Below are 72,089 nucleotides of genomic sequence, written 5' to 3'. Positions count from 1 at the left end.
AAATTTAGTTTCCATTTTATCCTTTTTATTAAGTGCCTCTTACAAGCTAGCCTCCTTTCAAAGATTTTTTACATGCATTTATTATTCCACTTAAAAATCGCAATTACATGCAGAAATAGATAATATTAGTTCCACTGAGCAGTGAGGGAAGCAGGCTCAGTGGGGCTGAGGGACTGCTCCAGGCCACACCACTCCAGGGTGGCCCAACTCAACACCACTTGGGTCACCAGAAGCCATTTCTAGAGGAGGACACGAAGGTCAGAGGGGAGAAGAGCCTAATCCTTGCCTTGTGACTCAAAAGCTCCTCTGCTTTTGCTCTATGGCATGTTGGCCCTCAGATTAGCTTAATATCGGAACCAAAATGTTGTAGTTGATGTTTGTTTGTTTTAAACGGTGAGTTCCTGGCAAAGCTTAATGTTTGTTTTAAACGGTGAGTTCCTGGCAAAGCTTAATGATAGAACCACATCTTGCAGGTGAGGAGACTGAAGCCGGAGTTTCAGCAACTTGCCCAACATATACCTGGACAACGGCTGTCCTGGGACCTGGACCCAGGGACTCTGACTTCAGATGCAGCAACCTTACGACCCGCGCATGGATGGCAGAGGCCCCCTGGCCTCACTACAGAGTCACTGCAGGTGCCTCGAGCAGAGACCCTGTGTTCACCTGACCAGAGGCCAACAGCGCCCGACTGGCTGAGGTCCGCTGCGGCAACTGGAACCTTTCGGGGGGGGGGGGGGGGGAGGGAGGTGCAGGGGTCTGAGTCTCCTGTGGCTGAGCTCCTGGAACCCATGGAGGGAGCCACGTGCTGTCTGTGCTGCTGTGACAGGCGCATCTCCCCAAGCTGCTTGGCCAGCCAGGCTGCGTCCCCGTGGGCGCCTCAGCTCACCGCTGTTCCTCTCCCGGCCAGGGCTTCGGGACTGTTTTAAGGGAGGCACGCGTGATGCCTTGGAGATGGGTGAGGCTGGTCTGCAGGAGGCTGTATCCGTTAGAAAAAAGGCTCCCAGGCTGGAGTTGGTGGGAGTTTCTGCTTTCGAAGGCAAAGCTAACCCCAGGGCCCAGATCACGGTGTTCGTATCCCAAACCCAAGTCACTGTGACTTCCCAACAAGGCATTTCTGAGCCTTCACTTTAGGGGGCAGGGCCAGGGCTCAGGGCCAGTGAGGAGCTCACTGAGGCCAGACTTCGGTTCCAGGTCTCAGGCCTGCCAGGCCCTCCTCTTTGCCCAGGGCCTGCTGCTCAGCCAAAATTGGTCGCTTTTTAAATTCGTTGTTTTGTAAGTTTTACTTAAAACAACAAGTGATCATGGCCTCACTAACTAGTTGTGAGTAGACACCGCTCTGCCAGCTCTCACCTGTGCTCCAGACATTGAGTGAGGTTGAGTTAATGTTCTGCAGCAAAGTGGAAGGTAGGAGGCAGGTGTGATGGGAGGCAGGTGTGATGGGAGGCAGGTGTGACGGGAGGCAGGTGTGATTGGAGGCAGGTGTGAGAGGAGGCAGGTGTGACAGGAGGCAGGTGTGACGGGAGGCAGGTGTGATGGGAGGCAGGTGTGATTGGAGGCAGATGTGACGGGAGGCAGGTGTGACGGGAGGCAGGTGTGATGGGAGGCAGGTGTGATGGGAGGCAGGTGTGATTGGAGGCAGATGTGACGGGAGGCAGGTGTGACGGGAGGCAGGTGTGATTGGAGGCAGGTGTGACGGGAGGCAGGTGTGATTGGAGGCAGGTGTGATTGGAGGCAGATGTTACGGGAGGCAGGTGTGATGGAAGGCAGGTGTGATTGGAGGCAGGTGTGACGGGAGGCAGGTGTGACGGGAGGCAGGTGTGATTGGAGGCAGGTGTGATGGGAGGCAGGTGTGACTATAGTGGAGTGTTCATGGTGGGTTTGAGTAATGAAAGGGGCTTTGCAAATCTGGATGTGTGGTCAGGAGGGGGCATGATTCAGAGGTTAGTTCGCTTTCCCCACTGAGGGAGCTTTTCGTTTTAAACCTTCTCACCTGACATGGCTCACATCCCCCTGCTTGCTGTGTGTCCGCTGTGCCTCAGTGAGGGTGTCCTGTAACCCAGGGACAGAGTATCTGGCTGTCCCGGGGGCCCATGGCCGCTTCCCTGGGACAAGCTGGTTTGGGGGCAGTTTCTACCCAGGGTGTGGGCACTTCAGAGGTGAAATGCGCCTGAGGGTGTGGAGCTCATGTGACCCAGGCATGACATATTTGAACAGAGGAGAGCTGGGGTGACAGTCATGACAATATAGCACAAATACTGCTGCAGCACGTGTCCCCTACGTCTCACGGCAGCTGTCACCTTGCAAGAGGATGTCTGTAGATATGTCTTATCTCCGGTGGCAGACACTACTGGTGGCCTATCACCCTCCATTCACCCCATGGCAGATTGCATTTCCAAAAGAAGTCGCAGCAACACTTCCACTCTCATATCTCCTCCCAGCACCTTGCCACAGAACCATCAAGATGTGGGATTTATGTCCCGCTCTGGACCTGGGCCTTTGTGACTTGCTGTACAAAGAGAAGGACACAGAGGGAGGCCGAGTTACAAGAGGCTATTTAGCACCCCTCCTATTCTTCTATCCTGGGTGGTGCCTGCGGATCCCCAGCCGTCGGTCAGAAGTGCAGGGAGGAGGAAGCCGCCTTCTGTGCTGGAAGCCGGGCAGAGACCAGGCACAGAGACACGGAGCTGCCCGGCCGATCTCGGGTGGCACATGGAGCAGCGGCGAGGTGCCATGCCAAGTCCTGCCCAGATGGCAGACGTGTAAGCCAAATAAGAATGTTGTGGAGATTGTTCTGGCCAGGAGATTTTGGGCGGTGTGCTGTGCTCCTAAGTGACCGGAACGTTACTTTTCCTCCTTCCTAACACAATTTCACTTTTGTTCACTCTCCAGCCCTTTCCCACCGCTGGAGTGCCTGCCTGGAGGAAGCTGTCCCACCCTGGTTCCAGGGTGGCTCTATTTGGTCTAAGGGTATTCCTGTCCACTTGCCAGTGATTGTTTTAGGATTCAATTCAGGCCCAAATACAAGGGGAAAGGTTTGTTGGGGACGTCTTTGTATGTTCTTCTCTCTTCTGGGAAAAATGGAAGCCACTATCCCCTCTCTTTTTAGATTTCTGTCATGTGCAGACATGAGTTCCAGCCCACTGCACCTACATCCTTACCAGCTTGATATGAGTCTCCCTCATGGAGCAGACAGAGGCCAAGGGGATGGCAGAGGACTGCAGCCAGAGCCACTGGATCACACCATTGCTGACGCCCACCCACAGCAGAGGCAGCATCAGGATGCACCATTAGGGTTAGCTTTTGCTGTGAGTCATGCAGACCTAAAATAACAGTGAGTTAAATAAAATGTAAAATGATTAATTTCATTTCATGTAAATGTCTGTAAGAATGCAGGCCAGGGCTGGTGTGCTGAGCGGATCCCATGACGCCCTCAGGGACCTAGGATTCTTCCAGAACATCACTCCACTGTCTCTAGGATGTGGCCCTCATCCTTACGGTCCATATTATGGCATCTGTGTTCAAGGTGGCCGAGGAGGAAGACGTGAGGAGGGAGAAGGCAAAGTGTATGTATCATCTGTCTCTTGGGGAAGAGTCTAGAAGCTGCCAAATACATGTTGCCTTGTGTCTCCTTGGCTAAAATTCAGTGTGAGGGACCCTGGACCATAGCTTTTATTCTGGGTAACCAAATGCCACCAGGTCATAATGAGGGTTGTATTACCAGTACTATGGGATGATGAGGGACAGTTCAGTCTCTGACACAGTAAGGCAGTAAACTTCTTTACCATTTAACATGCATTTTTATTGGATTTTCTGTTAACGTAGCCAAAGAGATGGTGACTAATGAACGCCTTCCTAGTGTATAAGTAATTCTCTTCTTCCCCAGTCTGTTTACCCAGAAGTTCAAGTCCCGGAGACCTTGAATTCACAGAAGAGTACTGTGTCTGTTTCCCCTTCTTGTCTCGTGAGATGAGTGGATAGCCTAAGTCAGGGTGGAAATATCTTTTGAATTAAATGCCAGCCTCATCACACTAACCTTCAGGGCTCAGGGACTGTGTTGTGTGCTGTTATTGTGCAGCACCGATCACAATGCCTGGCACATAGTAGGTGCTCAGCGAACATTTGTTGAATAAACAAATGACAGAAGATCTGATGATGGAGATCGCCTGAGGAGCTGCATTGAGGAGGGCTCCAGGGCTTCCTCTTGGCTGAACCACCGTCAGTGATGCATCTGTGCTGTGAGCCCAGGACGGGGACCCAGGCTGCCTGCCATTGCTGTTGATCACAGAGAAATAGCTCAGATGATTCTGTATAGCAAGGACCTGTTTGGATCTTACCCATTTCATGCATATTTACATTTCAATTAAAAACCACCTTTCCCCATAAAATGACATGTTTCCCACATATGAAACCTGCCATGGTGACAGGGATGGATCCCATTTGTTAAGTATCAGTCTCGCTTTCCCAACAGTGTACACTCAACGAACGTCCAGTTGCTGGTCTGTCTTAACCCATATTCCTACATACGCCCCCAGCAGTCCGTGCTGAGTCCTGCTTGCTCATTCTTTCTTCTGCCTCCTCTCTCTGCAGGCTCAAAGGACACAGGCATTTTAAGCTCAGGACTACTGAGCCCATCTAAATGGGAGGGGGCCTGGGACATGCAAGGTGTGGGCTCCCAGGCAGAGCTCAGCCGAGTGAGGGCCTGCCAGCTGCCTCAGCCGGGGCCACCGGCTCGCAGCAGCCACACGTGGAGGAAGAGCCTCCTGTGCTCATGTTCAGACTGTTCTTTAGGTCCAGCTTTGGTTCTTCAATGTCTGAGCAACAGGGCACATTCTGCCTTTCCAACCCCACAGAGAAGTTCCAGGTCCTGTTTTGTCTCTGGATGAAACCCTATGGCTCCCCATTCAGCCAGGAATCCAGGTTTCTCTCTCTCTCTCTCTCTCTCTCTCTCTCTCTCTCTCTCTCTCTCTCTCTCTCCACCCCCTATAGCCTGTTATATATTTGAGCCCCATACCTTACCCATCTTACAGCTCCGAGTCTGATCCTTTCAGTAACCTCTCCCAATTCCCCCTAAAGAACTATCTGGCTCCTGGTCCCATTTTCAGTTGTCTCCCTCACGCGGCTGTGACTTTCTAGAAGGAAGGAACCATGTTTTAAAAAAACAACTGAGCTTAGGTCCCCGCACTAGATGTCACATGGCACAATAATTTGAACTGTGGTGCATAGGCTGTGCTCAGTGAGTGGTGACAGGGTTGACTTTTAGGTGTGTAAGCAGCTCCTGGACTGCTTCTGAGAATATCTATACACATGGAGGGACATATATATACATACAGAGGGGCATATATACACATACTAGGGGCCCAGTGCACAAATTCATGCACCTTGAAAGGAGTTGTGGGCCGTGAGGCTGTGGTGGGCACAGAGGCGGGTCTTGGCCCATCCTCCGTGCCCCCACCTGGCCCCTCCCACCACGGCCCCCAGTCCCCTGTCTGCCAGCAGCTCTGTTCCCACCACCACCACTCCCACACGCTGACTGCTCTGGCCCCGCTCGCACCCACTGACGGCGTGGAGCAATTGGGGATGGCACCAGCAGCAGGTGCAAATGGGGCCAGTGCCGTCATTGAGTGAGAGCAGTGGCTGCTGCCCCAATTGCCCCTCAGGAGTAGGGGGAGGTTGAGAAGCCCTGAGGGGCTATTGGAGCTGGCAGCCACTGCTTGCACCCACTGACAGCGCTGAGCGATTGGGACTGGTGTTGGGTGCTGGCAGCGGGTGTGAGTAGTGGCTCTGGCACAGGCTGTGGATGCAAGAGGAGGCTGTCGGCCCCGATTGCCCCTCAGGAGCAGGGGGAGGTGGAGAAGCCCTGAGAGGCATCAGGGCTGGCAGTTGCTGCTTGCACCTGCTGACGGCGCTGAGTGATTGGGGCTTGCACTGGGCGCCAGCAGTGGGTGTGAGCGGCGGCTCTGGTGCCAGCGACAAGCGCAAGTGGGGCCAGCGCCAGCAGTGGTGCGAGAGCCAGGTGGGACCGTGGCATGCGGGAGCAAAGAATTTTCAGTAACCACCAGAGGCTTGCCCTGATGACAGCCACCAGCACTCCACCGTGGTCTGGTGCCCCTGCTCACCTTCTCCACCATCCTGCCACAGCTGACGCCCATCATGTTCCACGTGTGCTCCATGGTGGTCGGCGCATGTCATAATGACCGGTTGTTCCGCTGTTCAGTCTATTTGCATATTAGGGTCACATATATACATATATGCACATGGAGGGGCATAGAGAGTTATATGATATGTTTATTCTGCTATTTATTTACTTATTTATTTTTAAATTTGTCTTGAATTTGTTGGGGTGATATCTATAATAATAAAAGTGTAGTATGCTAATTAGACCGGACATCCTTCTGGATGACCTTCCAGACAAAGCCGGGGCTGTGAGAGAAGCCTGGGTCCCAGGTGCCAGAGGGAAGCCAGTGCTGGCAGCCAGGGGAAGGAAGGCCTACTCTTGTACAAATTTCATGCATCGGGCCTCTAGTCTAATATATAAAAGGCCAGGGTTGTAATGACCAATCACGACTGAAGGCTGACCAACCCGGAAGTCCTTCAGTCAGTGCTGGGTTGCCGTGGCGACCCAGCACTGACTGCCCCGCTGCAGCCTGGCGACCCAGCACTGACTGCCCCGCTGCAGCCTGGCGACCCAGCACTGACTACCAGGGGGCTGAGACCCAGAGAGAGGGGCAGGGTCTGATCTGCAGCCTCAGTGGCAGCTGTTGATCAGTACTTGCCTCTCTCTTTCTCTCCCTCTTTCTTCCTGAGCTTCGCCAGCAGCCGGGCTTTTCTTTCTCTCCCGGCCTCTGCAGAGGCTGCTGTTAAGCCCTGCCTCTCTGATCAGGCCTAGAGATAGGCCCAGAGATGCTGACTGGCATAGGAACCAATCAGAACCAAATGTGGGTGCTGTGAAGAACCAATGGCTATCTAGGAGGTGGAGCTTTTGACGCTGACTGGCATAGGAACTGACCAATCAGAACCAAATCCGGGTGCTGTGGAGAGCCAATGGCTGCCTAGCAGGTGAAGCTTTTGATTCTGGCATAGAAACCGACCAATCAGAACCAAATTAGCCAGCAGAGGAGGGCAGTTGGGGGCGAGTTCAGGCTGGCAGGGGAGGGCAGTTGGGGTCAACCAGACCGGCAGGAGAGGGCAGTTAGGGGTGATCAGGCTGGCAGGCAGAGGCAGTTAGGGACAATCAGGCAGGCAGGCAGGTGAGCAGTTAGGAGCCAGTGGTCCCAGATTGTGAGAGGGATGTCGGACTGGCAGTCGGACATCCCCCAAGGGGTCCCCAATTGGAGAGGGTGCAGGCTGAGCTGAGGGAATCCCCCCGCTGTGCACAAATTTCATGCACTGGGCCTCTGGTTGTTTAATGAAATTACATAGGTTTCAGGTGTAGAATTCTATAATATATTATCTATAAATTGTATTGTGTATTCACACTCAAAGTCAAGTCTCCTCTGTCATCATTTATCTCCCCTTTACCTTCTTCCCCCTCCCTCCACCCCCTTCCACTCTGGTTATCTCCATACTGTTGTCTGTGTGCAGGCATTTGTTTTTGCTTAATCTCGTTTTCTGCTATTCTCAAAGGGGATGAAAGGCCGCCAGGCTGGCCTTAAGCTTGGGCTATATGTCTAAGTGTGGGCTGCTAGGTTGGTAACGTTTTAGAGATTGGTGGCTGTGGCTTATTGACTTTTCTCTGTAGAATGCTCCAGAAACCGTTCAGCTGAGAACACCTGGCGTGCGTGTATCAGCGTCGGGAAGCCAGTGCGGAGGTGAGCAGGGCAGGGCAGGGAGACCTGAGGCCACTTGGACAATCACAAGCTGGCTTTTGGCTGCAGGAACCCACTGACTTCTGAGTGGATAAACAGTCCTGGCAACCCATCATCTCTCACCACCTGGCCACGCATATGTGGGTGTTCTGCAGGCTCCTTGGTAACCCCAGAGAAGCTGTTGTGAGGCTGTTAGAGACACACACAGACACTCATAGACACCATAGACACACACACAGACACACAGACACACACAGACACACATAGACACACACACAGACAGATGCACACACACAGACACATAGATACACACAGACACACAGACACATGCACAGACCCACAGACAGACACACAGAGATGCACAGAGATACACGCAGACACACACAGACATACAAGACACAGACACACACACAAACAGACACACACAGACCTCAGGGTTTCCTTGGTTGGGTGGGTTCCTTTTGGCCTTGCCTGAGCTTTGTCACCTTCTCTCACACAAATGGTGACGCCTAGCCCCGGGGTTTCCTCCCCGCTCCCAGCAGGTGTGCTTTCTGTGTCTGTTTACCCAGGGGACACCCTGGGCAGGCTTCACCACGAGGTGGATCACCTTCCTGCACGTGTTGTCAAGGACCTACTTCTATGGGAGCAGGATCACGGTACCTGTGCAGGACGTCCTACCAACAAGTTCAAAGTCGCTGGACGGCAGCACACGTTTTCTGGGGAGGAAGATGGGGTATCCTGTTTAAAGGGAGGGAAGCGAGGCACAGGTGAAGTGACGTGATGGAGGTCCTGGAGCTCCTGCAGGCGGGAACAGAAGCCTCTAGCAGGCTCTCCTCCCCTTTGCAGCCCCCGCCCTCTGCTTGGGGACAGCAGGGCTGATTTTGACTCAGAGCGGGTTCCCTGATGGAAGGTTACCCAACAAGGGGAGTGAGCTCTCCAGGGCAGTCTGCTTCCCTTACGCGTATTGGGGCTTTTGCAGAACCAATTTAGGGGTTTGTATTGCTTCCTGGTTCGGTCTTGGAAGGTGATGTGCTTCCAGAAATGCATCCATTTCTTTTGGATTGTCGACTTTGTTGGCATATAATTGTTCACAGTATGCTTCAGTGAGTCTTTGCATTTCTGTGGTATCCATTGTAACTTCTCTTTCATTTATGATTTCATTTATTTGGGCTCTCCTCTCTTTCTCTTGATGAGTTTGGCTAAAGGTTTGTCCATTTTATTTATCATTGCAAAGAACCAGCTTACTTTTATTGATCTTTTCTACTTTTCAAAATTTCTACTCTGATCCTAACTATTTCTTTCCTTCTTACATAGGGTTTTGTTTGTTCTTTTTTTCCTGGTTCCTTTCAGTGTAGGTAGATTGCACATTTGGGATTTTCCTTGCTTCCTGAGGTAGGCCTGTAAGCTAGGAACTTCCCTCTTAGAACTGCTTTGGCTGCATCTCATACATTTTAAAAAGTTGTGTTCTCCTTTTCATTTGTTTCAAGGTAGTTTTTGATTTCTTGTTTAATTTCCTCTTTGACCCATTGGTTGTTTAGTAGAATATTGTTTAATCTCCACACATTTGTGTACTTTCTCATAGTTGATTATTAGTTTCACGCCACTGTGGTCTGAAAAGATGCTTGATATGATTTCAATTTTCTTGAATTTATTGAAGCTGGTTTTGTGGCCTAATGTGTGGTGTATCCTGAAGAAGGAACAAAGGGTATGTGGATGCAAGACTGAACCAGGAAGCAATGCAAACCCCTATATTTGGTTCTGCAAAAGCCCCAATGCGCATAGTAAGGTCCTTCCAGGAGTCCATGTGCACTTGAAGAAAAAGTGTATTCTGCAGTTTTTGGATGAAAAGTTCTACAAATGTCTACTAAGTTGATCTCATGTACTGTGGCATTAAGGCCATTGTTTCATAATTAATTTTCTGTCTGGATGATCTATTCATTGATGTGAGTGGGGTATTAAAATACCCTATTATTATTGTGTTACTGTGGGTTTCTCCCTTTATGTCCATTAATAATTGCTTTATATGCTTAGGTTCTTCTATGTTGGGTGAGTAGATATTTGTGATTGGTATATCCTCTTCTGGGATTGACCCCTTTATAATTATGTAGTGTCCTTCTTTGTCTTTTTTTCACATATTTGTTTTAAAGTCCATTTTGTCTCATGTGAATATTGCTACTCCAGCTTTCATTCATTTCTACTTGCATGAAATATCTTTTTTTTTTTTTTAAATCTCTGCACTTTCGGTCTGGGTGTGTGTTCTGATTTGAAGTGTCTCTTGGAAGCAGCATATAGATGGGTCATGTTTTTTAAGCCAGTCATCTACCTATGCCTTTTTTGTTGTTGTTAATCCTCACCCAAGCATATTTTTCCATTGATCTTTTAGAGAGAGTGGAAGAGAGAAACATCAATGTGAGAGAAACACATCAACTGGTTGCCTCTTGCATATGCCTCAACTAGGGTTGGGCAGGAGAGGAGCCTGCAACCAGGGTATGTGCCCCTGACTGGAATCAAACTCGGGGCCCTTTGGTCTGCAGGCTGACGCTCTATCCACTAATCCAAACTCTCCAAGGCTCCACCTATGTCTTTTTCTTGGAGCATTTAACCCACTTACATTAAATGTAATTATTGGTAAGTATGTACTTATTGCCAGTTTGTTCATTGTTTTTGGTTGTTTTTATAATTGTCCTCTGTTCCTTTCTTCTCTTGATTTCTTTCGTTGTGGTTTGCTGCTTAGTATCTTGTTTAGGTTCCTTTCTCTTTGTGCATCCTTTGTAGGTTTTTGGTTTGTGGTCTCCATAAGGTTTATATATATCATTCTTTATCTATAGCCATTGATTTTAAGCTGCTAGGCATTTAAGTTCAAATATATTCTATAAGGATTACATTTTTACCCCCTCCATGCTTTATGTTATTGATGTCAGATTTTAGATCTTTTTGTATTGTGTATCTCCTAACTACTTACTATAGTTTAAGCTGAGTTTGATACTTTTTGCTTTTAACCTTCCAATATCTGACTTACTGTATTATCAAATATTTGGCTTTACCTGCAAGGCTTTCCTCTTTCTCCTGTTTTCCTATTTCTGGTTATGGCCTTTCCTTTTCTTCTGAAAGACCCTTCACCATCTCTTGTAAAGCTGGTTTAATGGTGTTGACGTCCTTTAGTCTTTGCTTGTCTGGGAAGCTCTTTATCTCTTCTTGAATTCCTTGCTGGGTGAATTATTCTAGATTGTATTCAACTCTTTAAAGAGATCCTAACCACTCCTTTCTGGCCTGTAAAGTTGCTGCTGAGAAATCAGCTGGTAGCCCTATAGTATCTCCTATGAATGTAACTTGTTTTTCTTTTGCTTCACTCAAGACCGTCTCTTTAACTTTTGCCACTTCAACTACAATATGTCCTGGTGTGGGTATCTTTGAATTCATCTTGTTTAGAATGCTATGCTTCTTGGACCTCAATGTTTGTTTCCTTTTCCAGGTTGGGAAAATTTTCAGCCATTATTTTTTTTTAAATAAAAATTTTGTTCCTTTTTTTGCATTCTTCTCCTCCTGGGATCCCTATAATGCAAATGTTTGAGTGCTTGATGTTATTCCAGAAGTCCCTAAAACTATCTTGTATTTTTGTAACTCTTCTTTTCTTTCTGATTGGTTGATTTCACCAGTCTGTCTCCGGGTCACTGCTTCGTTCTGTGTTAGCTAATTTACTGTTGATTTCTTATAATGTGTTTTTTATTTTAGTTATTGTATTCTTCAGGTCTGCTTGGTTCTTTCCTATACTTTCTGACTCTTTGTTGAAGTTCTCCCTAAGTTATTTTATTCCACTCAAGTTTGGTGAGCCACCTTATGACCGATTCTTTGAATTCTTTATTAGGCAAGTTACTATTTCCTTTTCTTTAATCTTCCCCCCACCCCTGGGAATTCTTGTTCCTTCATTTGAGAGATATTCTTCTGTATTTTCATTTTGTTTTACATTTTGTTTGTTTATTTGAATTAGACAAAATAGCTGTCTCTTCCAGTCCTGGAAAAGTGGCCTTGCATAGAAGCAGGCTCTGTGTAGACCATGTGCTGGTGGTTTTGGCAGGCTGGTAGAAGCCAGGTGGGTACATAAGGTGCCTGGGGCACTGGCCCACCCAGTGGATCCAGAGCAGTTTCAGATGGGGAGGCCAGGTGCAGGTAGTACTGTCCTATTGATCCTGCCTGCTCCCTTTGCTGGGGTTGGAATGGGCTCAGGCAATGTGTCCAGGAACACACTTCAGTGACCCTACAGGCAAGCCCAAGCACCTGGACAGAACCCCACCTACCCTATGGAGGTGCAGGGCACCTAGCAATGCTGCTCACTAACTTCACGACAGGGGATCCCCACAGTCACCAGCCTTCTCTCCCCAGTCTCCCTCCTTCTCTCTCCATTGGTCCATATGGAAGCGAGCTCTGTGCCAGCTGTAAATGCCAGGTGGCTGTAGGTGCTGAGCCGAGCATGTGTTCAGGGCACAGGGCAGGGCCTTCAGGGGGTGGGGGGAGCAGCTGTTGGTGGGGAGACCAGGTAGGTGTGCTAACATCTGATGTTCCTGCTGCTCCCTTTGTTCAGAGGCCAAAGCTCCTGGCCACGCTGCTGTGAACGCAGCCTGGTGATACTGCAGGTAGGCCAAATCCCCAGCAGAGCTCCCACTGCCCCACTGAGGTGCAGGGAACCATCAGCAATGGCCCAGGGAGTTCCCATGGCCCCCAAGGGCTCCCTCCGCTCCCCAGCCTTTTCCCTTGTTTGTTGTCAGAGCTGGCCATTCAGTGTTAGGTTGTCTTACAGGAGCAATTGCTACCTACATGTGTGTATTTTTAATTCTGTTCACAGGAGGGGTGAGTTTAGCATCCCCTACACTGCTGCCATCTTGTACTCCCTGGACTTGAAATTTTAAGTCCATCTTCAACTCTTCTAGCAAGACTTTGTCAAGTCCAGTCCTTTCCTCTCCATGTCCAAAGCTTCCTTCCTGGTCCAACACTTGCAACTTTATGGGGACATACTCCCATTTTCTAATTCATCCCAGGTGGACACAGCATTTGGTGTGGTGTATTAGGTAATGTGTGGAAGAGTGAAGACACACTTCAAGGTGAAGGTTGTGGGCATGGGGGTCCTGGGCAGGAAGTGTCACTGGTAGAAAAATGTCAGGTGTGATGTCAGTCACCTGGGTACAGGTGGGTCTGCTGGTAAATCTGTGGAAATGAAGAAGAAGTTTCACTGACAAAGATGTTCTTCAAGTTAGATGTCCATATCACCCATTTTTAAAGATGGGTTTTGCCACCTGGTAAAGGTGAAGGAGTCAGGCAAGAGGCGTGTAGGGATGGCAGCCGCTGGACTGAGTGTTGTGTTCAGAAGGAAGCATAAAGAACTATAAAAGCATCAGAGACGTGGGTTTTATTAGTCGGATTAGTTTTCTGAGTGCTCTTCCTGTGTTTCCACTTTATTCTCTTTTATGGCTTAGTAAAGACTTTACAGGTCCTGGCTTGTATCCGTGCTGCAAGGGGACAAGCAGACCTCCCTGGAATCAGCATGGTGGTGGCGGCGGATGGGCTCAAAGGGAAGGTCCTGAGTCAGAGCAGCCCAAGAGTTTGGGAGGCAGTGGGGTGAAGTGATGGAAGATGTGGCTGTGTAGCTCAGCGCCTGTTCCACCACGTATTACCTGCGTGCCCGCATCCAGTTACTGGACACCTCTGAGTCTCAGGTTCCTCAGCCACAAAATAATAATGATGATATCCATGCACTGTGACGGGAAGATTAAATTCAGGGTGGGCAAAAAAAAGTAGGTTTGAGGTTGTTCGTATGGAAAATAATGTCATAATAAATAATAACAAGAATAACTGTTTCATGTACTCAAAACTGTAAATCTACTTTTGCCCCACCCTGTACATTAATATATGTCAAGTACTTAAAACAGTGCCAAGTATATAACAAATATACCACCCTCTCCTCTTCACCAGGAAACTCTACTTTTGGTACTAAATTTTGGAGGTTCTACCTTTTATTTTGTGAACATAAATGATAATCTTATATTCTTCATGTCCTGAAAAATTTAGTAACCTCCATTCGCCTCTTTGATCGAAATTTTCTAGTCTCTAAACCATATATTAAATAGTATCACCAGAATACTATTCCTCAGGGCCCATGACCTTGGCTGTATCGTCTGTGGAACGTCACCTTTTTTCTTACCTCTCCTGTGTTCAGGTTGATCTCATCTGCTATCCTTGTTCCTAACTCAGCTTTCAACCATTTTATGGGCCACTTCCATTAGGTGTTTCACCTGTTTCTTGAACTCGGCATAGTTACATCTGAGCTCTTTCTCCTTCACTCCTCTCATTCGTTATCTTGTAATTCCTCTCCTGTTGCTGGTTGGGCAGGGGTGAGGTGAGGGCACCTAGTCATGATCCAATAGAAACCAAGAAATCTCAGTAGAAATACATAATTGTTGACACTTCTCATCCCTTATATCCAGTATCAATTGGCTACCATGTGGTTTTGGTTCTACATCCTAAATCATTCCACATTCCATCTCTCTCATTAGATTTTGTCTTGATTATTGAAATAGAGCCCTATTTCCTTGCCTCTAATCTTGTTCTACTTCAAACCATCCTCCACACAGAAATTAAAATAATCTTACCAATGCACAGATGAAGTTGCCCTGGTCTCTTTATATTTTAATGGCTTTCTATTGTGTAAAGCTGAAGTCCCCTCCCACTTGTCATCTGGTCCCTGCTACTCTACTATTCTCATCTGCTGTCATTGCTCAGTGTCTACCTTGTGCTTCAGCCGTGAATGAACCACCACGCCATTTGCTGACCCGGTGCCTTTGCACACAAAGTTCCTTCTACCTGGGAGACCCTTCACTCATGAGTCTACTTGAAAAACACCCTTTTGGTGATGTTTCTTCTTGTTCTCATGCTCATGTTAAGCATTATCTACCTACAAATAGTCCAATCTTCAAAGTAATAATATACTTACGTGTCTATATATATTCTTATGCACACACATTACATTGAAAGTAAACCATTTGTTTACAGTCTGTGTCCCCTACCAGACTGAGTTCCTCCTGGGTGGGATTGTGAGTCATTTTCCTCTTGCTTCGCATGATACTCCAATGTTATAGGTGGTCCACTAATCTTCACTGAATAAATTAATAAACAGAATAAATCATACTCTTTACAATGAGAGTGTAAGATCTGCAAGGACAAACACAGGCCTTTTATACACACTCTTGCACCTCACTCATAGTTGGAACTTAGGAAGTAATCTACGAATTCTTATTGACAATCTCTGTTGAACGCAGCCATAGAGAAGCAGAGTCTGTTTTATATTTTGTGAACAAATGTTTTGTGACTATATGCCATGATGCCATAATTAGATTTATGTCCCTTTAGACTAAGGACACTGTTCTATACATCACCAGCCCCACCGTGACTCCCACAGTGCCGCTTAATGAATGCCTGTTGATCGAATAACCAGGTAGCAAAGTCTGGCTTGTTACCTTCCAGCTTTTATGGCTTTTATTTCCTGGAACAGTCTCTGGGCTCTCCCATTAATGGTTCCTGGTGAGGATGTTGCTGAGGCCTCTGGGAACCAGCCTGGATGTGCTCTGCCGGGAATCACATCTCTAGGTGTCTCCAGTAACACACCTGGAGAGCACCTGGCCATCCCGGCTCACCAGGCGATGGCAGTGCTCGGGGCCTATCGCGGGGCCGGCGCTGCGTCCACTGAGTGTTGGGCAGCCGGTCCACTGGGAAGCTGCTTTCAATTCTGCCCCAAACGGCAGGGCACCCCTCCGTGTTTCCTTATCTGCCAATCAGAAATGATAATCGCCTCTTGTCTACCTGGATGAGTTGTGAGGAGGGGAGACAGGGCCATTCACTGGAAGGCTGCAGCGGCTGAAAAGTGCTCAAACAGCATCAGTGCCGAGCAGAAGCCGAAGACTCCTGTCACCAGGGTTAGCGCCTGCTGCACCGGCGGCTGAGTGATGAGAGTGGTGACCAGTTGGGAAGTGGAGATGTGTTCCGTTAGATAAGGGTAATGATAGAATTATGGATATGAAACACATTTCTTTTTTTTTGTCCATTTTAATACATTTTAATCCAATGACAGTATTTGTCATTATGTATTTAATTAGTAACGTCAAAGGAACTAGTAGTATTTTATGTCCAAGTCTTTTATTTCTTAGATGAGTGGACAGGGGTGCTTCCCATGTAAAACAATTACCCGGGTTAAAGGGTTGTCAGCACATGTGAACAGACACTGCCCCCTGGTGGTCAGAGAGATGACGACATGGTTTTTGATTGAGCAATTAGAAGGATGAAAATGAGGATTGAGGGAGCGGGAGGTGAGGGAATGCGGGGAGCTTTGCAGTGGCCAAGTTAAATTGAGGTGCCGTTGTCCAAACATACAGATGCAGATGGTGAGTGATCAGCTGGCTCTACGAGACTGAAGTTCAGGCGCTGAGTCTAGAGATGAAGGTTTGGGAGCTGTCGGTATGAGAGGATGTTTACGTTTGGGGCAGTGACGGCCCTGTGAAGGCAGATGTCACGGAGAGGCCCCGGCTGGGTGGCTCAGTTGGTTGGAGCGTCGTCCTGTACACCAAAAGGTTGTGGGTTCAATTCCCAATCAGGGCACATACCTAGGTTGTGGGTTTGATCCCTGGTCAGGATGTATATGGGAGGCGGCCCACCGATGTGTCTCTCTCGCTCAAAAAAAAAAAAAAAAAAAATCAATACAAACAGATCCTTAGGTGACGATTTAAAAAAAGAAAGAGAAAAATAAATATATCATAGAGGAGACAGTCATCAGTTATGTCAAATAATGTCCAACAAGATGAGGCCTGAGAATTCACTTTGACGCAGCAGCACGGCGGTCATGGGGAACCTGACAAGCCTCCTAAGCACAGCCCAGTAGTGGGTCGAGGCCTCGTTGGAGAGGGTTCATGAGAGACGAGGAGGAAAGAAATGACACTGAGTGAGACAATGCTGCACAGTGGAGTTGGGGAATGTGTCAGTAGCTCGTCGGAAAAATACAATAGAATTTTTCTAACGTGGAAGAAGTAATAGCATGTTTTAATGTTGGTGCTGTAGAAAGAAATATGAAATAGGAGGGAGCGGGGAGGATTCCTGGGGCCATCCATCTGAGCTGGTGAGAGCAGTTGGGCCTCGTGTAGAAATGGCTCAGCCCTGGCTGTAGCAGAAAAGGCAGCGCTGAAGTGTGAGGGGCGGGAGATGTGTTGCTGAGGTCCATGCAGAGCATAACACAATGACTGTTTCTCAGCGAGTCCTCAGCTGAGTGTGCGGATGGGGAGGAGATGTGAGAAGTTGAGGAGGTTTAAGAGACTATAGAGGACTAAGGTGTGGTTGCTGGGAAATGTGAAGGGCTTGCTTGAGGCTTATGTTCATGAATTTAAAGGAAGGCCAGTCAGGATAGCTGTGCTCATCTGCATGGGAACAGGCCTGGGCTCGATGGAGAGTTCGTTTAGTAGGTCGTGGGTTTGGCCGACTGGAAACAGCACACTACGGGAGGCAGTGGTCTGAATATAGAAGAGAGATTGCATTGATCGCCCAGGGAAAAGAAGCTGGAGGGGGGCAGTGATGACCGTGAGGGGAAGAGACACAAAAGGAACTACCCAGGGATTGGGGTCTTGAAGGACAGGTATTCGGCTGGAAAGATGGGAGGTGGAGGCAAAAGAGTGGGGTGCCTGGCATGGAGATGGTGGAGGGATTGTGACTCCTGATAATGATACAGTCTAGGGCAGTGGTCGGCAAACCGCGGCTCGCGAGCCACATGCGGTTCTTTGGCCCCTTGAGTGTGGATCTTCCACAAAATACCACGGCCTGGGCGAGTCTATTTTGAAGAAGTGGCATTAGAAGAAGTTTAAGTTTAAAAAATTAGGCTCTCAAAAGAAATTTCAGTCGTTGTCCTGTTGATGTTGGCTCTGTTGACTAATGAGTTTGCCGACCACTGGGCTAGGGCATCAGCGGGAGCGTGGCGGCTTAGAGAAAGCCGCGGGGTAGGCTCACTAGAGGAGCGGATGTCATGGGACTCAGAGCCGAGTGTGGAAGCGTCATCTGTGCGGTATGAAAATGGCCAGTGGTCAGGACAGGGATGGGACTGAAGAGAGTAACAGTGACCACAGTGACCGGGAACTAAAAATCACAAGGGGGCGAGGGGCGCATGACCTGGGGCTAGCAGTGACCGCCAACGATGAAGAGAAGAGGTTGAGTCATCTGGCGACATAAGAGTCAGGAGTGGGTGTTTCGGGAGGAGGGAGAATGATCTGGAAGTGGCCACTAAGAGCCAGGCAGAGACTCAGGCCACTGCCGGGGCAGCAGTGTCCTGGGGTTGCCATTGGGAACGACGTTGTTGACAGAGGGAATTGGAGGCTTAAAGGGGACAATGCGCGTTCAGTGTTCAGGACAGCGGTTTCTGTCCGTGAGGCCCCCAAGCGACTTAAATCTGTTTTCCTTTATGGTGAGGTGTTAGCAAGTTTTCCAGTTTTCACAGAAGTTTTGTTTTCTGATCATCTAAAATGGTCCTTTGTAGGACATAAAGCTGAATTTCCAATAATTTAAAACCAAGCAGACACTGTTGGACTGCGGAGGAAGGAAGCCTGATGGAAACGAATATTTAAGAAGTGCCTACAGCAGCCAAGCACTGCATTTTTCTCAGCTGGATGCCTTAATTCATTTTGTTCCTGCATTTGTGTGTGTGTCTGTGTGTGTAACACTTGCTAAATGCTAGGGATCCAACAATGAACTTAGAGAGTCTGCCTTAGAGGAAGTAATGGTTAAATGAGAGGAACACTAAGCAAACAGAAACGAAAGCGCAGTGTGACCTGTGCTGACAATGAATAACTACGGGATATTTACTGCACACCAGGTGCCGTGTGAGGATACCTTAGCTCCTTTAACCTCAGCAGTCTTCTCGGGCGTCACACGGATCCTTTCAGAGTAACGCTGTGACACACCACGTCAGGCCTCGGGGGCTCAGGACAACACGTTCACTTTTCCTGCGTGTTTCCTTTCAGGTTTCAGGCTGGTGCCAGCTGGGCATGGCGACAGCCCTGGTGTTTGAGGGGATACAGGTCACTCCCCCGTCCCAGCAGCCCCTGGGTGGCACGTCCTCGCGACAGGCTGGGAGGGAAAGCTGGCAAGCCTCTGCACATTTCAAACCTCAACTCGGGTCACATCCACGGTCATTGCAGGGGTCAGTGTGTCGCATGGCCACACCCAGCATCAACGGCCTCCTCTGAGGGGAGGTACCGCAGAGTCACATGGCAGAGGGCAAGGGTGCGTGGAGAGCGAGGAGGTGAGAACAATGAGTCCAGCAACCACCCCCAACTTACAGGTGAGGAAATTTAAAGGAGGTAAGCACCTGCCCAGGGTCCGAAAGCTAGGCACCTTAACCTCCACCTTAATCGCAGTCCTTGATCACTCCCAGCATTTTGCAGAGAGTGCGTGGGAGCTCGTCGGAGAGGTGGGTGGCTCACCAGCTCAGTGGGGCGGGAGAGGTTCAAGGAAGACTCGTAGGGTAGGTGAGACCTGGGGCTGATCTTAGGAGCACTGGCCAGACTGAGTTTCTATTTGGGTTAGCAGCAAAGAGGCCATTGGTACTAGTGGGAGTAGTTTCGCTGGAGACTGAGAGCAGAAGGCAGATGGTGGTAGGTGAAGGGGTGCATATGAGGTGAAGAAAGAGAAACAACTTCTAGAGGCTTGGTCGATATGGGTAGGAAAAAGACAGCAGTAGGACTGGAATAGGATAGAGCATAGTATTTATTTTTCTTCGAAGACCTGAGTGCTTGCTGCTAACCTGAAAGTTAGCAGAAAGGCCCGCTTGTTGGATGTAGAAATGGCCTCTAAAATGTCCATCATGCCCTGGCTGGGTGTTCAGTGGGTTAGTGTAGTGTCCCAATATGCCAAGAGTATGGGTTCGATCCCTAGTCAGGGCACATTTAAGAGTCAACCAATGAATGCATGAATAAGTGGGACAACAAATTGATGTGTCTCTCTCCCTTCCTTTTTCTCTCTAAAAATAAAAAAATAAAATATCCATCACATCCTTGTCCCTTGGCACAGGATGGACTCCACTGGACTGTGGGGGCGAGGAAGAGAGGGGTTGGGTCTGACTCAAGAGGGAGAGGGGACAATTCAATGACCGTGTGTGCCATTGCAGACTGACGTGGTCTGGCTCACCGTCCGTCATAGAGCTTGCAGAACTGAATTGATATCTTTATTTAATTGGCATTTAGGGACTGATGTACCATATTTATCACAAGCAGGTCTGAAGAGACTTTGGGGGTACCAATGGATTTAAATGAAATGTTCGTAAACCTTGCTCCTACCTTGAATACACAAAGGGTCTGTGGGAGCCTCAGCCGTGGGGCGTGGTGTGTCGGAATTATAACCTGCAGAGGTTGCTGATGCCAGCAAGCATGGGAAGCTTTTGGGTGCTAGAGTTTTCTTTTTCACCCTTTTGTTCTCTTACCCTTGAAAATAATGCCTGTGACTCTAGTTACCACCAAAGTAAGCCAATCAGAAGCGGATTGATGTTCCAAAAAAGGTCATGGAGCTCATATTTTTAAGCATTTGTGTGCAGTGTTGCAGTGCTAGATTTCCACACAAGATACTCAAGGTGGAGACCAGATGGCCTCAACCTTCAGCTTGGCTTGTTAGCACTGCCATGGATGACAGCCCAGTTTATTTTTTCATAAATCCATGTGGTTTCAATTTTTTATGATTTCCTGCTAAACTGGACGTGGTTCCGCTGGTCCTGTAGGACCATCTGGGCCCTGGGCAGGACCCGCTGTACCGTGTGATTGGCAGTGCGAATGCAGCAGGAGGGCAGGGAGGCCGCACTTCTCAGGCTGGGGAGGCGGCCTGTGGCTAGGGGAGGCTGAGGGGATGCCAGGGACCTTCCAGGGTTTTTGAAAGGGGCTCTCACCCTCAGAATGATCGGTCCGAACCTGTGGTGCCTCCATCAGTCCTGAAGGTGTTTAAGGGGACCAGATCAAAGACACCTCCCACCGTTCAGGCCTGACAGAGGGACAGAGAAGAGGGGCCGCCTGCTGCTCCCAAAGGGAAGGGAGCCAGCACGGCACTGGCTTCCTCAAGCTCTAATTACTGTCTCTTTGCTTATTTATTTTAGATAATTTTTGTGAGTTTGAGCCAAACTGACGACATATGCTGGGAAGCAAGGTCTCAAACGCTCCAGGTCTTTGCTGCCGAGACGGTCTAATCCACTGACCGTTTGCAGGTCTGGACTCCGGGCTCAGACCCGTGAGGGGGCAAGAGAACAGACCAACCCTTTATTAGTTCACAGAACTCCAATTCTTTATTCATCACAGCTTGCTCACAATGACATACAGGAAAGAGCACTAATGAAGAGTAAATATGCAGGCAGCAACCTTCGGGAGTTGGGAGTTGGGGAGAAACGACTTCAAAACTGTGATAGGTACTGACGTGGGTGTCTGGTGATTCTTAGTTGGCACAGGGCACAGTGCCCTGCCAACCCCCTTCACTGCGTCAGCCCTCGCGGATGGAGTGAGATATAGTTTTTTAATCGGCAGGATTGCCGCACACTGGGGAAGAAAGACCAGCTTGTGTGAAAGTCCGCAGTGTTTCTGACTCTGTGTGTGTGTGTGTGTGTGTGTGTGTGTGTGTGTAGGTGTGTGTGTGTATTTCAACGCAACGACCAGCTCACAGTTTCCAAGTGAAAACTATTCAGTAGCATCATGTACTTGTACTATAGGTAAGAGCTTAAAATGAACATCGTCCATCATGGCATCCACAAATAAGCCACCTGACACATTAATTAATTCATTCCATCAACAGAACTTAAAGGAGAGAACTAAGCCCACTTCATGAAGAGCGATTTCACGGCTGCTGGAACCGTTTAAAACGTAGCACTTTAAAGGGTCTCTTTTTGCTTCCACCCAGATTGATCTCAGGTCTGTCTTCTCATCCATCCCTTTCTAAAACCGAAGCACATGGTAGCACACAATCCAGTAGAAGCGAATGTCAATGCTATGATTGGTGGTTGTCCTTAGCCTGGTTTTGCTGTTTCTAGGCAGTAAGTAGGTTATGAATGAACAAATACAGAGTTAGGAGTGGAGTCATAACACCTGTGGTCTAGGGATGGGCTCGGTCAAGTTCAGGGATGACAGAGCTGTCTAGGTCATTAGGCAATGGTGGATCTCTAGCACCATAGGCTGTCTACTGACCTCGTTTTTCTGTTGGAATGAGAAAGGCAGGGAAGGTAGTCAGACATGGGGAGCTTCAGAAAGAACAGACCCAGCGTTTCATTTGCGTGGAAAGACACAACATCAAAAGCCTGTTACAGGACATGTAAGGTTATGAAATAACTTGCATAATGCAATACTTGTATTTTTTAACAAAAATGTAAGTATTTACAAAATAAGAACCAAGGTATTTTTTTAAACATCAAGCAAAACATTCTGCAAAGAGACCGCATTGACTTTTTTTATTTTTGATTCTGTTTTTGTGTGTTTTTTAAATAGTGAGTTCTTTTTAAACCATGTCACACATTTCTCATACTGATATCGCATGATCCCTCATGATATAGGCAGGGGGACTTCCTAGTGGCGGGCCGTGCCATACCCTCCGTCGCCTCAGCCAGACAGTTCCACCTGCAGCTCCTTGTTCCTGCGCACCTCCGCGGCGTGCCTCTCCTGCAAGACACCAAGGGACAAGCTGTGTCACGGAGCCCGCTGTCTGCTCCACGCAGAACCAGGAGGGCCTGCCCGCTCCTTTGCATGCTGTGTGTTTGACTGAAGTAACCTCGTTTGACATCTACCTTCAGAAAATTTTCTCATTTCCCAAGAAAGGAACACATGGAACCCAATACATGTCACAATGCAGAAGCTCTTAGGAGACTTGCGGCATCTTAAAAAAAACAACCACCATTGTATTCAACCGAAACTATGACCGCAAGAGAATTTTAACTGTTATGGCCACTATATAAATCCAGTGACCACTGCTCAGGATTCCTGATGTATCAGCTGGGGAACTTTCTGCAGGTCAAATTGAGAATCCTGGTGATGAGATGAGTGTGCCTGTTCTTAGCAATGTCACGTAGGATTTTTTAGGGCCTAGGATGTGAGGTAAAGGTGAAGTCACAATGATCCTGAATGGAACACAGTGGTTCTCCGCTGTCCATGGTACCAGAACCTGTAGGCAGGTATCTCACCAGTTACGTGGGAAAGTGGGGACTGAGGGTACATGGAGGAAGGCTCAAGGTCATGGGTATAAATTTTAGCCAATGGAGCTTTGCTCTCCTGCATCTCAGTCAAGCACTCACTATGGTACCACCATATGTAACGTGCAGCAAGCTGGTTTCTGGTGCCTCCTCCAAATGCTGACCTGACTCTGCGGGTGAAATAGTTGTGAGCGTGTGAAGGGACTGGGCTTACACAAGGAAGTTAAATCTCAACTTTAGGGTTTGACTGAGGCATCCAGTGGCTGTTCTGGCTCCTGCTCGGGTCGCCCTGAACCTCACACACCTTCAGAGCCTCACATGCCCTTCCCAGCAAAGCTTCCTAGCATTCCTTAGAGTTCAGGTGCCCATGAAAATCTCCATGGAATTCAGTGTATATATTTTTAGATTTCATGTCTGATTTCCTTTGGTTCTGGCCTGATATTTGTAATCAGAGAATGGGAATGAAAAAACAAAGAATCACTAGAATGTCAGGCTGAGGCTGCCCAATTCTTAGATGAGATGAGTCAACTCTAACAGACAACATAAAGCTTCCTAAGAAATACTCAGAAAACAGGGGGCTGGAAGTGTCTAAACTCTCATTCAGTGTTCTGGTGACAAGGACAGTCCCATATCTCCCTGTATCTCCAGTGCTTATCATGCGATAGCACCCAGGACAGGCGGGGAGGGTGACTGCTCAGAAAAGGACTGAGGCAGCCTATCTCAAAGACCCTCTTTCATAATGCTTAATCTGATTTTGAAAATGGACAGAAGTTGACTACTCATAGCTATACCGTCCATTTTGAAAGGAAGGTTTTAAGGGGTGGTGATGGTGGTGGTGGTAGTGATGATGGTGGTATAGTGGTGGTGGTAATGGTCGTGATGATGATGGTGATAGTGTTGGTGGTGATTATAGTGATGGTGGTAATGGTGGTGGTGAAGATCGTAGTGGTGGTGGTGGTGGTGATGTGATGGTGGTGGTTGTGGCGGTGGGTGGTGATGGTGGTGGTAATGGTGGTGATGATGGTGATGGTGGTGGTAATGGTGGTAATGATGGTGATGGTTGTGGTGGTGGTGATGATTATAGTGATGGTGATGGTGGTGGTGGTGATGTGATGGTGGTGGTTGTGGTGGTGGGTGGTAATGGTGGTGGTGGGGGTGATGGTGATGGTGGTGGTGGTGGTGGTGATGGTGATGGCCCTGGCTGTGGATAGCACAGAGCCTACAGAAGGGCAAGAAAGAACATTTTGGGGAGGATCTGCAGCGCCACTCATTCTGACTTGGGGGGACCGAGTGTACATTCGGTGGAGAGAAAGGCACCAGGTATGGATGTGAGGAAATGAACGCCTCCCCTTTGCTCCCCTTCACTTTGGCTCCATGCAGTGTTATCATAGCCGAGCTTTCCACACAGATGTTCCTAGGTGGAGAGAACAGGTTCTCGCCATTCATAAATCTCTGTCCTTTTCTGACAAATATATTTTTCCAACTTAATATTGATGTATTTAATATTGCATATTAATTAGTGGTTAAACTAAAATTAAGCATTATATATTATATATGTATGAGTATTGCATGGTTCTAATTTAATATTTCCAACAGGTTGGCTCTGAAGGTTAGTACAGCATTCTTTCCTACATTGGAAAAGAATGAATTAGCCTCCCTTCACCTATTTCCCCTGGAAGTTTGACACAATTCCAGCCTCCCGGTGGGGCCCAATGCCCGGCCCATGTTACAGCCCCACTAGGTCTGTCTATACTGAGGCCTGAGCACGGGGTGAGCCGTGCTCGAATGTGCAGGCTCTGGCCCAGTCTCTGGTGCCCAATTTGCAGTTCACCCAGCTGTGCCTGAGGAATGCGCCTGCTCAGGACCCTGAGGTGATTACCTTTTCCTGCAGACGTTCAATGATAGCGGCTAGATTAGCCTCACGGTTTTCCTTGATCTGTTCCATCTTCAGGATCAGCTTTTCCTCGGCCATTTTGCTGAAGTTGTTGTTTTCCTCCAGTGCCTTCTGCAGGACTTCCCGCTCATGCTCCCGCTTCTCCGCCAGCTGTTTCAGCACCTGGGCCTCCTGAGACTGGGCGAGAGAAACATGTCCTCTTAGAGAAGGAGTGGCCCAGACCCCGGCATGCTCTTAGCAAACAAGCAGCATGTCTGGCCGGAGCACAGCTGGCCATGGGGCCCTCACCTCCATGCCTCAGCGTTTCCTATAGGCGGGGAGCTGGGAACTGCGGTTAGCTGGATTTTCAGATGTGAGTTTTCTGGATAGGCTGTCTTAGAAGAAACATTTAACCCTCACTGAGTTTTTGTTTCTGTTTTTTTAATGAGCTGCTGCTATGCATTTATGCGACAGGGGATGCTGTAGTTAATCACTGGGTAGCAACATCTACTGAAGCCTGAGGACAATAGGTAGGATTGGAGCAAGTTCGGTCTTTTTTCTGCCTCATTATTATAGATCAGCTGTAGGCTGGGTGCTGCAATGAACTTCCTGCTTTCACCAATCTAATCACTACATTCACTTCCTGGTTTAATTCCATGCCTCCCCTTTCCCCCCTTTTTTTCTTGTGCCAAGTTATCCTTGGAGACTTGTTTATAGTGCAAACTAAATGTCCACGTGGCTGCAGACAACAGGAAGTCCTCGTGCTGACCTCTATAACATTCCAAGGTCACCTAGGTCATTTTTGAAACCCTGTGGTTGCTTAGTGATCCAATCAGAAACACCAGGAGCAGACACCCCTCACCCCTGCATTTTCTCTCCATTTTCTGGACTGTCATTCACCTGCAGCAGCAGGGGGCAGCATAGTTCTGCACATGAATGTAACAGCCACCAGGGAACTTGGTAAACAAGCAGAGGCCTGGCGTCCACTGCCAGAGATTTCGATTCTGTGGCTGTTTGGTGAGACCCAGGAATCTATACTTTTGATCAGCATCCCCAGTGATTATAATGCAGGCAGTTCTCAGTCTATGTTTGAAACGTACACTGGCATGGGCTTCGACGTCAGGCCTGTGTTGGTGACCCTGGATGTGTTAACTTCTTCCCACATGCATTTGCTCCTCCACAATTACATAGCTACTTAATACTGGACTTTCCAGGGGTCAGACTAAATTATTACATGCTCATTGTTCCTGGGTAATTACTCGGGATTGGCTGGTCCTCTGAGATGGATTAAATGTGAGTATCTACACAATGGTATCTACACATTGCCTGTTAAGTATTAATACCACTAAAAGCATCAATAGGAAAACATTTTAGTTGATGGTAGTGGTCATGGGGTCTTACTAAATAAATCTTGATGTATAAACAGTATGAGATCTGACAGGGGTAGAAACTCAGATAAAATTCTACAGGCATGGTAAAAAGGTGATATTCTACAGAAAGCCCAATGAGTCCTGTGGATGTGTTTATTCTGACCTTTATCAGGAACATGTTGATGATTCATGGGGGATTAGAAAATCCTGGGAACTGAGCCCACTTCCAGTTTTAACCCCATAATGGTTTCACTGGCACCTCAGTGGACCCGCCACATTCCTGCTCTGTTACAGCTTGCCATAAAACCGATATGAAAAACAAGGAGGAAATGTTAACACAAAACAAGTTCCAAATCAAATGGAGCTTTTCTGGAGAAACATGAAAAGCATTTTTGTAGCTGGTTTATTCTCCTGCCTGCAGGTGGACTACTGGTAAAGCTTCCTGCGTGGACTTTGCTTCTTTTCTGCTACCAGGGCTACTGAATTGTTTCAGAGAGAGAGAGAGACTGATTGAAGGTGTGTGTGTGTGTGTGTAAAGTTTTTCTTTGAGAACACTCTTCATGCAATTATTACCTTTTGGCATTTGGATAAAGATAGTGCCTATCTCATAGGATTGTTTATAAGCATCAACTGAAATGTTTGCAAGGTACTCAGCTAGTGTCCAATAAAGAGTAAGCTAGTATTGGGCAAAGGGTAGCCATTATTATTGAAACCCAAACTCAAAACCCGGTGACTGGGAGATGATGGCAATTAAACTACTGGTACAGCTAAACTCAGGTGTAAATGTTGGCTGCCTCCTGTGTGCAGGGTATTTGTTCAAACATCTTTGTTATTGACATCAGTGGGTTCAGGGGTCCTCATGGTGATGATACAACCCTTTCCTACCTCCCCCCTCTGCACCACCCTCATCCGCTGAATGGGCTACAGTGATAGAAAATGTCACATTCAGTGAGCACCTCAAAAAATTGGGGGAAACCACTGATCCTTCATCTCAGAACACGCAGTTCAATCTGTTAACCCCCAGACCAGAAAACTTCTACAGGGAGAGAAGTCTGGGTTATCACAAAATGAGGGTGCCATGTGTCTAAGAACTAGAGGTAAGGTTGGAATTGAGGTTTCTCTTGTAATGGACAGGAAACCCTGGGGCAGCACCAGGCAAGAAAACCAAATAGATAAAAGTAAAGCCCAACAAAATGTGACTTCAAACCCTCTCTGTGGGCAGTGCTTCTGGGTGGTTCTTCTCTGGTCAGGGTATTAGCAGGCCCTTCCTCTCTTCCTCCTCAGTGCTCCCCACCTGGTGGCCCTAGATAGAAGCCACCTGGCTAGATGGGAGCCACCTGGATTTTTTATAGCCATTTTTCTGCGGAGAGTTACCCTGGGTAGTTATCAAGGAGCAACTGCGGAATTGTTAATTTCCAGGTGCTCAAATTAATGTTGGATCTTGCATTCTTAATTTTCTTCTGCAAAAGAGCTGATGACAATCAGGAGACAGCAGGGGGAAAGGCCTGAGAAAGGAATCCCTTGGAATTAAAAGACTAAAATAGCAACACACACCTTTGCCAACTTCTTGCCTTGGTGGGACACCCTGGGTCTGTGGGAGCAAGCGCCCGTAGGCCCCACTGTCAGTGGAGAGAGGCCTGCTGCATCCTGGAGGCCCCAAGTCTCTGTCACTCCCTCGCTGCAGAAAATCACACTTCTTCTTCCCTCTTACATAGCCTAGCACCCAGATACCACTGCCAAAACTTTAACTCCCTTCCTGGGAGAAATCGATTCCCTCTTGAATCTTGTGGAATCTCCCACGTCACAGCGTCCAGGAAGAAAGCTGGTTCTGATCCCAATATTTCTATCAATGAGCAAATCGGCATGTCATCCAGAAAAGTGCATGAAAACATGACACAAAGTGAGTATGGGGCGCAGAATAAAGGCGTGACCTGCGGGGGTGGAAGCGTTTGCCTTCATTTTTGCAGAAGCCGGGCTCCTGACATGGCCGCACAGGCCCTCTCGCTTTGTCCTTTGCTTGCTTAGATTAGCAGAGAGCAAGGGCCTGACTGACACAGGTGGGACTTGCTGAAAGCTGTTAAAAATCAATTGTCCAAGGGAAAAGGATGTGGCCATGGAGGGACATTTCTGAGTGGCATGTGCCTCAGGAGGAAGGTCACTGCAATACTGAAATAGGAAATCAGGGCATGGGTGTGACCAGTTGTTATCAAGGCAAATGTATTTATAGACCCGAGACCTCCAGTGGGGCATCCTGGGAGACTGAGGAGCCCTCTCCATCCGCTGTGGGGATGACAGGCACGTGACTGTGAAACGCCTTTTCCAGGCGTCACGCTGAACTCGGTGTCATTGGAGTAAGTGCACGAGAGGCACGCGGAGGGAGAAATAACGAGTCTGGGAGAAGCGTGATTGTACATGTGGGAACACTGCAGCACTGTCCCGAGAGCTCATTACCATTCTCACATCACTGACTATAAGACTTAACTACTGTGCAAATGAATGGAAGACACATTGAGTTAAGTGGTGTATAAAGCTCACTTTATGTTAGGTACACAAAGGAGATTTAAGACTGCATGTATAAAGGGCTAGTTTTCATTCACTTCTGAAGTAAAATACTTTTCTGTCCCATTATTTTCTTGTCCCTTCTCATCATTTGAGTATGTTACTTTCCATCTAGATTCTAGAACCATGTATCAGACACTCATGATATCTAATGATTGATTTACTGTTAACAATGAAGAAAACATTAACCCAATTAAAGTTACAAATAATGTCTTGTTAAAATAATGACACCTGAATGGGAGTATGTGAAACGAAAGGGTTGTGTTGAAGGACCAGAAGCAGAATAAGAAATTTAAAATGATTAAAATCCAAAGTCTTTAGAACGAGTCCTTCTGCGAAAGCCGTACCCATTTACTGGGTCAAGTCCTCGGGACACAGCCCCCGGGGAGCTGGTCACGCGTGAGGAGTCTGGGAATTGCGAATAATCCTGCCCTTCGGTTCAGGACCCACTGCTATACAGTCCACCCCCTCTTTTCCTGGGTTCGACGTTAATTGCATCTACAACGTGAGATGCCAACAAATGCAAAAGGTAAGTTTATCAAATTTGGTGACTAATGCCCCACTTTTATGCCATTTTATGAAAATAAGCAACACATCTTTCTCGCAGCAGTTCAGTGACTTGGAAGCTCATTGTGCCAATACTGTCAGGATGCCAATTATATGTCACCGGGCTGATCTGAGTAGCATTCTTTATAATTTAACCAATTTTAACACGAGATTTTGTCAATGTCATTTAAATCCTTCAGCTTTCATTATTTTCTCATAACATTAAAATTTTCAAGCCTCTTAGATCTGTTACCTATCAACTGTCTATTTTTCTTTATAATTGGACAAATAATATTCTTAGTATTTAAAAACATTTATGGAACACATTGTATGGTAACTGTTCAGTATCTGCATTGATGAGGAACTTCTTTTCTTTTTGAAGTTATGAATTTGCTAGAGCATGAGATCTGTGAGGGCAGGAACTGGGTGTGTTTTTGCTCAAAACCGCTTCCAGTGTTTTCCCGGTGCCGGTTATATGTCTTTATGTGGAGGAACTAACGCCTCTAATTCTCACAGTGACTCCATGATGCAGGCCCTATTATTTGTCTCATTTCACAGATGGCTAGAATAGGAGAGAGTTTAGTGACGTGCTCAAAGTCACACAGCAATCGTGCTGGAAGCAGGCTTTGAATCATAGACATGCTCTTAACACATGTTCTTAACCACTATGCTTTAGGAAGCACTCGTAAACGCTGTGCGTGGCTTAGGACGCCCATATAATTTACGTCCAAACCAGGACGCTTAGGAGACTGAAATAATACCAATGACATCAGAACAGCAGGAGTAAAGCTGCCCAAGTGAATCAGCTGCAGTAGGGAAACTTTGATTTCAAAATATGAGCTTCAAGCTGACCTCATAAGAGAATATGGTCTCACGGAGGTGAACATAATACTAAAAAAAAAAAAAAAAAAAAAAGGAAGAAAAAGCAGGAAAGGTCTTATTTTTTTAAATAATAAACTGCCACCAGCTAATCAATGGAGCATTAATTCTGGTTCAAAGGAGCCTGAGGGAAGATGGTCCAACAGAGTAACCAGATGGTCAGAGCAGCGATCGGGTCAGCAGATGGGGTGAGGACCCGGGGAAAAGGTCAGAACACTTAACACAGAGTGAATTCCCGGAGCATGGAGGTGCCTCTGGGGCAGCCCTCCAGCTATGAATCCAGAGGCCCTGCAACACAGCCCAGGTCACTGTTGCCCAGATGTGGTCCCTGAATTCTCAGGAGCAGGGACTAATGGAGGGGGAATGCATACTTTTTTATGTTTTAAAAGCCCTACCAGAAATCATATTTCAAATCTATGTCTACATCTATCTCTATATTTACTTTGAGTTAGAATTATATCAATTTAGTGAGAAAATGTTTATTATTTTATGATGACCAGAATTATTGGCAGTTACAGATTCCTTTGACTATAACCATGACAAAGGAATTTATTAATACTTATTTAAATGTAGTACGTTTGATAGGCTGAATCTTTAAAAATGTGTAATATATGGGAAAGCAATGGGTCCAGGGCAGTGGAAATGTAGCTGACCACTGGGCGAGGCTGGACATCTGTAGTTGTGAAAGCCTTTAGTGACTCCTTGTTTCTTACATAATTGACTTGCACCTGACTTGGCATTCAAGGCCCTCCACAATCTCACCTCACTGCTCACCCACTCCCCACCCAGATTCACTAGTTCAAACTGCTGGTCTACCCACTATCCTGAAAACACTTTCTGCATCCTCTCTGGGCATCCGTAGTTCTGGCATCATTCATGTCTTCTCTATTTATCTAACACTTTATTTTTCTAGTCACCCAGCTTTTTAAAGCACATATTTCTGTGAAAAGAAGTTGCAATTCATATCAAGTAGTGAAATGGTTTTATGTCCTCAGTGACCTTCCATTTATTTGAAAGTCAAATTCCTTACAATGCTCAATTTCTACCAGTCTCCCCTTGCTCTTTCTGCTTCAGCCGCACTGTCCTCCTTGTTATTTCTCAAACAATCGTAGCATCCTCCGACCTCAGGGCTTTTGCACTCATCATTTTCTACTTCAAATGTTCTACCTTTCATGCTGCTTTTCCAATGTTCTCATATTCAAGAGGCCTTTTCCGACCACCCCATATGAACGAGCTTTTCACTCCAGTACTACCAATTCCCTTTGTCCTGCTTTATTTAGTACCATCTGACATGTACATTTTTGTATTTGCTGTGTCTCCTCCATTGAAATATAAGGTTGATGAGGTCTCCCTAATGCCTAGAACAGGGCCTGTCAAATAGAGAATGCTCAATACATATCTGTTGATTGAGTGATTTTCCCCGGAGTAAGAATTCTTTGGATTGTCGAGTTTATTTAGTGCAACTTCAGAAGGTGTCATTTGGAAACCTACTGACTATTATTTTGTTTTATGATGGGAGGAGGACACAAAAACAAGTTACATATTGCCACTTCAGCATTTGGTCTGCAAGTTATCATTTAAAAATATTTGTAGTACTAACTATGGCCAAGCACTATTAAAGAGAAGATATAACCCCTACATTCAAAATAATTATTCTAATGGTCATCTAACACTTGCAGATAAAAACTATGGATGCTTGTAATTTTTCTTGTCAACATTCATTTCCCTTTCTTTAGGTAAGAACATGTCAGTAATCTTTTGGGGCATCATTCCTCTTCACTCTAACCTCAGAGATCTGAGCGACACCTCTTCAGGTCATGTGATCCAGGCTAGCCAATCAAAGTGCTGCCTCCCCTGGGTCGGGCATGTGATCCTGGACAGACCATCAATTCCAGGGCTTTTGTTAGAACTCTTAGGAAAGAGGAGCTCTTTCTGCAGGGGTTGCTAATTTTTGAGGTCAATAATTTGGGATGACTCTTTGAAACTAAACACTCTTACTATTGAAACCGATTGGAAGCAGATGAAAAGAACGTTTTCTGACAATGTTGCTCGGCCTCCTGAATCCAGCTGTTTTTGAAGCTGCAACCCCTCCTAGACTTTTCAGTCACACACCCTGCTCCTGTTTTAGCTTGTTGAGCCAGGTTTTGGTTATAGGCATGTTCTTGCTTAGATAATTGCTGAGATATATGCAGTTGCTGAAGGCTTTTTAAAGACAATGAACAGTTCTTCAAATGAACACTAATTAAGTCAGTACAACCCAACAGAATAAAATCAATTAACGATTTTTTTGGTTGATACTTTCAGTTAATTAGTTGTATTTTCTTCTAATTAAAGCCCTACTGCCAGGACATAATCTATATAATGATTTTTGCCTTGAGAACTGTAACAAGAAGCCATAGCAAAAATGCGGAGGAATACTGATTTTAAAGGGTTCCAAAGAACATTTTTCTTGGGAGTCATAATGTGGATGGTCATACGTGTAGATGTCTGTTAGCCACGTGGCCAATGTCCAGTTCAATTCAATTGTATAAATGTCTCATTGCTGATAAGTTATTATTGTTAGGGGGCAGAAATTTTACCAGAACCAGTAAGTAGTTAACTCAGGGAGTTTAATGAAAACTCCCAGTTAATATTGATCATCTTTGTGTTGTTCTTCCTTTTCCTTTAATGATTTCCTTCCAATTAAATATCCAACCTAGAAACACCAGCAACATCCTGAACCTGCTGCAGGATTTTCATTTCTAAGTTTCCACTTTAGCTGAGTCACTGGGTTTGTATTCTAACCAAGTGACAGAACTTGCCTATGTGAATCTAGGACCGATACCCGTGTCCTCTGATGCCAGTGCATGGGGGAGGACTTAACAGCCTGTGTGCGGCATGCTCGCTGCTGTTACAGTTCGTTATTAATATCCGTCAGCAGCCAAGTCTTGGTGGATGGTCATGGATGAAATTAACTTAGCTCTGCTATGCAAGGAAAGCTATAATTAACAACCCAAAAAGTGAACAAATATTTTTAAAGCAACTTTCTATACATATACTCAGGTTAGTAGCTAGTTTCCTCCTTTTAAAATTCTGACTTAGAGCAACAGTAAGTGGGAAAATTCAATAAATATATATGTAAGAAATAAAGAAGTCCTTCTCAGACATTCGAGAACATCACTACGCAGTGAAAAGTGAAATCACAATCAGTGTGTTACAGGACACAGCAAGATGGTTTTCAACCACAGGAAGATTGTGTTGTTTCTCACCTTAAACAAAAAGTATTTTCTGGTTCAGAAAAGTTAGCCTGAGGACTTCTAATCTTCGAACCTTGTTATTTGATACTACATACACATGTATATATCTGTATGTATATGTATATGTATATGTATATGTACACACATATATACATACTAGAGGCCTGGTGCACAAATTTGTGCATGGGGGGTGTCCCTCAGCCCAGCTTGCGCCTTCTCCAATCCGGGACCTCTTGGGGGATGTCTGACTGCTGGTTTAGGCCCAATCCCGCAGGGCTCAGGCCTAAACCGGCAGTCAGATATCCCTCTCACAATCCAGGACTGCTGGCTTCTAACCGCCTCTGCCTGCCGGCCTGATTGCCCCTAACCGCCTCTGCCTTGGCCCCCGCCACCATGGCATTGTCCAGAAGGACGTCCAGAAAACATCCGGTCTATCCAGTCTAATTAGCATATTACCCTTTTATTAGTATAGATGTGCGCATGCACACACAGACACACACACACACACACACACACACACACACACACACGTTTGTCCTGCACTCCTTGTTAGAAATTTCAGTTTTTAGAAAGAATGTCTTCATTCTCTTTATACCTATCACATAGAAGTGTTTACTGGGTTGGCTTTTTATAGACAACATCTTAATAAAATTAAAAATTATTATAAATGCAGAGTTTCCATTCAAATCGCAAGATTGGACATGGAGTATATTTTTAGTGACTAAATAATCCTAGAAATATATGATGATAAAGTCAGTGGAAATACAATGTAGATATGAATTAGCTAAAGTAATTCCACTTGGGTTGATTAAAGGAATCTTCATGGGATGGATGCCCATATTCACATCATTGGTGCAGATACATGCAGACAGAACTTCTGTCGCTGTGTGCCAAGTCCTTGAGATTTCTGAGTGCCCTCCATTTTTAATACCCTTGGCTTTTCTTGGTCATCGGATTGTGGAGAATTAAAATTTGGCAAAAGAAAAGGTCTCTAACACAAACCAGTGGAAAAGAGAAAAAATGCCACCAAGGCTTAGAAGAGAGCACAGGAAGATACTCAGAGATCCCAGGGCAGATCCCGACTGTGGGACCATGGGAGGAGCAACTTCACGCAGGCAGCTCAGCCTGGGGAGGGCAGGGCAAGTGCCTGGCACGCATCCTGGGGGAGCATCTGGGCGGGAAAAATCTCAGAGGGAGGAGGGGTGGTTCCTGGTCCCAAGGAAAACCATGCACTACACTGGGGGTGGGACGCAGCCTGAGAGGGAGGAGCACCCACCTGCACGTCTCCCACCACCAGCCCTGGAGTAAAGTTACCTGAGGCTGTGCCTTCTCCCTGAGGGGTTGGGACTGGGGCAGGGTGACCGTTACAATAAGAAACCCACAATGGGGGCAGGGCACCAGGGCATGGAGCTCTTTAGTGTCTGAGACCTCTGGCTCTAGCTAGTCTAAAAGCAGCAACCTTTACTGTTAGTGGTCACCTGACTCCAGGTCTACTGAGGACCCTCACGTATCCAGGTGCTGTTCTCTGGAACCTCAGCCAGGGGTGTGTGTGTGTGTGTGTGTGTGTGTGAGTGAGAGAGAGAGAGAGAGAGAGAGAGAGAGAGAGAGAGAGGTGGGGGGGAAGAGAAACTATTCTAATGTATGTCAACCATAATTAAGCATACATTTAAAAAAATGTACGGGAAAGTTACCTTTCTTCTCTCCTCAGCGGCCTCCAGTTTCTTCTGAATCTCCTCCAGGGACAGGTCTTTCTTCTTGGGAGAAGCTAAAGTTCGCGGGGCTTCGGAGATGGGAGATGGTGGCTTTAAGATCAGCTCGAAAGCCTGGCCAGAGGCACGTTTGTTGATTTGCTTCACTTCCATGTCTGAGGAAGGAAGATGTGAGGATGGTAAGCACACAGAGCTTGACGCAGGCCTCAGTTTAATCCTCTGCGTCCCGGTGACTGGAAACAGCACTGCTATGCTGTCAGACGGACACAATGCTGCGCAGGGTCCTTTGCTCTGCCTCATTTGGAAAATACAAGACCTCTTTCTGCAGTGCGGTTATGGATATATTTTAAGAGAATAAATATTTACGGTGTTGGGGAACTCAGCAATGCCCACAGGGCTTTGAGTGATGGCAGACATTCTTAGGAGAAAAGAGCCTGAATTGATTTTAACCTAAACTTGATTTTCCTTTTGCATAAATATGGGCTTCACATGAAAACCAAGTAGCACACTTTGATGGTTTTGTGTGTGGAACTTACCAGGCCGGAGGCACTTTCAGGCTAAATGATGAGAAATAACAAAGTCCTCCAGTTCCCACATACAGTCCTGTTATCGGCCCCAAATCCAGACTGTTTTGAGCCACAGACAAGCAATAAGGCCTGGTAGCTGGACCCAGCGTGTGAGGACCGAGCTCCCCCAGACGTGGATTCGGTCAGACGAGGAGCTGGGAGGGAGCAAGGACAGGACCCCGCCCGCCCAGGGCAGCCTTTCTGGTGCGAACTCACCATCGTAAGTGTAGATGCTGATGTTGCGGGGCTCGGGGTAGAAGCAGGAGCAGATGAGCGAGAGCATGGACAGCTCCTTCATTTTCTCCTTGTAGGCTGGAACAAAGGGCACCATTAGCATCTCTCCTCCCTCAGCTTCCTCTTTAAAAAAATACTTTTATTGATTTTTAGAGAGAGAGGAAAGGAACGGAAGAGAGAGAAACATCGATGTGGAAGTGGAACAGCGACCAGCCGGGAATTGGGCCACAGCCCAGGCCTGTGCCCTGACCGCGGGGAATCCAACCGGCAACATTTTGGTGTTCGGGATGCCGGCCCACCGACTGACCCCAGTGGCCAGGGCCTCGTTTTCCTCTAAATGCTTCCTTCACGTTCAGTAGTAACAGCCTTCTCCAGAATGCACACGGCCAGGGGCCCCGCTCAGCTCTCTTCCACAAAATACAAACGGATGAAAGATTAAGGCAGAACACTGAAGGGCATTTTCTTACACAGGACATACGGGGCGTGTTCCCCCTGGTCAGGTAAGACTGCGGAGAAAGGGGGTTAAGGGAAGGAAGGTGGAAGGAATGAGATCCGGCAGGACAGGAGGGAGCGACGGGAAAGATCTGGAGGAAGCAGGGGCAGAAATGAGCAGAGGTGGGGCAGGGCAGCTCCCGCGCAGGCCTGTGGTGTGAGACTCAGGAGGTGCCCTGAGCTGGCTCAGCCTGAAAGGCCTTCATTGGAGAAGGCAGAGAACTCATCGGGATAGCGAGTGAGCAGATACATCCTCCGGGGACCCAGGTTGCTGCTTTCTCTTCATCCCCAAGGGCACTTTCTTATGTCTCCCTCTTTCAACACACCGAAAACCTGGCCGGAGACCGACGTGGATCTCCTTTGCTCTCTGTGGACCCGTTTGGGTGCCCACCTCGCCAGGTGGCTGCAGGAGCTCAGATGGGCACCTCCTTCCTCCATATCGCATTTCATTTTCTCCTTTCTCCTCCAAGGGGTGCCCTGCCCAGGTGACCTTGAGGGCATTTTACCACTGTTAGTGGTCACCAGGACAAGTGATAGCCAGATGTTGATTCTTTAATTAGTGAGATTAATAAATTAAGAAAAATGGGAGAAAAATGATAGGCATATGGTGCCCTAACTTGTAATACAACATGGAAGAATGTATTGAACTTCCCAGGTAACACCCGCCTCTTGGCAGGGTCTTCTGATCACCACTGTAACCCAAGGGAGAGCGAGCATCTTGGGGAGATGCAAACACTCAGAAGATAACTGTGGGCTCTAGTGACAGGTGCACCTTTGTTGGCCAGTGATGAACAGATGCAACACCTGGATGCTTTAGAGCTACGGAATGTTAGATGGGGAAGGTCCCCAGAGAGCATTTAGCCAACTGTCCCCTCACCTCACTGCCAATTTAGCAAAGGAAACTGGCCCACAGAGGGCAAAGTCATCTGTGGCCAATGACAAAGCTGGGCCTCTGGATAAAATGCAGCGACTCAATGTCAAGGTTGCCAACAGGCCTTCTTCTAGCTCAGTTTTCAGGAAGAGGGTCAATGTGCCCAGAGAGCTGGACCTGCCTGGTCAGAGGAGGAGGCGGGGGGGGGGGGGGGGGGGCGGGGCGGTGGTCAGGAATGGTTTCATAGCCAGGGTTGCTAGATTTAGCAAATGCACATATAGGATAGGGAGTTAAGTTTAATCCAAATATTGCATGAGCCATACAAACAATCGCCCTTTGCTTTTCTGAAATTCAAATGTAACTGGTGTCTTGTGTTTTATACGGCAGCCAGAGAAATCGGAGAGGGAAGGCGCACTGCTCAGTGATGTGGAGTTGGGGCTCTAAAGGGTCCGCATGGAGACTTTTATGGACTCTGGGCTCTCAGAAGGGTTGAAACCTCCAGGAAGTATCACCCACTTCCTAGTATTTGTGAATGGGGCCCTCTGTGCCCCCGGAGACAGTGTGGCCACAGGCTGTACTTGGTGGTAAGAAGTCTTCCTGGGAGTCAGTTCTGCTCCAAGGTTTCGGGTAAGATGCTTGGAAATTTTGCTCATGGAAACGGATTGTGACTTACAACGTCATATTTACCTGGAAACAAGCATGGGTAGATTTTATCTAAGAACGCTAGAATATCATGAATTTTAAATGGAATCTTAAAAGAAATGTAACCTTGGGAATTTGGTTTTGCATCAACCCTTAGGAATATTTTTGTGAGAAACTGAGAAACAGAGGTGTCAGTGGGCTGGTTTAAGCCCATCAGTAACATCCCCTTTTACTGCCCAAGTCTGGCCATGACATTCATCCTAGTAACAGGGAACCATGAAACATTTCCAAGGGGTGGGGGGAGGGGGGAGGTACCTGAAAAAAGCCTCTCCTTACATTTATTTGGCCACTTTATGCCGGAAAGGCCTGCCTTAAGAAACACCTGAATGAAGTTTGAGGGCACCGTGGAAATGGCAGTGCCAGGGGAAAAGGACGGGGAATGCAAGAGAATGTGTGAAAGAAGCACCTTGACAGGAAATACTATCTGAATGTGGGCCCAGGGCGAGGGGAGGGGGAGCTGGTGGGTGGCGGTCAAGGGGAGCTTTCCAGAGAAAGTGTCCTCAAAACGAAGTCCCGTGAGAGAGCTGCTCTTGCAGGAAGTAGGGCATGGGCTGCGGTGCTGAAATGCACACAATTTGGATAACCGTTTGTATGCACAATAAAAAAAATCCCAAGCAAATGCAAAGGCTATTAGAAACACCCTAATAATATCTCACTATTGATATTTCCTACTTTTAATTGACAATTGTTCTTATCAGCTTTTGAAAATCAGCATCTATTAATCTTTTCACAGCACCCCAGCGCACGCAAGCAGAGCTGGATGCACATGTGCAGGGATGTGGGAGGTGACCGGTAATTCCACGCAATCTTCTTCAGAGAAGATTGGTTGCACTTGCGATTAACTACTAATGTTTGCAAGGAGGTGTATTTCTCCAGTGAATTCATTTACCATTCAGCCCACATGATGCACGATGATTCTATAGCAGTATCCACGCAGCCTAGGGATGTACGCACACTGACAGCTTTGCCACTCTTCCGAAAGGCTGTATGAACTGCGGATACTGGTGACAGCTGCCATTCGCTGAGCACAAACGATGCAGCAGGCACAGTGCATAGCCGTTTGCATGCCTTTTCTCCTTTAGTCATCTCAACACCGCTAGGGCAGAGGCACTGTACTAGTCTAGATCACAGATGAAGTAAACGCTCAGAGCAGTGGAGGAACTGGTGCAGCGTGCGACAGGCCAGAGTGGAGCTCAGTTTTAACGTAACTATTCACTTCCTCCAACAACCTGCTCAGAGTTGTAGCACACACCTTCAAGGTCTACACGTATGGTTTCTAACTAGAAAGGATTACTTTTTATTGGTTGGTATATTAGGATTCCTGATGTTTAAAATAAAGAATCCAACATTGGTGCAAATGTTGAGAAAACTCAGCAAGAGTTGCTGAGCAGGAACTCTGAAAAAATTATATATTACATATAATTACATATATATATATATATATATATACACCCCCCCACACACACACACACTATATATAATATATATATTGGTTAATCCTCACCCGGAGGGTATTTTTCCATTGATTTCCAGAGAGTGGAAGGGAGAGGTAGAGGCAGAGATAGAGAAACATTGATGTGAGAAAGACACATCGATTGGTTGCCTCACACACGCATTCTGACAAGGGCTGGGGATTGAGCCTGCCCCGAGGTACATGCCCATAACCAGAATCGAACCCTGAACCCTTCAGTTCACAGGCCAACGCTCTATCCACTGAGCCAAACCAGCTAGTGCCCTGAGTGTATAGTCTTATTATATGAGTAAGTGTATCCTGACATACGCACGTCACAGCCAAGGAGAGAGAGAACGTGGTGTTATCCAGGTATTTTAGGAAAACACTTTCGCACCAGTTATCCAGGTATTTGAAGAATGATCTATGTTGGCAGGCAGTTACCTGCAATTTTTCTGTTTCTTTTTCCTGTGTGTATATAAATGTGGGGAGTTTTTGTTTTTTTCTTTGAGGAACAGAGTAGTAGAGGAGAACAATATAATTGTTCTTGAGATTTAATCATCAGATTAGATCGTGGGATAGATTAAAATGAGATATTTTGCCTACTTGGTAAAATATGAAATAGACACACACATTTATAGTTATTTCCCCTGTGTTCTAAGTCTACATCATAAGCTCTAAGCCCTTTGCTCCAACTTTCAACTACCTCTTAATTTTATACATGTTGTGTTTCAACAAGAAAATACATTATTCATGACAATATGCCCTGCCCCATTACTTTGAAAGGCCAAATAAATAAAAGTTGTAAACTTTCTACTTCACTTGGCTTGTGTGCGAACGTGCCAAAATAAGCTCTCACCCCTACCATCTCGCTGTTACTTGATTTGGAATCAGTAGTGTCATAAAATACTGTCTGTTCATTCAGTCTGAGCAAAATTTTATGTCTCCTCAGTTTTGGCTACTGCTGAGTGGGGAGTGGCTGTGTGTGTTAGATTTCCTGTTACCAGGTGAAAGCTAATATGAAATGCTCTGCGGATGTTCTTAAGGTGCTACTTTGGGAGAAAATATCTCATTCTGTCTGAGGGGACACTCGAATGTGTGACCATAAGGACAGTCCCCCTGAGGCCTGGACGTGACTGAGGACGTGTGCCCTGGATGGCTCCCGAAGAGCGAGTGCCCAGAGTCTGTTAGCGCTTTTCCTCTCCCTTCCTTTCTCATGTTCCCATGTTCGTCTAGCGAGGACCGGAGGTTCTTGGCTTCAGTACTTAGTTTGATTCAACCTTAACGCCTTCTTCTGAAAGCCTCTGGCAGTGTCCAGGGCACAGTCAGAGAAGAGGGAGAATGCAGGAGACGGTGCCTGCTTGGTCTTACAGCACACGGATTCGCATTGGTTTCTAAGGGATTTCATTGAAAATTTTCTTTATTTGAAACGTGCCAATTTTTATAAACATGGACTAAAGATGCCTCTTTTCTTAGGGAAAAAAATCTGTCATTCCGGGCGGAGGTACCGTTAGCACCCGGCACTCTGGGGCGGTAACTGTGGGCCTGGCTGGCTCTCTCCCCCGAAGGAACCGCAGGCAGTGGCAGAGCCAGGCTCTCCACTAATTGGTTCTGAAGACCTGAACCTTCCACCCATGATTATTAAACTCTGAACCCACACTTTCCACTGCTCTCCTCACTGTCCCCCCACACGCTTTGCCTCCCATTGTCTGAGTCTTTTCATAGATGGCAACCAGTGGCTTCTCAGCTCTTTTGTGGTGCCTGGTTTTTATGCTACAAATTTAAGCTCCTGATGCTTATTTTAACCATATAGTATGTGTACATGTGCACACGTGTGCGTGTATGTGTGGGTGCATATGTGTGTGCGTGTGATGTGTTTGGTAGTTTGATTGTTTTGAGGTCCTATAGTCTGAGGCAGTTTATTTTCTAAAAGTCAAATCGGTCACCTCGTTTAGGTATATTTTTGGGCTGATTTTCTTCTTGAAAGATGAAATAGACTAAAATGATTTCATTTAAAACACTTACATACTAGATTGGCTTGAATTTGGGTCTTAAAAAAAAACTTTGGTTGAATGATATGTAATTGAGGATTCGACGCATTTAAATGAAAAATAAATCTCAGATTTAAAAAAATCCCAGCAGATCTCTGATATGAGGTAATGTCCTAGATATTTCTGCTATGATGATGTCATGCTGTTGGGTTTAGCATAAATATGGATCCAGTTTGCATTCATCCTACACACCTTCCCCACAAGAATTACCGTCTCCTAAGATGTAATGACCAGGAAGGTCTTGGAAGATTAATATTTGATCGGCTGAAGCAGCATACTGTTTCCATAGAAATAGATATCGAGACAAATAAAGCGGGCTTTAAGGTCAAAGCCATACAACCCATCACTGGGTTTTACAGAAGTATATGAGGCTCTTAAATTTCAATTAGATTGATTCTTGGCGAAGCATCATGACGAGGAAAAGAAACTGGATGACATGAATCAGTCCTTGTGATCAAAATTGTGCTAAGGAAAGTAAGTGGTGCCGACCTGAGACCTCACCTTCCTGGTGCTGTTAAAAATTCAGAGCACATTTCTTGAACAGTTTGTGTACATGTCTATTTCTTTGATGGTGGGAAATCTCTATGCATTCTAGAGGTCCGTATTGTTGCTGTAGTTCTGAGTGTGCCTTTCAAAATTGTACAACTTACAATAAGTACTAGTACCAACTGTGACTGAGAGTATTTTAATTTGGTGTTTGTGCCAAATAATACTCATATGGTTCCATGCCATGGGTTAGAATCCTTATCTGGGTACGTCTGTCGTCTGAGGTGTACAGCGTTCTCCCCAAATGCTTCCCTAGGAAATAAAGGATATGTTGTAATTCATAGACAGTAACTATTTCAGACAAAAGCCACGAAAGCCTCAGGTAGGTTTTGCGTGTTTCCAAAACCCTAAGGAGAATTCTAGCCTCATTCAATGAAACTTGGTACGATGCACATTATGGAACGTTTACTCAACAGTGTCCTAAAAATCGGATTTTCAAATAACATTCATTGAAGGTCTATGTCAGTCATCCATTCAAAAACTGTGCAGTGCCCAGCTGGCATGGCTCAGTGGTTGAGCGTAGACCTATGAACCAGGAGGTCACAGTTTGATTCCCAGTTGGGGCACATGCCTGGGTTGTGGGCTCGATCCCCAGTGGGGGGTGTGCAAGAGGCAGCCAATCAGTGATTATCTCTCATCACTGATGTTTCTATCTCTCTCTCCCTCTCTCTTCATCTCTGAAAACAATAAAAATATTTTTTTAAAAAAACCAAACAAACTGTGCAGTAATGCTTATTAACCGGAGTAGTAGGCAAAGCGAACAGTCAGGGAATATTTTTCTGCTGAAAGAAAACAAGTTTCTGGACTTTGTGAGCCCTACTTAAGTGACATGTCCTATAGTTGCTTTGTCCCAAGGAGAATAGAATGAAAAAATATACATTAAAAATATATATAAGTATTGTCAAGGCTTAGAACTACTCGGAATTTAAACATGATTGCAGTGCTATTATTTCTGAGTATCTCTGGGAGGAGGTGAGAGTAACGGAGACTTGGCAACGAGTGTCTAGCATCGTAATGCCACAGCTCCCACGTGTCATTACCGTCAGCGTCCATTTTTGAGGCAGTTAATAGCGTGACAGTGATCCTTCAGGCTAACCTAGACATGCCACCAAAATGGCTCTTTTTGCTCTGGAAATCAAATGGGACTTCCTCAGGCTTTGGTAGGTAGACTCATTTTCTGAAATAGGATTCATCAGAGCACATACCAGAACTTTTAATGAGCATACTTCTGCCAGGAACGAAAAGCAACATGCAAAGCAAGTCACGTCTTTGCCTCTGAGTCCCACTGTGAGTCTCCTGTCATCACGTCATAGCAGGATTCAGACGTACAAGACAACCTAGTCCAGGGGATGCTGCCTACATTTGCTTTCTTTCACACTTTGTTTCCTCTGGATGTTTGGAAATAAAAGGTCTTCCAAGAAATGGTAAACAAAAGTTCTTCACGCTCACGCTGTGATAGATGTAGTTTTGTTGAATTGCTATGTTTTCCATGCCAAAATACCATTTTGCTTCTTTTTGTAATAGAACAAATGGTTACAGAGAAGACAAAGAAATCGAAAATTGGGTTTTGATTTACTTGAAATAAATAATTACATGGCACAAAAACTCTCAGAAAGATTTAAAAAGTAACTGTGTGTTCTTGTGCAGGTAGATTTCTCAATATACGGAAGCCATAACATACAAACAAGAATCCCTGAGACCAGTAGAGTTTGCTGACTTTGAGGAAATACAGGATGGGGCACAGGTAGGTTTACAGTTGTGAGTACACAAGAGTTTATTCTTGTGTTATTTTTATTAATGATTCTCCATACGAACAACTGTAACTCTACTTTTGCCAAACCCTATATATCATAAAGGATTTTTAGTTTGGTTTGGTTATTGCATTTTGTTTTTCTATTTTTTGAAACCTGATTGACTTGGATTGGTGAGCACCATTAAGTTACTTTAAGTGCATCAATTTATATGTTTAAATTATTAATAAGTTTTGGCTATTTGTTATTTGTCAAGGACATCTTCCCTCTCAATTGGTTTAGGTAATTAGTTTATTCTGTTCAGCCATGCCAGCAGGACCGAAAGCCCAGTGTCTCTCCCAGCTTCCATTTGCCTGCATCTCCTCTCTCTAGTGGGTTGTAACATAGCTTACTGCAATGCATCACCAATACAGAGCAACTGTTTTTTATTTCATTTAAAAAAATTTCAACAAAAGGAATCCAATTCTTTCGAAGCTGCTTAACTCAATATTTCTTCAATGTTAGTCCTAAACTAAGAAAAAAATGTTCATCCTAAAATCTGAATTTCATTTTCTTTTATTTGCTCCACTACTACTAAAAATATTTTTTTAACCAAGTTTTTGGTTGATAGAAGCAATGCCACTCTTTTCTCTCTCTTGAGTGTTGGCAAGGCATTTCAAAACCTTCCTAGATTTTTTTTTTTTTTAGTGAAGAGATGTCTAAATTTTCTTTAAGGCTGAGCTCCCCTCCCAGGGCAATATATTATGACCTTGGGAGGATTTAAACTGTATCGATGCCTTAAGATGAAGCTCCTCTGATGTCATCATCTCATATTCCTGAGAAAGTGGTTGTCTATCTTATCTGTATTTGATGGCGTAAATTGTGAAACAATATAGAGTACTTTTAATCTCTAGATTATTATCATCCACAATATCAAATTGGAACAAGGACTCTACTGTACTTGTAAATGTAATCACATATTTCTATAATTTATCTGTATTTGTCATAAAGGTAGTTCCTAGTTTGTGTACCATACATGTATGTGAATTGATATTTTGGAGGCAAAACCAAAGTTAAAATGCTTTTTTTATATCCGTAGTCAACTGTCTCCCTTAAGCCTTTGGAAAGTCAGGTGCCAGATGCGTGAATACTAATGATTTCTCAAGATATCTTTCTTATTCTAACAATTAGATTCTGCTAACATAGATTTTTTTGATTGGTACCAGAAACACTGTTAATTGAGGTGTTACTTTCATGAAAGACTCAGAAATAATACTGAATTCTGAGAATTCATATCCTTTCCCCACTATAGTCATCTAAGGAACATTCTATTTGCAGTGTTTGGTTCTAGGATCTTCCTCATGGGTATCTACTAATGGGTTGAGGGGAGGAAGATCTAGAGAAGAAAATGCCTGTGAAAGAAATGATGTAGCTGAAGGAAGGGTGTTGAAAAGGGAAGTAGGGGGCAGGAGAGATCCAGGCAGGGAGGAGACTGGAGAGGCAGGAAGGAGGTGATAACAGCCAAGCGGTATGGGATTTTAGTGAAATGGATGGTTTAATATGATTTTAAGATTCAGAGACTGTGTGTGTGTGTGTATGTGTGTGTGTGTGTGCTATAATTCCCCCTTTCCTGCTCTTCAGGAGACTTCTACATTTTAATAATTCTGGAATTAGTTTTTATTTCTACTAAATGTGACATTTTATGTTGATGAGCCTTACTGGGTAGGTGAGAAGGGTCAGTTTCATTGAAACTGTTTTTATTGAAACTGTCAATTATATACACCAGAGGCCTGATGCACGAAATTTGTGCAAGGGGCTTGGCCCTTGCAGCCCTGGCTTCATCCAGAAGGTCATCTGAAAGGTCATTCGGCTGTCTGGTCTAATTAGCATATTATACTTTTATTATTATAGATGTACATACTTAAAGTGGGATGACATACAAAATATGACAGAAAAATATAAGATGAGCAATAAATGCAGGAGAAATGTGCTTTTAATTCTGACATTACCCAGAATGGATTTGTCTTAGAGATACACTATATTGGCAGCTGCATCATAAATATAATATTAGCCTGGCCAGCATGGCTTAGTGGTTGAGCATTGATCTATGAACCAGGAGGTCATGTTTCAATTCCCAGTCAGGGCACATGCCTGTGTTCCAGGTTCAATCTTCAGTGTGGGGCATGCAGGACACAGCCGATCAATCATTCTCTCTCATCATTGATGCTTCTGTCTCTTTCTCCCTCTCTGAAATCAATAAAAAATATATTTTTAAAAAATAAATATCAGTTCTCCCTCTATCACAAGGAATTGAGTAGTGATCAGTTCCTAAATCCTAAGTAATTTCTAGCAGATTTGTTATTACATGTGGAAATTCACAAAGTATTAGAATTTATTAAAACATATACAAATATTCATCATGTAATATACATGAAACTAATGTTATATGTCAAAGATATCTCAAATAATTTAAAATTTTACTTTATTTATGAAAACATTTATAAAAAGATGGTTTTATTGATTTTAGAGAGGAGGGAGAGGGAGGGAGAGAGAAATCTGAATGTGAGAACAAAACATCTACTAGTTGCCTCGAGTACACACCCCAACCGGGGATCGAACCCACAACCCAGGCATGTGCCCTGACTGGGAATTGAACCCCCAACATTTCGGTGCACAGGATGATGCCAAACCAACGGAGCCTCACTGGCCAGGGCTAGATTTTTACTTTAAATTAATATTTTTATTTAGTGTTTCCATCACTCATAAGGGGTCTAGAAAGGGGATTAATATTTTTATTACAAAGTGCTTATCATTTAGTTATTATTTAATCCTCTTAACAGCTGAGTGGTTTAGGTGGTATTATTTTCCCCCTTTCAGAACTGAGACACCTGTGGTCCAGAAATGATAATTTGCTCAAGGATTATCAGGTAGTGAATAGGGAAGCAGGGTAACTCTCCCTTACATGGAATAGTAATGTTCCCTGACCTGACCATTTTTGGTGGAATTTATTAGTACTGATTTAAAAAAACACACAAAACACAATCTTTATTGTTGAAAGTATCTCCTGATCACCGAGCTTTTCCTTGTTTGTAACTTCTGGATGAGCTTTAAGCCAAGCCTCTCGTGCACTTGACCGTCTGTCTGGTCCTGGTTCTTGGCTTGTGCAGTGGCTCGGGGGGGACTCGGAGAGCAGAGAATGTCAAGGTGACGTGGGCCAGGAGCAAACTTGGAGCCAGAAGAAAACTGTACTGAGTTTTACGTCGGCTTGTCTGCCTTCTTCCGTTTTCTGCGTCTGCTTGCTGAGGCTTTTCCCAGCAATTCTCTCCACTTGGCTGCTGCCACCTTCCCTTAAAGAAGGTTGGTTTGGGGGGAAGTTAGTGGGGACTGACTGTAATAGAACTCCTCACCCGAGGATATTTTTCCATTGATTTTTAGGGAGAGTGGAAGAGAGAGGGAAAGACAGAGAGAAACATCAATGTGAGAGAAGCACATCGATTGGTTGCCTCCTGCACAAGCCCTGACCAGGGCCTGGGCCAGGGAGGAGCCTGCAACTGAGATATGTGCCCTTGATGGGAATCGAACCCGGGACCCTTTTGGTCCACAGGCCGACACTCTATCCACTGAGCCATATTGGCTAGCGCTATAATAGAACTTTGGATGAGTTATTGCTTCTTCTCAGTCAATGTTGTTTTTTTAAAAAAAGAAGAATTTTACAGAAGAATTTTAAGTTGAACCTAAGTACAAGCCCTTCAAAATATCAAACACTCTTGTCTGAACAAGCCACTCAACTTGTATTTCCACTTTTTTAAATTTATGATTTTTTGTTAGTCGCCACCAGAGCATTTTTTCCCCATTGATTTTAAGAGAGTGGAAGGGAAGGGGAAAGAGAGAAAGGAAAACATTGATGACAGACACAGTGATTGGTTGCCTCCCACACACACCCCGACTGGGGCCAAGGATGGAGCCTGCAACCCAGGTACTTGTCCTTGACTGGGAATCAAACCCGAGACCCTCTGTCCACAGGCCAAAGCCCAGACCACTGAGCACACAGGCCAGGGCTCAATTTTTATTATTTGGGAAGTATTTTTAAAAAAGCAAACGACTCCGCTTCTGACTGTGCTCCTTGCTCCCCGTTACCCACTCTGAATGCATGCGCATTGGGGTTTTCATGAGTAAAATATCCAGTCATTCCGCCTAACTGATAATGAAAAATGAACCCCTCGAATTTATGTGGTGCCTGGAAAATCTGAACCACTTTCACATTTGTTTCATTTTAAGACAGAGTAACCTGTGTACTATGCCCATCTCCTAGGCATTATGTGAAGATTAAAAAGATTTTTTCTAAGAACTACAAGGTCTAATATAGGTAGATCATGCTACCTAATTTTTCCTTTTGAACATTTTTTCAATCTTCTGTGTTTGTCTGCTCTTTTAAAAAAACTATAAAAGGAAAATGTAGCCCTCAAGTTCAATGAAAAGATGATTTTTAAAGTGACAGGAGTCTTGGATCATGTATAATGTGCATCAAAAGACTAGCATTGACTCTGGTAATTTTTTGTGTTTTTGAACAATGATAGTGTGAAGGATGCTAATTGGCACTTCTCAGATAAACTAGGACTTAAATAACAGCAATAGATGCCAGTGTTGGGAATAAAAAGCTCTAGGCAGTAATAAAGACAATTACACTGAGTGGCCAGATTATTATGATCTCTGAACGCATAATAATCTGGCCACTCAGTGCGCGCACGTGTGTGTGTGTGTGTGTGTGTGTGTGTGTGTGTGTGTGTGTGTGTGTATTAGAGGCCTGGTGCATGAATTCGTGCATGGGTGGGGTCCGGCCAGCCTGGCCAGGGGGAGGGGACATGGGCGGTTGGCCAGCCTGCCTGCTGGTCGAACTCCTGGTGAGGGGACAATTTGCATATTAGCCTTTTATTATATAGGATATTCACTGAGTGGCCAAATTATTATGCGTTCAGAGATCATAATAATCTGGCCACTCAGTGTATGTTCTGAAGCAGGTCCCCAGGGAGGCACCAGTCTCCCCAGCTGGGTCCACAGCCTGAGATGGCTGGGGCCCCTCCCATTAGTCTGGAGGTGAGAACAGTGAGAGCTTCATGAGATTCTCTGGTCTCAGCTTTGCAACAGCCAATATGTTCTAAGTGGAGCTCTGCCTTAGGAGTTTGGTTTCTATCCACTAGGAAGTCCAAGGGGAAGATTACTCTTTAGGTTTACAATGAGTAGGTTTGTTGAGTGAAATTAATATGGCTGCAGTTTGTAGGGGGGGGGGGCGGAAAACTTCCAGAAGAGGGAGTAGGAGGCTAAAATTGAAACTTTAATGCTCTCCTATACACGTGTTTGTGGGACTAGGTTTAGATACATTGCATCCATTTCTTTTAAGCCTGCCGTAAAGACAAACAGCTGGAAGTCAGACAGATTCTTATTACTGATGGTCATTGTTACAGGAAGTCCTTGTTGCAATGATGACTACAAAGTCTGATATCAAAAGCACAGCTGGCTGCTCCAGACAAATAACTGCCATATAAGCCCTCTAACTGGTGGTGCTTTAGCAATGATTTTGCTTAAAAAAAAAATCACTCCCAGGAACGTTCTTCTTAATGTATCTTCCTGTACCATGTAAGAACCATAATGATCTACGCTGATTACAAAGCAAATTTTTGGAATTTTGTACTTTTTCGAAGCAGTAAATATTTTAACCTAGAGGTCAGCAAAATTTCCAATAAGAAAAATCTTAATTTTTTTTGCTGTGGTTGGATAGTATAACATGTGGCTTCTTCTCTTAAGTACAATTCCCGGCGAAGCTGTTTGCATGACGAGCACAGGGGTTGCTGGGATGCATTCATTAACCTTTACAGCCACATAAAAGTGTTTTGTAAGAACGAGTGTACACAAAATGTTATCTTTAATCACGGCTAGGAAAAGTGGGTTATACAAACACAGGTTCCACTGCGAGAGTCTCCTTGACAAACGAGACGCGCTGCCTTCATTTAAGGTAATTAAACAACGTTGCACGGGGTGTCACAGCCTTCCCGGGGCTGCCTGCCGCCTGCCTGCTTCAGAGGCAGTCACATCAGGAGGCACCTGAAGCAATTCCAACGATTGCATTAGATGTGGATGCCTGGGATGCATATTTCTTTCAGTCTTAGATTTAGTTCATAAGACAAAATATTAGAATTGGGTATCTATGGTCGATGGAAGGATCCATTTTGAAATGCATTATCCAAGATGATACTGATTAGATTACGTCCAGATTTTATTTTTCCCCGGAAACTGGTCATCATAGCATGTCCACATCAGAAATCCCCGCTGCCTCTCAGCGCACCATTCAGAGAACCACGTGCTCCATACATTGCAACCCCCCGAGATCTCTTAACTCTTTCCCTAAAAGCCCAAATCATGGCAATTATTTTAAAGTCCCAGGTGAGCTATTAAAACTAGTCATCAATTTGAAGGTGTTTCCTCTTCAAGGTGAGTCTGCTCAGAAGGGGTGAGACCACCTCAGGCCTGTGAAACTGAACGGCAGCTTCACAGGTTTGACCTCCCGTGGGATCACCCCGCTAGGAAGCAGGTCCAGGAGCATCTGGTGTTGGTTAAAGGCGCAGATTCTGGAGCCGATGGTCTGAGCCCAAATTCTGGATCTGACAAACTATGGTAGCTTGGTAGCCAAATCACCTCACCTCTCTGTGCCTCAGTTTCCCCACCTGTAAGATGACCTACTTTTAAGGATTATTGGATGGTTAACATAGGTTATATGTGTAAGGTGTTCAGTGCCTAACAAGTTATGAAAGGGTTAAGTCAATCAATAAAAGTCACTTGTTATAGAAATCTTTGTGCCAGAAAAGTGATTCTTGGAAGAAAGCAATGTCACAGTAAAATTGCTGGTTAAAGGGCCAGTCAAGACGTTTAGGCTCAGTCTTCGAGGTCGTCAGGATGAGACTTTTGTTCTTTCCACATGAGGTGCCCTGCAGCCTCACAGGGCCAGGGCCCACCATCTGAGGCACACATTACCGTTGTGTCAGCGGATTTTCTTCTTTCTTTAATGGGCCAGATGTTGCAAAATGGAAAGTTTCCTAGCTTTTGAGAGACCCTGAAGTGAACAGTTAACAACAATAACAAAGGATGGAGAAAGGCTTAATCCAACTTCGCTGAATAACAGTATACCCTCCCCACTCCTTGGCCGGTTTTAGCTGGGATGCTTTTGGTACCCTATTGGGAAGCATTGCATTTCTCATTGGAGGTATTTCATGTGTAGTATTGTTTTGCAGGATAACATTTCCAGGAATGTGGTCATGTTTGCAGGGCAGCCACCCACTGCAGGCGAGGACTGATGTGTGATGTCTCTGCGGATGGTCCTCGCAGACCCATTTCCCCTCTGGCCTGACTTTCTTAGAAAGTGTTAAGAGACAAAAGGGGGGTCCTTTCCTGGCTTAAGAAGACAGAAAGGCCACAGGTAACCTGTGTTCTGATCTGCAGCCACACTCAGCTATCGGCTTCCTCATGCGGCGTCCAGGAAGACATGCTGGCAGAGAGCTTTGGTCAGCAGGGAGCAGGGGGCACATCGAGAGGCAGTGTTAGTGCAGCTCACCCTCTGCTTTTTTATTGTTGTTAATCTTTCACTGAGCCAAACCAGCTAGGATGCACCCTCTGTTTTAATTGCTTCGGTAGAAGGAGGATTTGCAATGAATCAGTTGTATGGTAAATGGAGTTTCAGACCTTTGTATATTAATCCACAACTAAAAACTTCCAAGTTGAACTCATTGTTTTGTAAATAACAGTAAGCTAGCGATGCTGGATACTGATTTATCAGTCTTTCTCAACTGTGCCACAAGCCACATTCATTTTTTCTTAGACACACATGCATGCACACACACACACGCCTGCGCACACACATGCACAGATACAGCCAAATGCTCCTTTCGACATTTCTCCTGAAGGTCTGTTGCTGAGTCCTAATTCCTGCAACAGGAATATATTTTAAAAATCCAATGAAGAGAGATTGATGGCAAAAAACATGTAACTCCAGAAGAATGAACTTCCTAAGCATGTGAGTTTGGAAGTGAAATATTTTGTAGAGTTGGCCATGGATTTGAAAATGGGAAGGCATCATACTAGAGCTGATTATGAAAGGGATGTGTATGGCACACATTTTCTGTTTCTAAAACTCACGCGTTTGGTGGTTAGAATCAGCATCCGGGGAGCTTGTTAGGAATGTAGAATGTCTGGTCTCAACCAGATCTCCTATCAGAATTCACATTTTAATGAAAATCACAGGTGATTCATATGCACATTAAAGCTTGAGGAACACAGTCACATGAAACTATCAAATACTTTACAGATGGATTATAATTACATGAAATATAAGAGAAAGAAATTCCCTACCAATGCAAAGGTGGCCACTGACATTCAGGTGTGTCAAGCACACTGTAAATAAATGAATAAGTAAACAATGTTTTTGTTTAACTTATTCTTTTGTTTAAACATTAATACGTTCTTTTTCCTAGTAATTTTTTTATTATTACGGACCATTTTCTACTATTTATCCACCTCCCCCCAAATTAATATAAATGATACTATAGTCACAATGTAGTGAAACTAGAAAGTAAAATTGTAAGAGAATACATTGTAATTGACCAGGCTCACAACCATTTTTATTCCACTGGGGTAAAGCATAACACTAAAGTAGCAAATAAGCAAGCGAATAAGCCAATTAAAAATATTTCATTTAAAAAAAAGTATTTGAAGGTGGGTTAATCTACCTCTTTAGAGAACTCGATTGCCCTCTAGTGGGAGGAAAAGTTAATGCAGATTCCAAAGTTTCCATTTGAGAGAACCAGGAAAGGGAACTGGCCTTGGTACTGGAAACATCTGGGTCAGTGGCTAGTTTGTTATTTTCCCCCTTGTCTGACAAATTTCTTACATTATTCATATAAGGTCACACATCCTGTGACCACAGAGTAATGTGTGTTTTTCCAAAACCAAAGAGGAAATTGGAGCTGGAGTTAGCTTGCAGGGGCTTGGGGTGGCCACGCCCAGAGCCGGCAGCCACCTTTGGGGAGGCCACTGTACGTACCAGCTTCAAGTGAGGAACCAGCCACAGGGTACATAGTCAGTCCCATACTGTTGGAGTGAGAACAGTGGTGATTGATAAATCAGGATTTTTTTTCTAAAGATGGTCTGGATTTATTAATGAGAAATATCCCCAATTAAATATGTAATTGATTCATCTTCCATTTACTTTTTAATTGTACAGATTTAACTTAAAATTATTATTAATAGCAACTACTGAATATTCACAGATTTCAGAAACTATTTTGATCCTAAATTATAGGGAGGAAAAGTATTTTATTGTGTGACTCAGCTTTCTGGCATGCTGAGAGCAATTCTTGAATCGGAGTGAAATGCTGCATGCATATTGGGCCAAATGATAAAATGTTTATTCCAAATCTATCCATTAATAATGAGGAAAAACCCCACAGTAAGTAAAAGTGTGTTTAATGCAACAGATAAACCCTGCTAAAAATGTTAGTGACTAAGGGTAGAAGCAATTTTTCTAGCAGTAAAAATATGCCCCTCTCCCTTAGGCTAGAATAATTCACCACAAACCTGTAAATTGCATCACAAAACCATTGTGAGTTTTGGCTAAACAAAATTCTAGATCTCAATATTACAAATCATCCCATCTTAATTACTATTTAAAAATATACTGGACTTTCTTTCAGAGAATCTTAACATGCACACATGCATAGGCAAACACCATCAGTGTATTAATTTTTACCATCACACGAGTGATCTGCATTGGGCTAACAGAGGTCACATAATGCTTGCTGCAGGCTCAGCTTATTCACCTGATATACATACATACATACATACATACATGGGCAAAAGTAGGCTTACAGTAGTTGTTCATGTGGAAAATAATACATTAATAAATAATAAAAGAATAACTGTTTTGCTTACTCACAGTTGTAAACCTATTTCTGTCCACCCCTGTATATATTTCTATATGATTAATTCAATTCAATTTCATCCTGAAATCCTGACCAAACCCTGATCTTCTCATTTCTATTACTTATCTACCCATTTAGAAGGTGCCACTTCATTAAGAAGGTATGGGGAGTATTCTGTGCGCCTAGTGCAACCACGCTGAATACAGTAATTGTTCCATGAATCAGGAAAGAGCATCCGCCCTGGCGATGGATCGATTATGCTTTGCAACTGGAATGATTTCAAAACCCACTATTTTAATAGTGCAGAGGCTCTGCTTCTTCATGTTTTGCAGACGCAGCTTGCTGATGGCAGAAGGATCCAGAGCTGTGGTATTTGGGTGGGGTTTTTATTAATGGCACGCTGGCTACCATTTCACCAACCACGTTTCTGCGCAGAATTGAGACTGTATCAAGAATCAGCAATGGGAAGAACAGATTTTTTTTTTTTGGGGGGGGGGAGTTAAGATTTTGTGCAAAACCTATATTTATGTATTTATAGATGTAATCTTATGGGATGCATGCCAAAGATCCTATCTCAGTGATCCATGCATATGTTCACCGCTGCAGCCATGGTGCTCTGGGGAGAATTTTCCAGCAATCTCTAGCACACAGCCCTGCCTTTAGCAAGCACCCGCACATATATCCGACCCACAGGCATACACATCATCTGGAGAAAACCCGAAAACACGTTTGCTTTCTAACGGAAAATGAGCAACTGCAGACAGAATTTCTTTTTGGGGTGGGGCGGGGGTTAGGGGTGGGGAAGGGTAGGCGGAAGAAGAGTGAGTGCGACAAGGGTTAATCCTGAACCCAATGCAGTCATTCAAACCTGCTGAACAAGTAAGGCCACGGGATCATGAAATAATAACGACGATGATTGAAATAGCACTAACACTGCCGAGCGGGGGTTTTAGCCGCGTCCCCTGCAGCAAAACCGCTGGGCGCGGGAGCGAGGCACAGCCAGCTTCCCCTCCCCCATCCTCAGACCCTTCCGGGACTTGCAGCGGAGCCTGGGTTAGGGCAGAGGGGGTAGCTTAGGACACTGCGCAGACACCGGTCTGGGGGCGGCACCCACGGGGGCGCCCAGCTCGGGGCGGGGAGGGGGGCTGGGCGGGGAGGAGGGCAGGGCGCGGCGGGGGCTCTGCAGCGCGGCTCTGCTCCCCGCGCCGGCTCGCCACGCGCGCCCCCTCCCGGCGGCCGTGCGGTCCAGCCCCAGCTGGGCGGGGTGGGGCCGAGCCGCGCCCGGAGCGGGGTCCCTCCTATGGAGACTGCCCGAGAGGTCCCCACCCCTGGAAATCCGGGGAGCAGAGCGTGGGCCGTGGGCTTGGGCTGTGGAAAGAGTCCCCAGCTCTGTGGGCTGTGCCAGCCGAGGCGACAGAACCCTCCCCGCACCCGTGGCAGGGGTCACCTCTGTGGTCTCCCACCAATGGGGTGGGGCCGCGCCTTTGTGTGGCCCTGCGGCTCCCCGACCGAGCGGCGGGTGGCTGCGCGCAGGGAGCGGCCCCGGGAGCTCCAGGCGGTGGGGGCGGGGAGAAGGGGCCCTAGGACTGCAGAGCCTCAACGTCCCCCCCCCCCCCCCGCTTTTCCCCTTCCGCCTCCCTTCCCAGCCAAGACGCAGCCCAAGTTCGTCCCAGCTCCCGGCCGAGGGTGGGGCAAGGGCGGAGCTTCCCGGGCACACCCGCCGCTTTTCTCCACGCCTCACCCCACCAGGTCCCCCGGGAGGGCAGCTTCCAGCCACCGACCCCGGACCCCTCCCTGGCTGTCCACCGGGGCCACCGAGCCCGGGAACCAGAGAGCGCTCCAGGCACAAGGCCCGCTGGAGGTGGAGGCCCTGGATGCGCTAGGGCTCCGTCTCCACGCAGCGTTGGTCTAGGCTGAGCCTGTGAAAATTGCCAATATTTGGCCCGGTCTGACCTACGGAACGGATATTTCACGTGGCTCAATCGAAGCCGCTGATCTCTTTTGTATCTATTATTACAGATACACATCTGTAGGTTCCAGAAGCTTTTCCTCAAAAACGATCAAAGGAGTTTAAAAAAGCCTTTATCTGCGTCCATGCCCAATCACCCTTTGCAACATGGTTTTGAAAAGAAAAATGTTAACCCACTTTCCTCCTCTCTCTGTAAAACAGAACAATGAGGCCAGGGTGGGAAGGGGCGGGGGACAATGGTCAGGTCGCACTCCCAAACACAGGCTCGGAGTCAGGGGGCCCAGGGCGGGCGTGGCGCTGCCCCGCGAGCTGGGCTCCGGGGGTCCCGCTGCCTCCGCACCCGCCCCATTCGCCGGAGTGGACGCTCCCGGCTGGGGTGGGGGTGGGGCGGCGGCAGGCTCCTCTCAGGGTGGGGCCTTCCGCATTGTGCGCCCAGCCGCAGGTGCCTCCCCCAGGGACCCTGCCTCCTCACACAAAGAAACCCCACCCCAGGGCCCGGGAAACCGCTGTCCCTCCCTCCCCCCCACCCCACTGCAGCTGCCCACCCGAGCCCTCCTGGCCCTCCCGACTTTCCCCTTCCCCTCCCTTCCCCCAAAACAAAGGAGGTTGCTCCCTCCTTCCCTCCCGGCACCGCACCCCAGGACTAGCGGCTTCTCCAGCCCCTGAGACAATACCACACAACCTGCCCGTTTGTTCTCCACCCACCCCTCGTCTCCACCCATCTTTCAAAGAGCCTAGAAGGGACCGCTTTGACTTTGCATTTTTCTTTCTCCCACCCCTTTCTCTTCCTCAGTTTCTCCCTTTCTCTCTCTCTCTCTTCCTTCCTTCCTTCCCTTCTCTTTCTTTCTTGCTAGATGAGAGATAAAGGACGTTACAAAGCACTTTCCAAAATTTCCCTTAACCTCATTTAAGGTAAATGTTAAAGGTAGCCTCCTCCCGCCCTCCCGCTGAGCCTTAATTTTAAACACAGCAACATAATGATTCCCTGCCCCTGGGAAGGCAACTTACCTGCGTCTACTTTTAAAAAGAAATTCTTAGCTTTAGATGTCCAAGGACCCTCCCTTCCTCTGGGCTCTCCCCAAACCCCCACCCTGCACAGTCCTTCCCGGTTTCCTGTTACCCTTCGTGCCTTTTTTGTCTATAGAATATCTCCTAATGCCTTCCAGGCTCTAAGACGGAAGGTGAGGGTGGGCTCCAGGTCAAGCTCGGGGAGCGCGAGGCGCGCTGCCTTACCCATCGCTGTTTTAGCCATTGCAGGGGTGAGCAGACGCGGAGCGGCGGCGAAGGCGAGGGGTCCAGCGACAGCAGCGAGAGAGCGCGAGAGAAGACTGGATAAGGCACTGAGTCTGCAGTGTGGGACCGTGCGAGAGAAAGAGCAAGAGGCAGGAGCCCATGAATAATTATCACCCAGAAGCTCGCGCAGATTGGCTCCCAAGGTCCCCTGACATGACTCGCGCAGAGTCAGAACCTCCGAGCATTAAATATTGATTGGCCAGTGGTGCTGGAGTACCAAGTACCAGAATGCAGTTTGAAATGGAATCAGTCCTTCCCTGGCGGCTCCCCCCGTTTTGGGGGCCTAGTAGTACAGTCCAAGTAGAGTGGCGCCTTAGCCCAGAGGCTCCTAGGAGCTGAGAACTGGGCTGTGCCTACCTGGGAACCAGCACGCTTGACCCCATTCACACATGTTTCTTTGCACAAATAGTCCTAAACCAGGGGAAGGGACTCCGAGGAGAGAAGTCTTCCCAACATTCTGCCTGCTGGAAACATGTGTTTAAACGCTGCTTTCATTCGTTGGTCTCTTCTCTCCGCCTTTGGCCCTGTCTTTGGTAGATTCTAGTCTCCCAGGGTGACCCTATGTCCTCTCTGGTGGCCACTCAGAGCAGAACTGCAGCCTTGTCATTTGTCTCTGGCACAGCTGGGCTCAGATGTCTCTGGACTCCTGAGGGTCCCTCACAAAGCAAGGCCTGATGCTTTCTACTCTTGGCACAGAAGGAAGGGGCTGTGTGGGAAAAGGGACAAGTAGCCATGGTCCTCCTGGCGGCCTTGTGGAAGGGGAGGAGGGTTCACCTCCGTCCTGTCCATCTGGTGACCTGTCCATCTGGTGACAGGGCAGAACCAGGTTGACTGGGTGCCCTGAGCATGGGAGGAGCCAGAGGTGGCGCATGCCGTGCTGGCCTGGAGATGATGGATTGCACAGGTTGACCCCTGAGCAACATGTCCAGGTCTCTAAGGAGAATCCTCTCCACTGAAGGCCGAGGAAACAGAAAAGGCATGGTCTGAGACCCAGACTCCATCGCTATTGGCCATGTGTTTGAGTTTCTTGTTGAGCAGCGTGGTATGCAAGGATTTCTGATACCACTCACAAAAAAATGACTTTTCATTGCAAATGAGGCATTTATTCATTCACCCCTAGTCACTTACCTAATATCATTCATTAATTCATTTATTCCCACTGGACTCACATAGATATTCACTGAGCACTTACCAAGCCCTAAGGAAGGATACAGCTGTGAGAAGGACAGTAAGACTTGTTGTCAGGGAGCTTTGAATCTCTGTTCGTGTAACACTTCTGTGACTTACTGAGCCTCCGCTAGTCTAGATCCATTCAGAAACTGTGGTTTTGACAACAGGCAAAGATTCACTAATTCCATCGCATTGGAAGCTAAGAGAATGGGATAGCATAGAAATCATGAACATGTACGAAACCCTGGCAAGTTTTTATTTTACAGAAATTATTAGAATTTTTCTCATGAGTGAAATGAGTTTGTAGCCGCTGTCTATCAAACTCCATTTCAAAATTTCTTTCTAGCCTCTTGAATAATATGCAGTTTTGAATGCTTAAACCCCTTTGAAAACACAGGGCACTCTCCTTGGTGCTGAAATAAAGTTCCTCACCTCCTGTTAACTTGCAACACATTTTAATCCCATGGACATCTTGGAACTGAGGCTGTTCTGACCTGCTGAGTCACAGGAAAAACAAAAGATAAAGTGCAGATCAATAACATTATTCCTTGAACAGGAAGATTAGAAATTATTTTTCCTGTCATTGTATAGGTCTGTGACTATGATACAGCAAGATCACAATATGGAAGTTGGCAGGATCTGGAAATAAATAACCATTTTCTCCCTCTCTGTAGTCATTTCCCACTTTAAATGTGAGAGTTGATTTCCTCTCAACGGAGTAGTTGCCAGTCAGGAGGTGAGGGATCTTCAACAGATCTGTGTGACTAATGTCTTTAAAATACTGATCCTTCATCTGCCCACCACACCCTTTCCCCTCAGGGTAGATGTCAGCCCTGCACTTTCCTGAGCCTCCTTGGAGAGAAAGGTCCCTAAGTCATGGCACTGATGTCTTCCACAACTCCCATTGGCAGTTGAACAAGATTTATTGCACCTTTTACCCCTATGAGTAAAACAAAACAAAACAAAGCACACATTCTATTGTCCAATCTCATTCTCTAGTGATGTTGCTTACTGGTGGACCGGACTGTGAGAGGAGGTCAATATATGCAGGGGCAGTGTCTGATGTGGGACTCTTCTGTTTCTGTTTGATTCCCGGTCAGGTTTCTGGTTCAATCCCTGGCCAGGGTGTGTTAGGGAGGCAACGGATCTATGTTTCTCTTTCACATCCATGTTCCTCTCTCTCTCTCTCTCTCTCTCTCTCTCTCTCTCTCTCCCCCCTTTCCTTCAAAAATCATATCCTTGGATGAGGATTTAAAAAAAGATATCAGACTAACATCAATGGGCTAAGAAAAATTAAATATACTCCAAGATCTGAGTTATAATCAATTATTATTTTTTCTTTTCTTTTCTTCTCATTGTCAATCATATGTCTCAGCCTGAGAGAGTAGGGGCAAAACAGGAAGAGAGAAATGATCTCATATTCAATCATTTATTCATTATTCATACCTTTGTTCAGCTAATTCATTCATCAAACAAATCCTTATTTAATAAAACCTAGGACTTTAATATTATGAAATCGGCTAAGTTTTTTGGCTAAAAAACATAAAATGAGGGAAAGCAGAAGCCACAACTCGTTAAGGAAATAATACTTTTGGAGGGTGAGTATCATCCTGTTTGTCAGTTAGAGTCCTTTGGTTGCAAAAAACAGGGAAAACAAACAAACAAACCACACCCCAAGCGGACTCCTCTATTAGAGGAAGAGTGGATGCCAGGGCTCAGGATCTGAGAGTCCACTTTCCCTGAAGGTAACAGTCTTCATGGGGACAGGTGGGTCCCTAACAAGAGAAAAGGTATGAGATCTGTACCTTGTAAAATAAGGAGAACCATCCCTGTCTTGCAGTGTTTGGGTAGACGGAAGGGGTAGGTTATTGAATAGAAACTGCCTACGGCACCATAGATATTTAATAAGTTGTCGCTATAATGTTCATGATTGTCAGTATATTTAAACTTTGTAAGGGTAGGGACTGAGTAATGTATATATTTCTATCTTTTTCGGTGTTTGGCTTCATGATTCAAGGGTAGATAAATGCTTGTGAAAGAACAACAAAACACAATGGAAACTAATTCAAGGTGATTGAACCTAGTGCAGCCACAGAAATGCTCCCATCTCCCTCTCTGCTCTGAGCACATAGGGAGTGGGCACGAGGCTGCTCACTGTCGTTTCTCTATCTCCTGCCCCTTCACAAAAGCACATGGGTGGACAGAGCTCATATCAGCAGAAGACCCTCGTGAATTTTTTAAAATGTTAACAGCAGTGAGAGGAGGTGGTGGAGATCAGAGCCGTGCTAACAGATTTTAATTACTGTGGGTCACAGACTGTTATGTATTCTCTCTGCATGGAGGCCCGAGGTGTTGATTTCTTTCCAAATTGGAGAGGAGCAGCCGCTTTGGAGGATTAGCTGATGTCATCTAATGTAGTCCTCAGATTTTCTGCTCATAGTCATCACGCACCTGGAAAACAATCCTAAAGGAATTATTAGAAGTTACTAATATATGAAAACTACTGTTGGAGTTGAATTAATTATTTTGACCTGATCTCAATTGATGACAAAGGAAGTTTGTGAAAAATGAAAAGCCATTGAATTTTTTAGGTGGTTGGAAGTGCAGTTACAGTTAAAGATGTCTAGAGATACATCGAAAGTAGCAACACACGAAAAATAGTTAATTGACTGTCAGTTTGATGATTTTGCCATATTTCAACCTCTATAGATTAACACACAAAAAATAAAATAAGAGGGTTGGATATGTCTTAATAGAGCCATCAAATGTGGTTTAGTTAGAAGGAAAGTTATTCCAAGAAGGCACGCGTGTCCCTTACTAACAATGGGGTCTGTGGGGTGCAGGTACTTCCCTGTGCGTCAGAGCTGTTTCTGCAATGCAGAATGAAGACATCTTATTACTTTCCTTCTAGATCAGTTATTTAAAATGAAGAATGCTTAATCATTGTCTCTTTATTTGTGCCTAGGGTTTTCTTTATGCCAAATGGAACTTGTACATATTAGTAAGCAGTATCATTTACCCTGAAGCAAAGTGACTTATTTGAAATGAGCAGGTCTTATTCATAACTGAGCTTTTCTGGAAATGAACTTGCTCTAATCATAAGAAGGGCTTGATAGAAACTTAATAAATCAAATCTTTATGTTAAATTGGTAATGTTGAACAAGTGTTTGCTGTCTTGGCGCCACTACTGTAACTCTTTCCTTCTCTCTGCGAGTGGTTTCCAGCCGAGTCCAAGGGGTTCGCTCAGCGCTTCAGTTCACAGCGCTGGTGAGACCTCACCGAGTGCCTGGAAGGGAAGCCCAGGAGAATGGGGACTCTCTCACGCTGTATCCCGCGGTGCCTATTCTATCTTATATTTCAAAAGAAGCCTCTCTGTGACACTGCAGTTACCATTCGTTGCCTAAGAACTTCGTTTATCTTAAATCACAGCGGGAAGGAGGTGGAATTAGGGAAGAGAAAAGCCAAAGCACTTTATTATACTGCCTTCCCAGATATTTCCTATTAATTGTTTATTCACTGATCTTCTGACCCTCTGAACTTCCTCCACTCCTATCCTGCTTTATTATCAAACTAGAGGCCCGGTGCACGAAATTTGTGCATGGGGTGTGTGTGTGTATGTCCCTCAGCCCAGCCTGCACCCTCTCCAATCTGGGACCCCTCGAGGGATGTCCGACTGCCCATTTAGGCCTGATCCCACCAGGATCGGACATCCCTCTCACAATCCAGGACTGTTGGCTCCCAACTGCTCGCCTGCCTGCCTTCCTGATTGCCCCTAACCACTTCTGCCTGCCAGCCTGATCACCCCCTAACCATTCCCACACCAGCCTGATTGCCCCCAACTGCCCTCCCTTGCAGGCCTGGTCCCTCCCAACTGCCCTCCCCTGCTGGCCATCTTGTGGTGGCCACCTTTGACCACATGGGGGCAGCCATCTTGTGTGTTGGAGTGATGGTCAATTTGCATATTACTCTTTTATTAGATAGGATTAGTACATGTAGGTAGTGCTGTTTAAAATTAACTTTTTATTAACATATTACAGATGTCCCTCATTCCCCCCCTCCACCTTTACCCCCCTCCATTCAGCCCCCACCCCACCAGGCCTTCACCACACTACTGTCTGTGGCCATGGCCTATGCATATATGCATGTATGTTCTTTGGTTAATCTCTTCCTGTCCCCTTCTCCTCTGAGATCTGTCCGTCTGTTCCATGCATTCATGCCTCTGGACCTATTTTGTTTGTCAGTTTATTTTGTTCATTAGATTCCACATATTAGTGAGATCATGTGCTCTTTGTCTTTCTCTGACTGGCTTATTTCGCTTAGCATAATAATCTCCAAAAAGCTATTTCATAAAAAATGCAATTTGACAGAAACATTAGCCTTGAGTTCAACTATAGACAATAGAATCTCATTCTACCTTTTCTCATCTTGATGGACTCTTCCTTTTTTAACAAAACTGCCTCCTAACTCCCAGGCTAAGCAATTCCACCTACCTTTTCAGGAATTCAGTTCAGCAAGCAGAGAGAAATATGCAGATTGGGAGCAATGCTGCCTCCTGCAGCAGGAGAGGAATTGCCCACAGATTCACTACTTGGGTTTATTTAGAATGTGCAGGAAATGGTCTCTTTGGAAAGAGGATTCCAAAAACAAGTGCATACATATATATTAATTCTTACATCAAAATGTAAGAAAATTTTTGTAATGAACTGTTTCAGGTGGACACAAAGAGAGAGCAAATAGTGAACTTGTATCAATCAAATAAAAAATTATCAGAATTTTCTTCTATTCCTTTTATTTCTTTTTTTCATCTTTGCTGAAATCTTTAAGAGGAAATCTCAGCTATTATTTAAATTCTTTTTACATACTTAAGTATCTCAAAAAGCTTTTCTGCCATAAGTATAGTTCTATAGTTACACTTAATTTTAACAACAGTGTATTGGTATCATCTAATACGTGGTCCACAGTCACATTTTTATGATTGTCTCAAAACTGCCTTTTTACAGCGTCTTTGTTTCAGTGGGACTCAAACATGGTCCACACAGTCTGTTCAGTTTTATGGCTCAGATCTCTTGGTTGGGGGCAGACCTCCCTTCTCTATTTTAAATTCCCACCAGTGAGCCACTGCAGTCACTGGGCCAACTGTCCTGTGCCCTTTCTTACATTCTGATGTGGCTGCTTCCATGTGATCACTTGTTTCTGTGTTTCCTATACATGGAAGTCAACTTTCTTGATTAGATCCAGGATAATCACCTCAAAGAATAACCCATATATATTCAGTTGAATTAAAAGCACAGCTGTATTTACTCACATGCGGTGGAGATCAGTTGTGAAACCAAGACAAGGAAGAATTTATAAAAACAAACTCCACAGCAGCCCAAGGAACAGTGAAATATTATTTTTTTTTTTGTCCATGGGCAAGCCAATTAGTTAAAATGCATCAGGAGGAACAATTTCTTTGAAGAAAACGGGCATTTTTCAGGGACTGGCCATTGTCTGTAGACAGCGCCTGGGAAGGCACATGGGCATTTCTTTAATTATTGTCAGCTGAACTCAGGGCAATAGGCAGAGCCACGCCCTGGGAACATGCTTCCCCAAAAAGGCTGGACATGTTATCAGCTTGGCCTTCATTTCAGCCCAGGTGCCAGCCTAGCGGACTTTGATATGTAAATCCAGGCAAGCACCAGGAATGCTGGGGCCTACTCAAGAATGCAAATAAGCTCTTTGATTCTAAGTTTTGGTGTTACTTCCTGGTATTTGGGGTATAAAATAAATGTGCTGTGTGGGTTCAGGGTCCCTGCCTCTCCATCAGAGGTGGCAGCGGTTCCACCCAGCTCCCAGCTTTTTAAATCTATCTCTGCGTCTTATTTCTTTCTTTCATTCTTTCTTTTATTTCTCAATCCCTGGCCGCCTCCACTTAGAACCGGTTCGTTCATCTCTCTTTCTGTGCTGGACGCGGACAAGGGAGATCCCCGCCATATCTGGCCCCCGCCGCATCTGGCCCCCGCAATTGTCAGGGAATGCAACTCTAGTTACTTAAGAGATTTCTGAGAAGTTCTGTGCCTGAAAGTGATGTGTTTTATTTCTGGGTATGGCAATTGCTGAACTCTCCTCCGTGGATAAGCTAAGACTGCACCATTTCTACGTGATAGTGACTGTGCCCTCCTCTAGGTCAAACTCAGCTGAGTGATCCAAGACAGCTTCAGTCTCTTTGACGTCGAAGCATCAGCTGCTGTCAGCCTAGCGGAGTGGCCCTGCAGTGGTTTTTAGGCACTTGCATATCATTCAGTAGGAAAGGCAAGAGGTCTGAGGACAACCATAAATGTAAAAAGAAATATTTAGAATATCGCCTTAGTTTTCCATTGGTTTAGAACCAGCAGGAGTACAAGTCCCCTCGATCAGTTTGGTCAACATTCAAAACTATATGCACCCCTCACCCCCAATCAACAAGTCCACCTTTCCCAAAGTGTTTACACAGGACTAGTTATTGTACTGACTCAGGACTTGGTTGGCCTATAAATAGTGAGGGACACGTTTATTAGCTGGGGCTATTGCAGGCAACAAATGTTTGTGGGTTGGGTGGGCTTCTAAAGTTTAATTTCTTTTATTGTCATTGGGTTATGGTCAGCTCTAAATTGTGGGTCACATTTCAGTCGGAGGAAGAAATCCTCCAGATATCTGGTGTCTTGGATCTTTTCTGATAAGTTACCGTGTCAGGCTCCCCAGCAAAAATGTGAGATGGGGAGGGAGGAATTTCAGTCCTTGGAAAGACAGTATGATCTTGTCAAAGTGTAGGCCATCTTTTGAAGTCACTAGCATGCCATTAGCCCATCTAATTATATAGGAAAAATCCTCCCTTGGGTGTATATTGATAGGACATAAAGATAATTGGTTGGTACCAGTTACTGCTGAACTGTAGTTGGTCTAATTGAGGAGAACAAATATTCTTCATAGATTTAACAAATCATGTAATGGTTCTCAGTTGATTTATGACAAAATAGTTGAGTTATAACGTTCATTATTAGTCACCTGTCCCTTTCTATCCTTGCCATCCCATGGAGGACCTTGAGGCTCCGGATGTATAACTAACAGCAGTGATTGTGGGAGGCCTAGAGTTCAATCGAGCCACGTGCCATTAGTTAATACTTTTTAGAATGGTCTGGGCCAGGTAAGAAATTCCACAACTGGCATGTGGGCAGCTATGGCAATTTACAATATATAATTGTTTGCTTTATTTCTGTGAATTTCCTGCTTCTGGAGGATTTTAGGAATCCTAGGATTGGATATGCAATGGGGAGAGGTATTCAGGAAGTTTGCATTGGGAAGTATCAACCCATGTTCTGGAGTTTAAGAGCAGCATTCGTGGTTAGAAACACTTGAAATGGTCTTTTTCAATGTAGTTCTAAGACTGACCTTCATTGGCGTATTTCTGTGACCAAGTGTGTATTTACAGTGGCCTGTTCTCTGGAATCTCTTTAGAAAATGTGCTTTGTACCTGCTGGACTCAGTATATGATACTAAGCTTTGAAAACACCTGGCAAGATCAGAATGTAATAAGGGTAATCTGGTCAGCAAGAAAAGTGAGTTTATGGGCATTCTGTGATGTAGACCACATCATAATTAAGATTGGAGAAGAATTTTAGGATAAGAAAACTTGAATTCTTTGGTAAGTATTAACTGTCCTGATTTTAAATATCATTAGTATTTAACTTTTAAACACAGTGCTTTTATTATATACCCCTAGTTTAAAGACAACAAACTGCAAAAACAAAAAACAAAAAAACAAAACAGAACCCAAAAACCCAACACAAAACAAAAGAAAATCAACAACCTAGAAAGTGAAACCTTGAGTCTTGAATACTTCTTAATTATTTCTTGTTTGTACAGCACAAGTGTGGAAATTCTGGAACCATTTCGTATATGCAGCAGGATTGAGAAACTGAGTACATATAATCTTATTGTTGGGAGCTGGGAGGTGCAAATATGTATTGTAGAAGGTAGGAAAGAACATATGGTATAAGATTGGAATTATAAATATAAGAAATATATACACATTCCCAATTCATGACTTAAACACATACTATATTTATAACACAAGTCTGTATTTCTTAGTTCTGTCCACTAAATAGAAGCAATTACACCCTGATACAGTGAGCACAGCCAGCATTCATGTTCTGGTTTTGAAATAAAATTTTCCATTAAATTCTTGAGCAGGGTGATCTTGTCAAAGTATAGGCCACATTTATATGTGGCCATTATGGGGCAACCATCTATAATAATAAAAGCATAATATGCTAATTAGACCGGATGTCCTTCTGGACGTCCTTCCTTCTGGACAAAGCTGCAGCGGGCACCGGGCCTCTAGTCTAATTATAAGATTCCCTAAGATTACATATGTGTGTGTGTGTGTGTGGGGGGGGGGAACATAACTTTATTGATATAATTGTAGAGATCACAGAGTCTGGATAGCTTTAAGAAAACCTTGCCATGGTTTCTGAACAGTTTAGAGACATGATTGACTCCTGGGCTGGCACAGAGAGAAGTCAAGATGAGCCTGAGCACCTGATTGTGTAAAAAACTAAGGAAGTTCTAAAAAAAAAAGGACATTGTGAAAAGGACACAGGAGCCAGCTTGAAGGGGCCCTAATGGCCAAATCTGGGACACTGTAACCATCAGCACACATATAGCAGTAATGACTGAAAACTCACTAAAGAAAATAAGAATCCCTGGGTCTCTAGTGATGCTAAATAAATAAACAAGAAAAAAGGAAAAGCTTTTTTAAAAAAATATTTTTATTGATTTCAGAGAGGAAGGAAGAGGGAGAGAGATAGAACATCAATGATGAGAGAGAATTGTTGTTTGGCTGCCTCCTGTGCACCCCCCACTGGGGATCAAGCCCGCAACCTGCAACCTGGGCATGTGCCCTTGACCAGAATCGAACCTAGGACCCTTCAGTCTGCAGGCTGATGCCTTATCCACTGAGCCAAACCAGCTAGGGCAAGCTCTTTTTTAAAATCATAGGATGTTATATAATAAATGTAGGAGAGAGAAGGTGGGGGAAAAAATCACCATTCTTCAACTACCATAGTGGTAATTGACTTAGGCAAGAATCAATAAATGCTAAAAGCTATTAGGTGAAAGTTGGATGGGGAACAGAGAACTAACCTGTCATAGAGTATTTCCCCACAGATTACTTATTAATTACAAAGGGAATATCGATGATTTTACATGGAGAAAACTTATGGAAGCCATCCGAGCCAAGTGATGGGAGTTAACATCACAAACAACATGATAAACCAACAGCATGTGCCTCCCGATGGAGGTCCCTGAGGACACACACCAGCAACTTGTTTTCCTGCGGAACAATTATGACAAAACATCAAAAAGCCCATATGGATGGACAGTCCATAGAATAACTAGCTGGTATCCTACATAATAAAAGGCCAATATGCAAATTGTCCCCTTGACTGGGAGTTCGACGGGAGTTCAACCAGGAGTTCGACCAGGGGGTGGGGCTGGCCAGCCAACCGCCCACAGCCCCTCCCCCTGGCCAGCCCCATCCCCGATCGGCCCCCCTCACGCCAATCAGGCCTGACCCAACCCATACATGAATTTGTGCACTGGGCTTCTGGTTCTTAAATAATATCAGTGACATCAGAGCAATGACAGGTGAGAAACTACTCCAGATATTAGTAAACTAGAGAGACATCACAACTGATTGTAGTGAGTGATCCTGGACTGGATTCTGAATAAAGGAAAAGACTATATAAAGGACATATAGGAATGATTACTATATCATGATATTATATTAATATTGGGTTTTCTGAATTTGGGGACTATACTGTGGTTATGTAACAGAATGTTCCTACTTTTAGGAGATAAACATGGAAATATTTAGGAATAAAGGGTCATGATATCTGTAACTTTCAAGTGTTCAACATCAGTGATAATAATAGTTTTATTATTTATATGAATATAATATACATAAAGAGTGCGAGGGAAAGAGAGAGATAGAAACCGAATGCATAAAATGGTAATTAGTGAATGGAAGTGAACAGTATACAGGAGTTAATTTAACTGGTCTGTGACTTTTCAGTAAATTTGGTTTTATAAAAATAAAAAATAAAGATTAAAAACATCATTAATTCATTTAACTTCTCCATTTGCTTTGGGGCTGAAGGTTGTTTTAAAAGAAGAATCTTGTAGAACTTCCGAAGCATTTCACCGGGAAAGAGGGCAATAAAACGAAGCACACAACATTTCCCCCTAAAAGTTATTGTGTTGGACTTTCAGCAAGGCAAGCATCAATCTAACCAGACAGTTTAAAAATTAGTAGGAAAACCTACTAAAGCTTTGTCATTTGGGCAACTAAATGAAACCCACTTGTAAGTGCTCAGATCATCCTGGCGTGGGTGTGAGGCATGCCTCACCTCTATAGATTCACCTGGGCTAGGATCATTACAGGGAAGGCACTGGTCTGCTGTTAGGTTTCTTGGGAGGCGTTTCCGCACCAAAGTTTTTGAAAAGTTTGGACCAATCTGCCTTCGCCATTTTGAGTGACTGTGTAGCATGTGGCTGTGCAGCATGTGCTGGACCCGGCGTGGGTGCCGTGGAGTGAGTATCTCAGGAATGTCCAAATTCATCGCTGGGTACGAGACAGTGCTGGGGTATCGTTTCTCTCCTGTAGGGTCAGATCGTTAGATTTAAACAAATACTTCTAATTCTAACACGGGTTCATGAAACCAGAGGGGAAACTTTCCTTCAACACCCAGAGAAGCACAATTAATAACGGGGACTGCTGTGCTTGGTGGTTTATTGAGGGAGTCACCCCTGTGTCTTCGGAAGTGTGGGCTTTAATTCACAGCTGAGGTTGCCTTTGCATGTTGGGCAGCCGCTAAGCCATTTGTTCCTTCATGTTGGGGTGTCACAGGGAGTTAGAAAGCCTCTTGCTTTCATACCAGGCCTGTCATGGAAGGGACGCCTGCGTCCCCTGTCAGGACGGAAGGAACTCGTCTCCCAGCTGTTGCTCTTACTGGACATTGTTCCCTCAGATGTTTCAGCCAAGGTTATGCTCTCTTCTGAGGGCAGCCTACTCCAATCTGGTAGATTCAGAGTAAGAATGCCGAGTTCTCCCAATGGTGGAGAACAGTGCTGCTAGGCCCCCGCGTCAGAGCTCTCTGTGGGGTTGCCTGAGGTCTTGGTGGAGACTGTGTCACAGCCCAGCCTTAGCCTCTGCCCAGTCCTGGGTCTTCTCCCTTCCCGGTCCTACTAGTAGATGCTGATTCTGGGGCAAACATCACCTGAAGTAGTGAGTGATCCTGGATTGGATTCTGAACAACTTCCAAGACATATCTATCATCATCAAAGATGTTCTTAAGACTTTAAATAAGGTACCTTTTGTAAAGAAAGTGTCCAGTACAAAAACATACATTGATTGTTTTTAAGGTCTTCATCATCAACAAATAATATATTGGGCTTTCTAGGAGAATGTTAGTCAAGTCAGGACAGGCCTTATGGGCATTATGTTAATTCTAATTTATTCCTTTTCCCTAGCTTAGTTGAGATATAGTTGACAAATAACATTGTATAAGTTGAAAGTGTATAACTTCAGTACATGTATATATTGCAACAATTACCACCATAGCTATAGCTAACACCTCTATCACATCACATAAAATCCATTTCTTCTTTTGTGGTGAGGACACTTAAGATCTACTCTCTTGGCAACTTTCAAGTATATAGTGTCATATTGGACCACTGTTAATGGTAAGGAAATTCATCTTACCAAAAAGGGGAAGTAAGGCGGCTGGGTTTAGACTGGTGCAGCGATCGAATAGTCTACGGGAATCAGACAAAGTGGGATTGATAGGTGGTAACAGGGCTGGCTGAGAGGTGTGGGTGTTGTTTTGGAGTAATGAGGCCTGTATTCTATTAGGGAGTTGGAGCCAGAGACCCATGAAGCCACTGCCTCTCCACATGTAACACTATGGCTGAGTCTTCGCTACAGGATCAGGGAAAACGCCAAGGAAAGCCCGGGGCCAGGACAAGACTCCAGTTTGGGAGGTAAGAACCACAAAGCACAGTCTTTTCTTTGACCTCCCACGAGAAGCGTTTTATATATGTGGATGCGTGACTTCAGGAGTTGTAATGTCTGCTTAAGAAAGGAAGGGACTTCTGATTCTAGTTTGCTTTTATGGTGGTTGAAACAATTAATATATGAAGAATATTATATTTTAATTATATTCAGCATTTACCCTTTATAGGTAGAGCAGCAAAGCCAGTGACCCATTTGAGGAACACCAAGAATTATTGGAGTGAAAAAGATATCAAGAGTTTTATGCCCTGACTGGTTTGGTTCAGTGGATAGAGCGTCGGCCTGCGGACTCAAGGGTCCCAGGTTTGATTCTGGTCAAGGGCATGTACCTTGGTTGCGGGCACATCCCCAGTAGAAGGTGTGCAGGAGGCAGCTGATCGATGTTTCTCTCTCATCGATGTTTCTAACTCTCTATCCCTCTCTCCCTTCCTCTCTGTAAAAAAATAAATAAAATATATTAAAAAAAAGAGTTTTATTATTCTGAATTTGGGGCCTATACTTGGAAAAGACACTGTCAAAAAGATTCATTAGAGGAAACTGGCCATTATATCAATTCTAGAGGCCCGATGCACAAAATTCGTGTAAAAGTAGGCCTTCCTTCCCCCGGCTGCTGGCACTGGCTTCCACTGGCAGGCACCCGGGACCCGGGCTTCCCTCACAGCCCCTTCTAGTCTAATTAGCATATTGCGCTTTTATAATTATAGATGTGAACACAAGTCAAAATGTCTAAGTTACTACATTACTACTTGGTTTAGAAAAGGTATATATACTGTATATATTCAATCCTCACTGGAGGATATTTTTTCCATTGATTTTTTTGATAGAGTGGAAGGGAGGGAGATGGGGGGTAGAGAGAGAGATTGGCTGCCTCCTACTTGTGCCCACATGGGGCTGAGGATTGAATCTGCAACCCAGGTATGTGCCCTTGACTAGGAATTGAACCCAAGACCCTTCCATCTGTGGGCCAATGCTCTAACCACTGAGCTAACAGGCTAGGGTGAAAAGGCAAAATATTTAAAACTAGAGGCCTGGTGCATGAATTCATGCATGGGTAGGGTCGCTCAGGGTGGCCTTCGTGGGTCAGGTCCCAGCTTGCACCCCAGCCTTGCAGCCCCACCTCACGCCCCCAGCCTTGCAGCCCCACAGCCCCACCTGGCACCCCACTTTGGCCTGGCACTGCCCCCTCATCTGCTCCTCCATCCTGCTTCTGGGGCCATCTATCAGGGCCGGGCCCCCTGCCCAGCTCCCTCAGCACCTGGGAGCCAGGCGGAGGCCCCACCCCTCGCCACCGCTGCTGGTCACCATCTGTGGGGCGATCGGCAGGGGCAATCAGGGCCCCCACTTGCACCCGTCTTGGCCTGGCACTTCCCACTCACCTGCTCCACCATCCCACTGCAGTCCTACTCTCGTCGAGGCCCATCGGGGCTGGCAGCGCCTCCACTGCCACCCGCTGCCAGTGCCATGTCACCGACGCCCGCCATGTTCTGTGGTCAGCACACGTCATAGCGAATGGTCGAACCCCTGGTCAAGGGGACAATTTGCACATTAGGCTTTTATTATATGGGATAATCACAATAACAAGTACTAACAGAAACAAAGTGCTTCCGTTAAAAATGATTTAGAGAGAACCAAGATGGTGGCCTAGGTAAATGCCTGTACTTGCTGCCTCTCACAACCACATCAAAATTGCAACTAAAATACAAAACAACTATCACCCCGAACTGCAGGAAAGATGGCTGAGTGGAAGTACTACAACTAA

General features: G+C 45.5%; 1 protein-coding gene across 1 annotated transcript; it reads right to left on the bottom strand.

The window, feature by feature from the left end:
* Positions 1-21,120: 21,120 nt before the first annotated feature.
* Positions 21,121-57,302, bottom strand: STMN2 (stathmin 2). The gene is made up of 5 exons (XM_080646213.1): positions 57,013-57,302; positions 35,986-36,081; positions 35,186-35,358; positions 24,911-25,102; positions 21,121-22,504 (listed from the first exon to the last, which is right to left on the bottom strand). Exons 1-5 carry the CDS (start codon positions 57,029-57,031, stop codon positions 22,445-22,447), a joined length of 540 nt encoding a protein of 179 aa, XP_080502339.1. The 5' UTR covers positions 57,032-57,302; the 3' UTR covers positions 21,121-22,444.
* Positions 57,303-72,089: the final 14,787 nt, after the last annotated feature.

Source organism: Plecotus auritus (genome assembly GCF_963455305.1).
Source record: "Plecotus auritus genome assembly, chromosome: 11".
NCBI lineage: Eukaryota > Metazoa > Chordata > Mammalia > Chiroptera > Vespertilionidae > Plecotus > Plecotus auritus.
This window is presented reverse-complemented; position numbering and strand designations above follow the sequence as displayed.

Coding starts and splice junctions, on each gene's coding strand:
- STMN2 (XM_080646213.1), bottom strand. Junction 35,359..35,985: donor CAGCATCTACACTTACGATG/GTGAGTTCGCAC, acceptor TTCCTTCCTCAG/ACATGGAAGTGAAGCAAATC. Junction 25,103..35,185: donor CCGCTGAGGAGAGAAGAAAG/GTAACTTTCCCG, acceptor TCTCTCGCCCAG/TCTCAGGAGGCCCAGGTGCT.